The 72089-nt window shown below is 42.2% G+C and overlaps 1 protein-coding gene across 1 annotated transcript; it reads right to left on the reverse strand.

Moving 5' to 3' along the window:
* Positions 1-6127: 6127 nt before the first annotated feature.
* On the reverse strand, positions 6128-45263 carry RAD23B (RAD23 homolog B, nucleotide excision repair protein). Its single transcript, XM_084305400.1, has 10 exons — positions 45035-45263; positions 29637-29718; positions 26799-26878; positions 24534-24781; positions 21051-21106; positions 17271-17398; positions 12505-12628; positions 11355-11482; positions 10213-10389; positions 6128-8365 (listed from the first exon to the last, which is right to left on the reverse strand). Exons 1-10 carry the CDS (start codon positions 45098-45100, stop codon positions 8252-8254), a joined length of 1203 nt encoding a protein of 400 aa, XP_084161526.1. The 5' UTR covers positions 45101-45263; the 3' UTR covers positions 6128-8251.
* Positions 45264-72089: the final 26826 nt, after the last annotated feature.

A 72089-nucleotide genomic window follows, 5' to 3' on the forward strand; every position in this document is an offset into this window, starting at 1 on the left:
AACGGGGTTAAGCTGAGGCAGGGGAAATTTAGGCTTGACATCAGGAGGGGGTTCTTCACAGAGAGGGAGGTTGCACACTGGAACAGGCTCCCCAGGGAAGTGGTCACTGCACCGAGCCTGTCTGAATTTAAGAAGAGATTGGACTGTGCACTTAGGCACATGGTCTGAACTTTTGGGTAGACCTGTGCGGTGTCAAGAGTTGGACTTGATGATCCTTAAGGGTCCCTTCCAACTCAGGATATTCTATGATTCTATGATAATTCCTTATCTCCATAAAAACTCTCTCATAAACAATTGAGATAGAGGTTTCCTCAGGTATTTAGCCACCTTGCTTGCATGCTGTTAGAATCCCTCACCTAGGTCTTAAACTCCACAGTCCCAAGAGAGCTTTGAAGACCACTATAGCAACCTGCAAGCATTTTACTTTCTCTTGCCCCAAATACAGAATCACCCTGTCCCTTTCTCCTTACAGCAGCACTGTGAGCCAGCCATACAGGAATCGTGGACAGCTTTGTGCAGCCTCTGTCTACACATCTGGAGCTGCTAATTTAATGTCAGATGAACGGTACAAATTTCATTTTCTTAGTGTAGTTTACTACACAATTACAAAATATAATTGTTAATATGAAAACAAGCAACAGTGCTGCTGGGGTCAGAGATGAAGGGAGAGCAATAAGCTAAGCAACCAGTATTTAAATCTGATTACAGCTACTTTATAACAATGACCCTGCGATTCTTTCTACAAAAGAAAAACATTTCAGTCCTTTTCAGGGCACTGAATTGTCCACATATACACAGAACTGGAGATTAGCAGAATATAATAAACAGAAAGAATACAGAAAGACTGTTTTCATTTGTCTCAGCACTTTAAAATAATTGTTTTTCTCTCTCTACAAATAAAAACTCCCAAAGAGAAGCTACACAGAAAGAACAGCAACATTCTCCCAGACACTTGTAAAATATACTAATTGTCCCATACAGGCTATGAAGATGATGGGACAGCCAAGCAGAGATCTTTCTCAGTTGGAAGGAGTAAGATGACAAGCTTGCAGCTTCTTAGCCTACAAACTACAATCGTGCAAATGACATCTTACTACCAAGGTGCTTATTGATGTAAACACAGACTTAAATCACTTGGATATTAATAAGACATTCTGAAGGCATTACTAGGGCATAGGAAGGCTTATTAAGGCATATAAGGCATTTGAAGAAACCACAAACTATAGCAGTGTAGCAACACAAACTACAGCACTGATGTCTTCAAACCAAAATCTAAATAGTGAGAACACGGCACAATTCTGCCTATGCACTCAAACTTTTTTTTTTTTCTTGCTAAAGTAGCTTCCAACAATGTATTTCTTGGTTGCTCTTTTTTGTTTCTTTCTAGGTCACATCAAAAAGGACATCTAGCCAGTGTTCCACCAACAGACAGCATTAGAAATAACTAGATCATGTAACCTCCACTAATATGTGCTCGTAACACTTTCATGATGAAAACTCAACAAAAGGACACTTTTTTTTAAACAGAAACTTAGAAGTAGAAGGATTTTTCTCCTAGCTGACCTGCTGTGATTCAACAGGATCCATGACTAGTGGTTTGGACACAATTTGCCTTCTCTCCCCTCAAACTATACTCTTCAAACTCATTAAAAACACCACCTTATCTCTCTCCCACTTGATGGCATGAACACAGGATACACTGCCTCAAATGCATAAATTCAATTTAAGCGTAGAAATGTAGAGTGAGGCTGGAGTAATGTGACTCTTTCAAAAAAAAACAAAAAAAAAAAAAGGCTAAGCTCTTAACACTTCATGAAGAAGCCAGTGACCTTCTCAATTCTCCTCACTTGCATTCTGAGCTTTCGATTAGAATCCCCTTTAAGCAGTGTAGGATATATGACTCAACTGATGAAGCTGACTCTTTGGTAAGCTTGCAAAGCAACAGATCCTTTCAAGCAAACTGTTAGACAAACTCTGGAGTACAGGAACTTCTAAACAGAATTCAGGAATACGGGGTGAGCCTCATTGCTAGCAGCAGCATAAAAAGACACTATTAAATGTTATTTATGTTCCCCTCTCACAGATTGTCATACCAAACAGTTGTATCCAGCAATTTCATCTCCCCATTGAGCTATCCTGCAAGTGAGTGAAGTCATCACTCTTTTTCAAGGCCAACTAAGGTTACATGCTTACAGATGTCAATTAGTTACTGATTCCGAACAGGAACCTAGACACTGCACACACTCTTTAAACAGTAAAAAAAAAAAAAAAAAAAAAAAAAAAAAGATCTCATTTATTTTACCTTGTTAGTATTTGTGAACCAGCGAGCTTCCAATTCTGAGAAATGAGAAAGAAAAACCAATACAGCTATGTCCTCATTTAACAACAATTCGTTTTCTTACAGCAGTTGTAAAAAACGATATGGCCTTCTTGATTTATAACCCTATTCCATATACACTGATAGCTTCTCATCTTGACCTTGCTGTTCTGCTGAGATTCAGTATTCTGAGTTTCTGCTGCGGCTTCCTACAATTTAACACATGTACTGGTGAGTCGTGAATTACATTCACACTTTCATGTTGTAATCCCATCAGAATTAGTTGTCCAAATGAACTTTGCAGCACTGGTCCATTCGTATGCTGCATAATCCTACCCTTTACCAACAGGAAATTTGATATTTTATGAGGAGGTTGTGGTGGTTTTTCTTCGGTGGGCAGCTGAGCTCCTCTCACTCCCCCTCCTCAAAGGGAATGGGGGAGAAAATGATGAAAAGGGCTCAAGGTTCAATGTAAGGACAGGGAGGTCATTCAACAATTATCATGACAGGCAAAACAGACTCAGCATAGGGAGATCAATATAACTTATTGCCTATCACTAGCAGACTAGACCAGTTAGAACTAAAAATAAACTAAAAACACCCTCCCTCCCATCTACCCTCTTCTACCTCCTCCCATCAAGCAGTGCAGGGGAACAGGGAATGGGGGCTGCAGTCAGTCTCCGCCGCTCCCTCAGGGTCCCTCCCTGCCCCTGCTCCCCATGGGGTCCCTCCCATGGATGCCGTCCTTCCCCAACTGAGTCTGCGGGGGCTGCCCACAGGCAGCAGCTCCTCAAGCACTGCTCCCACATGGCTCCGTCCCACAGGGTCCATCCATCCATCCCCCAGGAGCAAACTGCTCCAGCACGGGTCCCCCACGGGTGGGGGCAGCTCCCCCCAGACCCCCTGCTCCACGTGGGCTCCTCTCCACGGGCTGCAGCTCCGGCCCGGGGCCTGCTCCTGCAGGGGCTCTCCATGGGCCGCAGCCTCCTCCAGGCCACATCCACCTGCTCCACCGGGGGCTCCTCCACCCATGGGGGGGCTGCAGCGTGGAGATCTGCTCCATGTGGGACCCATGGGCTGCAGGGGGACAGCCTGCTCCACCAGGGGCCTCTCCCTGCACAGCCCGCAGGGGAACTGCTGCTGCCTGCCTGCAGCACCTCCTGCCCTCCTGCGGCACTCAGCTGGGGGCTGCAGGGCTGCTTCTCTCACATTTTCTCACTCCTCTCTCCCAGCTGCTGTTGCACAGCAGTTTCTCCCTTTCTTAAATCTGCTCTCACAGAGCTGCAAATACCACCACTTACTGGCTCTGCTCTGGCCAGCAGCAGACCCCTTATCTGACACAGGGCAGCTGCTGGGCTGTGCTCACAGAGGCCACCCCTTCTGCCCCTCACCACCAAAACCTTGCCATGTACACCCACTACAGAGGTAAAAATAAACCAAACAGTAATCTTACTGTGAAATGTAGTTTATGTGGATCACCCATTTCTCTCATCTTGCACAACAAATGCTTCTGGAGAGACCCAAAAAGCACATCAGGTAATAATAATGTAATATGTAGCTAGAAATAAAAATCAAATTACTACTTTTTTCTGCAGCTTTAACCTAGAGCACCTCAATGGGGTTGGACTGTCCAAGACTGTTTGTTGGCAGAGTTCTCACAAACATGTAAACTGATTTGCTTCCTTTTATCGCACTCTTTCCTTTGTAACCTATCACCTCTCAGAACCAGCTTAAGAAGCAAACTGTTGGATAAAGAGCCAGCAGCCGAAAAGGCGCCCTTCATTTCTTTGCCTCTGATGTCTTCTCGAATATGTTAATTCCCTTCCTGCTTTCTCTATCAATCTGAATATTCCTTATTCATATCTACATGCAGAGACCCATCAAAAGATCACTCATGAGCTGACTCTCCACTCAGTACTGTTGCACCACACCACTTCTCTCAACCTTCAATACTTTTTAACTCTTCCAGGAGTGCCCTTTCATAACTACTGCTCTTCATCCAGATGAAGTCTCTACTCTTCAGCCTAGCCTCTCTACAGAGAAAACCTCTACTGTCCAAGCGATTCAGCACCCACTGTTTTGTTTAATATGCAACTCAGAACGCAGACTGACCATTGCCTTATCCAACTCCTTCACTTCTGCTTCTGAATTCTTCTTCCATTCTCTACCACGAGCTGACAGCATGTCCTTTGCAGCTCACGTTTTCTCCAATAGAGAAGAGAGAATTTTAAAAGAGAGAGAGAGATTTGGGGTAAAGACATGGGTGCATGTATGGAAGGGGGATACAAGCTTAATTCAAAGATATCACTAAAAATATATAACTGATTTTAAAATATTGTTGCCAATTCTACAGAAACAGGCACGCAAAGACTTTGGAGATGCTGCCCTATTTTTTCAACTTCGCTTGAAAAAATGCTGCGCATTTTAAGAGTTAAATGCTTCACATTACAAGGGTAACTGTGAAACCTTCCCCTGGGATATCAAACAGCTGCCTGCTGTAATACATGTTTATTCTTGGTCTATCACATCTCAAATCCCTATCTCAAGCAACAAGAATCTCAAAGATGTTGCTCCTTGCCCTTTGTGTCATACAAAGTATTTGCATTAATGCTCCAATCCTTATCAAAATAGAAAGGTACCTATTTTGCAAGCAAAAGAAACTTTTCATTCTAGGTCCGTAGACACAGCTGCAGAAGTATATACAACAGTATAACTATCCCCAAAGGCCTAAGAGATCTTCAGCAAACAATCTGAAAAGCATTCTGTGCAGACAGTTCCTGGCAGTACTTGGTAAGAAGCAGGAAGAAGTGTGCCCACGCAACTTGTTCAGGTCACACTTACCTTCAGTGCTGTAAGTTTCACATATTCTTCCTTTTCAGCTGCAGCTACAGATACTGGTTCTCCTTGGCAAGTATTCCAGTACTCGTAGCACCGTATCAGCTTGGGTTGGAAGGGACCTCGAAGCTCACCTAGTTCCACCCCCCAACCCCATCCCATGGGCAGGGACGCCTCCCACCAGACCAGGTTGCCCAAAATCCCACTCAACCTGGCCTTGAACACTTCCAGGGATGGGGCATCCACAGCTTCTCTAAGCAATCTGTACCAGTGCCTCACCACCCTCAGTGAAGAATTTCCTCCTAACCTCTAATCTAAATCTCCCCTCTTTTAGCTTAAAACCATTCCCCCTTGTCATGTCACTGTCTGCCCAGGCAAAAAGTCACTCTGTCTTTTTGTAACCCCCCTTTAAGTATTGAAAAGCTGCAATAAGGTCACCCTTGAGCCACTTCTGGGTGAACATCCCCAGCTCCCTCAGGTCACCCTTGAGCCACTTTTGGCTGAACATCCCCAGCTCCCTCAGCCCTTCTTCATAGGAGAGGTGCTCCAACCCTCTTACCAACTCTGTAACCCTCCCCCGGATCCTTTCCAACAGAAAAACATCCTTCTTGTGCTTGGGGCCCCAGAGTACAGGTACAGTTTTTGCTAGCATATAAAAATCAGACAACGGGTCATGAGAAGTTGTATGAACACCATTCCACTTCTGAAAAATGGGAACATAACTACTAGTAAGGCTTCAGTCGTAGCAACTACAAACCCATTGGTCAGTCTGCATACAGAGCTACAGATGACCAGCCCTTTTACAAAGACAAAGCTGAACAGTCTTTAATTCAAATGCATTTATGAGTAAGCATTTCAGAATCGTAACTGAAGGGAGCAGACTGAAACACCCACAGACATTCTTCATTTCCTCTCCATCTTCCAGAGAAGGAATGGTTATTTCTGATAGCAAACAATTTCATCAGTACAGAAGACTCCCACAAACTAAAAGCTTTTGTTTTATTTATGTATCAGCTATGTAGTAAAGTACATTCAGGAAATACTTGAATCTATCTGGCATTTTTCAAGCATCTGGCAGCTGCTCCTTTTACAGATAACAATTATCCCCTTTTTAACGGCAGAGTGTTACATCATTAAAATCAATCTCTTGAAATCCATAAATATACTGATATTTCTGCCTAGTTAAAACCTACTGGATGATTCAGGTCTTAATGTTAACTTCTGCAAAATGAAGCATTATGAAAGATTTATTTTCTGTTTAGCAGTATCACTTCTACCGATACAATTTTGGTTGCATCACTGATAAACAATATGCACCTATGAAGTCTTAAAAGAATAAAATCTGAATAACTACCATACACACTATCTGGAAAAATATCACAGATGTTTAAGGATAAAAAGAAAAAGGTTTTAATACATTTAATTATTTGATTCAGATAATTATTTACAGACTATGGCCAAGCAACGAGGAAACAAAATACAAATGCTTCAGTGTTTCTTGCACCTTTTTCCTCAGACACTTGACTTGTATTTTTAGCTTAAGTAGTTGTTAAACCCACTGCTACACAATCTAAGCAGAAAATCCTTCTTTGGTTATACCACTAAATCATTAATACCATTAGTGGTACAACAGTTCACTGCTGTACCACTAGTGATACTAGTATCTTCTTGGTTACTATAGAGATAAATTTGTAATCCAGCTAATTGGAGTACAACAGTAAAAAGTCAAAGATCCCCAAGTTGTGTTCACACAAAGAATGAACAAAATAACTTTAGTAAAAAATGGTATTTGTTTTCACCACTAGTACTGCACTGATGGGCAAAATTGTCTCTGAAAGTCAATGTATGTTAAAAGAAGACATCACATTTTGTGATGACTAAATGAAGTAAATGATAAGTAGGTACAAGAAGTAAAATTCAAACTATATAATCAGAGCTTATTTTCATTATAAAGGAAGCTATGTCTGCAGACTCTTTCTGGACTGCAATAACTTGATTGTTTGCTTGACAATGCAAGTTCTAAACTCTTTTCTTCATCCAAAAAAAGTCCTTACTGGTCAGAAATAGCTTGATCATTACAATCTACTCAAGATCAGAATGCCAGTATCTTCAGATGCTTACAACTGTATTTTTCTTTTCTTTTGTAAAAGTTGGTCCAACAAAAGTATGAAAGTGAAATTTGATTTGATGGTAAATGAAGTCCCACTGCTACGGACAAAACTGAAGCTTGCATTTTGTTTGTTGGCAGAAAAAGAATATTCAATTCACAGGAGCGCATATAACAAAACCAAACATGCAATCTATTGCTTTTAAAACCTTTACAGCAACATAACATTAAAGTGAACAGTAATTAGTTATCTATCAATTTTCCCCAAAAGAAACAATGTAAACAGAAGAATCATTTTACCTGTCTGTATATAGCTTCTCAGATTACGGGGGGGGTGGAGGGATTTTTCAATTAATGATCAAGATGATTAGCTGAAATAGGTTTTCATTTGAAGAAAACCCTTTTTAATCCAGCATTAAACAAAATTAACTTTTTTTTTTTTTTAACTTTTTTTTTTTTTGCACTAATTGAGCTAATCTGAAACAGGAAAATAACTACCCATATTTTGGCATTCATGTTTACATTTGCCCAGATTGTTTAGATTTCGCAAAGCTGCTATCCAGTGTTGCCATGAAATACAGATTGTAGAATCTAGGTAGTATAGTCTATTTCCAATACCAATATTAAGTAGAAAGGAGCACGAAGTAGGGCATTATACTACATTTCTGGAACTAGTACAGTAAGAATGAAACCCTAGGAAAAAAAATTAAACTACAGTTTATAGAAGGAACTAAATACCTGCAGAAGCTGATTTTTGGTTGTATATTATTTTACATGGTGTAATTTGCTGCTAATTTAAAGCAGACTTACATACTTTTCTCTTTACTTTGTTTCCAACATTTTCTTCTCCTCCACCCTTATACCATACACCAAGCATTATGAATATAAGCCCAAATATCCCAGACAATCCAGTGAACAAAGTTAGTGTAATGCACTGGTGTGAGGTGTGAGATAAAAAAAAAAACAAAAAAACAAAAAACAAAACATGTCTCTCAATCTTCATCAAAGTTCTGTTGTAGAAGAAAATTGGCAGCCAAGTTTTCATTCTTCTCACAAGCAAAATATGCTTGTATCACAAGTCCTTCAGGAAATCCTAATGCCTTTAACTGAAGAAAAGAAACATGTTTAGAAAGCAAAGTTTGTATAATAAACTTCTTTGTATGTCTAGTATCTTCAGATGCCACTTAAGCAATGTAATGCTTTTTTTTGAAACAACACTGCTGTCTAGCTCAATATAACCTCTAGTGAGCAGAGTTAGAAGGTGTTGCCTCTGTCCTTACTAACCAAAACTAAGTTCTTATTTGAAAAATGTAATTTACATGAGTCCAAGGAAGCACCATAAATTATATCGCTTTTCTTTCACTAACACAGTAAGTCACTAAAATAGACTTGGGTCACAGTAATGTCAGGAAGGAACTGCACTTTGCATTGCTATTGAAAAAACATTGAAACAATGCTTATTTTAAGCTATTAATTATACAAAGCTCAGTAATTTTAACAAAACTTGCCTGGAGCAGTATCTCCCAGCCTCTGATTTATGCATCACTGGCAGAGAACACAACATACCATGTTATGCCATACTTTCAGTTGTTTTAACTGGCTTTCATTGTTTTTAAAAATGACTAAACATTTCAGCTGTACAAGCCAGCTGAGCGTAATTTGTTCTTCAGAAGTCAGTGGACTAATGTCTGGGACACAGTGACAAACAGGCATCAGAATACTAGAGGAGAGATTGTTATAGTGGAAACAGATTTAGCTTGCACTTAAAGAAACTCAGCAAAACAGTATTTGTTTTAGCCATAGGCAAGTAAATACTGTCATTTAGGGATTTTCTTAAAATCCTCACAGCACCTGCAAGACATTTTTACATATGGGAAAGATCAAATCTCTGCAAGAAACTACTTTCTTTTATCACTTATAAACCATTCTTAGATTTTTGTGCATACAAACAGCATCAAGATTTCAGCTGTAGCACTATGATACTTAAGTTTTGAGGTGTGTTTTTCATATAAAAAGGAAGAAGCACACATCCCACTTCGTGGGATTTTGCAACAGGTTGTAGAGGTAATAATCTACTGCATAAAATGGCTTTAAAAGGAAATGCAGCAGACTAGAGATGATCTGTCAAGAAGTGGGCAGTTTTATTAGGCTAATTTTGTCTAATGACCATTTTCTTGATATTTAGAAGGTTGACACCTATATTAAAGGGTTTTTCTGATAATCCTTACAAAACCTTTCACTTGGTCTGTTAAAAAAATCTCTTTGATAAACAACAGAAATGTTACTACACTATGACACAATTCTTCACAGTTTGTTCTTTAAAAAAAAATCAAAACATCTCAGAGGCATTGCTATCTATGTAAATCCATATTTAGTGAGTGTTACACATGGTATTTATGAATGTGGTACACCCTCAAAAGCGTATTTTTATAGACATATTTACCTGTGTAAAAAGCTGTAATTAACTAATTCTAATGGACAGACAAATAAGTGGGTTAAGAAGTGACTTTAACTAATCTACTTAACTATGAGAGCTTTAACTATCCCAGTAGTTTGCCGAGAATGACCATGCAGGCACTCCTTTGTACCTGGAAATCCATCATAGTTAGCACTACCTTAAACAGTATTGTCTGAGACTTTTGCAAGAGGATCCCTTTCCTCTGGGAAATTCATTCAGTCATCAATTATTAGATAGCCTCTGATCACTTACAACGTTCTGCATCTTTCAAGTAAGGACTCAAGAGATCTTATACTCACTGGCTATAGAGCAAGATGTGATTTGACAAACTAGGCTACACCAACTATGAGATATCAAAAATCATTCAAAACTACTGAACATAGAATAATAAACATAGCATTAGTTAAAGTATATTCTAAGCATGCAAAAAAAAAAAAAACATAGTGAACACCCTAAAAAAATAGCCAAATAACACTTAAAAGCAGAAAGGCTTACCCTTTCTATAGCTTCTTTTTCCTGAGGCGTTACTTGAATGTAGTTCATATGACCATTTCCAGCTTCTGCTACTCCTCCAGTGCTGGCACCATCATCACTGCCACTTAAGCCCTGGCGGGATTCTGTAACTGGCTCATTCAGCATATGAATAAAATGCTCCTGGTGTTGGCTTATTTGCTGTGATGCAAAGGAGAATAAAAGGAAGAAATATATTGAAATAAAGCATGTTTAGTTCTGCCAACAAGCAAGTAAAAATATTTACTATTTTCAGTAAATTATGCAGTCAAAAGCAAGGGTAAAAATGTGTAGTAAAATATGATTAAATCAAACTAAAGGAAATTCAATTTCATGTTTAAATTCTGTTGCAGTGACCCTCCCCTCTTGGGTTGGCAGCCCAGAAAGCCAGCCATATCCTGGCTGCACTAAAAGCAGCGTGGCCAGCAAGGCTGGGGAGGTGATTGCCCCCCTCTGCTCTGCTCTCATGAGACCCCACCTGGAGCGCTGTCAGCTCTGGGGCCCCCAGCACAAGAAGGACATGGACCTGTTAGAATGAGTCCAGAGGAGGGCAATGAGAATGATCAAGGTACTGGAGCAGGTTTCCTATGAAGACAGGCTGAGGGAGTTGGGGTTATTCAGCCTGGAGAAGAGAAGGCTCTGGGCAGACCTTACAGTGGCCTTCAAGTGCCTAAAGGGGGCCTACGGGAAAGCTGGGGAGGGACTCTGTCAGGGGGCGTACTGATAGGATGAGGGGCAATGGTTTGAGACTAAAAGAGATTTAGATTAGATATAAGAAGTAAATTCTTCAGAGAGTGGCAAGGCACTAGCACAGGTTGCCCAGAGAAGCTGTTGATACTCCGTCCCTGGAGGTGTTCAAGGCCAGGTTGGATGGGGCTTTGAGCAACCTGGTCTGGTGGGAGGTGTCCTTGCCCACAACAGGGGGATTAGAGGTAGGTGATCTTTAAGGTCCCTTCCAACCCCAACCTTTCTGTGATTCTATTTTCCTTACTGCAACAATTGATGAAAAACCAACAACAGCATGATGGAACTGCTACTAACATGTTATCTTAGGTAATGTCAACATCTCCCTTTTTTCTAAGTCTAAATCAAAATTAGTAGTAACATTTTGTTATTTAAAGATTCACCTGTAGTAGCTGAGGGTTTTCCCGTCCAATCTGTTGTAGCAATGCTGGTAACAAAGAAGGATTTTGCTGAATGATTTGTCTCATCTGCTGGAATTGAGGCTGATTTCGCAAGAACTCAAGTGGATGTCCTGACAAACAGCAAATTAAAATGCTTTTAAAAAGTTAGCAAGACTGTTATAAAATGCATACTGACATTTTATTTGTAGAGAGAAACAGAGCACAGAAGTGGACAACATACCCCTCATTAAAAAATACAAGAATTTATTTCCTCACACTAACTCTATAGCTTTAACCAGGAATTCTTTCTACTAAGGTTAAACCAAGTCTTTTCTTCTCACCCCGCTCTCTCTGAAGATCCAACAGGCTTCTGTCCCTGATCTCCATCAGATTTCTCTTTAGTTCTTACCTCTGAGTAACCTCATTCTGAGACATGTAGCCAGCTAATGTCTGGTCTCTACATCTAAAACTGAGTTCCACCTCTTGCAATCAGTCACTTCTTTCCTTCTCAAGTGAGTCTTAGCATCCCACATACCTAGTGCTATTAGGTATTGTCTTCAATTTATAACAGTCAGAAGTGTTCTGAAACATCCCATTCCCCCACTCTCTCTTTACAGATGATGCCATGACTACCTGTCAGTCCTACCTGCGTGTTTAATACTCTGTCCTCTAACAAGGCTTACACTTTGGACACTGTCTCTGCCATAGACCAAGACAGACCTTTCCTAGTCACTGACTATACTCCTTTCATGTATTTATTTCCCCTTCAGACAGAGTTCTTTGCAGCAGGCCCTAAACCCTCTGTCCACGTGGCACACTGCAGCGCAAGGAGTCCCAGCTAATGGTAGGTCTCACAGGTGCTGCATTTGACTGCCTCCTGGTATGTTTCCTCCTTGATATTCCAACTTCCAAGCGGTAAATGTATTTGAACAGTCACACTCAACAGTGCACAGGGAAACACAAAAGTAGGAAGCTATAGCTTAAGCACATATAAAAAGCCATCTGTTCTGAGGAAGTACCACACTTATGAAACTTTCATGTTACAGTTTTTACCCAATTCACTTTGATCAGTCCATGGAACTTAAATTCACTGAAGCACAAAGTGCTTAAAAGCATATGTTTATCACATCCTCCCACATATAATCTTTCTTACCTCCTAATGAACTAGCAGTTGTAGGTATAGTTGCTACGGCCGCTGCCACAGCTGGAGACTGAGAGGAACCAGTGCTCGCTGCTTGAGGGGGTTCAGCCACAGCCTGATTATCTCCAGGTATACCCTAAAGCCACAGTTGACATTATTACCTACAGAACGCTAAAAAATATTTGGTTTACTGCATGTATTATTTACTCTTTAGAACAAAGCGAAAATGTTAATGTTTTTACTGCAAATACAACGCAAGATGCTGTGACAGGTGCATTTACAGGTGGAAGAGGATACTGTGACAAGAATGATTTATTTTTGACAATGAAAATATGTGGCTTGTATAGCTAGCTAGTAAACCATGTAATGCATTGGTTTAAAAGCACATTTAAGTCTGTAAACAATACTTGCTTTGAATTGTGTTCCGAAATATTTGACATGAGTAGAAAAGTTTATTTTCATAACACCATAGCATATTATAACACTGCATTTAGTTAAAGTTACATTACAGCAACAGAATCATAGTACACAATGCTAGCTGAGATTATAGCTATATAGTTGATCCATTTTTCTGGCAAGATATTAAGGAGAGATCAGATCATAGCTCTTTGGACCTCTTTTTTCAACTGAACAGCTTGACGGTTGTCATTTACTCTATCTTTTGTGTGGAAAGGTTATCAAACTTTCAGCAGTAAAGAGAAATAGTTAATTTGTACTTTGTTTAGTTTGCTGCATGCAAATAGCGTTACCTATTTATGAATTGCTCAAGGTAATTAACCTAACAAATCTAGAAATTACAAATTATACTACATTAAAAGGCAGGTTATGCAGCCCAGACAGACCTTACCCTACTACCTTTGTCCTACAAGAAAACGCTTACCACCTTTTTAAGACGCAACCTTTTGCATCTTAGCATGGGATAGACACCAAGAAAGATTCCTATATGACTACAGCCTTGTGGTACAGGTAAGGAGAATTGCCAGAGAGGAACCCAAAAGAGGCACACTCCAAAGAGCAGTAAAGCTCCTTACACAGAGACAGAATCAACTGGTGAAGCTATGCTGAACCCAACCCCAAAGGGACAAGACTATACAAGATCCTCTACCTCAAAGCACTGAATTTCCAGGGCGCAATAAATTGAGAACAGTCTGGGAAGGCAACAACACTGGTGTAACAGAATAAATTTCACCTAACTCAGAGGAAAAAAAGCACCCTTCCCTTTGGGAACAACTACATATAAGGAACAGGGAGAGTGGAAAAAAAAACACAGAATATCAGTTGTACTGTTTTTGACTAGGATGGAGTTATTCACTGTAGGTGTATGAGTCTGTTTTGGATCTGTAAATACTGTTGATAACACACTGATGTTTTTAGTTGATGCAGAGCAGTGTTTGCACAGAGCCAAGGACTTTTCAGCTTCTCACACCACCCTGCTGGCGAGGAGGCTAGGGGTGCAGCAGGATCTGCGAGGGGACACAGCCAGGACATCTGACCCTGCCTGCCCAAAAGGATATTCCATACCACATGGTGCCATACTCAAAAGATTTGGGACAAGAGTAAGAAAGAGAGGATGTTCAGAGTTACAGCATATGTCTTCCCAAATAACCTTTATAAGTAATGATGCTTTCCTGGCAACAGATAAACATCTGCCTGTCAATGGGAAGTGGTGAATGTAGCTGAACAGAAGGGACAAATATGCAGATAATATAACGGCCACGCTTAAAAGGGTGGAACTGCACAGTGTTCCATGAAAAACCTTGCCTTACCTAAAGAAGTACATCAAGATATAAGCCAACTAACACACTGAGTCCATATTTAAGCCACTCAGTGTAATAAATGCATTTTTTCCAGTCACACATTTTATTACCTTTATCTGTCTTGATCAGCTTGCTACACTTTCATCCTTCCACAGAGGAGGGAGAAAATGACATTCATGACATGATTTGTAACTCTCTCTTTCAGCACTGCTTTACAAAGCAGTACTTAAATACCTTTTCACATCAAATCAGTTATTTCTGGGAATCCAAACATAATATATGAACTATTGTATGATGGAGTATGTAGTGATAGGACAAGGGGTAATGTTTTTAAACTAAAAGAGAGTAGATTTAGATTAGACATTAGGAAGAAATTCTTTGCTATGAGGGTGGTAAGGCAGTGGAACAGATTGCCCTGGGAAGTGGTGGATGCTCCATCTCTGGAAGTACAAGTGTTGAAATCCAAGTTGGATGGGGCTTTGGGCAACCTGGTCTAGTGGGCGATGTCCCAGCCCATGGCAGAGGGTGTGGAACCAGTCAATCTTTGAGGTGTCTTCCAACCCAAACCATTCTATGGCTCCATGATTCTATGAATTTGGGATCAATCTCCTGAAATCGCAGGTTGACTTCATGTATTCACAGGCTTATGTAGTCATTGCGATCTGTATCCATACCAAATAGCAGATGTTTGTTTAAACTTTAAGGCTGCTCCCAAATAGAAGCACTATGGAAACTAGTCTAACCAAATTTACTTAGGAGATAATTTATCATTTTGAACATTGTCTCAATCCTTTAATACAATCTTGAAGTCTCACTATCCGAAAAAAAAAAAACCAAAAAACAAGACTCTATATGATGGTACTCAGATGAGACTAGTGAGATGTATGCACCTGGTTTATTCAGCTATATGAAACATAATAAATCATGATATCAATTCACATAAAATTAATTGGTAATGTAAACAGTGCTTGGACTGTGAGAAGGGCATCTCTGCCTTATGGTGGATTAAATCTGTTTACAGTTTAACTAAGCACTGAAGCAGTTTTTAGCTGACATTTTTCACCACAGGGACACATAATAACCACATCAGGCCCAGCCCAAGGAATACACACATTTCCAAACAAAGAGTTTGCAACCAATGGTCTGATGGTTGGATGAAAGACAGAACTCCTTCCTAATTAATGATTAAGAAATCCTTGGGTCAAAACCAGATTTGAATCTAAACGCCTCCCAAAGACGCGTCTGAAGCATAAGAAACAGTGTGTTTTGGAACAGGAACCTCCTATAAACACAGCTGAGGCATATAGGATTACAGAGAATCTAGATCCCCAGCCATGACAACTGAACAGCTTGTCATCTGAATTACTGACAGCAAGTGGAATCTTCAGTGCTAATCTAGGGAACAGCTACAGTTTAAGCACTGATACTCTCTTGACCTTTTCTTTCCAACAGTTTACAGGCACATTTCTCGTACCGACTCTTTAAAGCAGGATAGTGGACTACACTTAAGAGCTCAAATTCGTAACACTACTCTGCAAAGTATCTAAAAGATAACGCTGATGATTGTTTGGAGTCTGATAAAATAGGAGATCAAAGAACTGTGTAATCAATGGATCAGTACCAACTAAAGAAAAGCTTTCTTGATGCAGGAGGATGGTAAGGAATATATTTAGATCAGACTTAGAACAATCCAAAAGACTTTTTGCAGCAACTGCATTTTTCTAGGAGGAAAATAGAAGTATGTCCACTAATATGTTCTCCAAGAGCAAAACTCCTTCTCCCCACTCCTTTTTCCAACTGCTAGAAGAAGAATGAGGAGAACATATTTTCAGTAAGGGATAATGTGAAACAGGAAGGGATCACCTTGTGTTAACTGGAAGACTCATTTAAACGTGAGGACCGACTGAGAAAGAGATGAACTGCTGAGTACAAACAGACCTAATCAGTTTGGTAGACATGCCATGCATTGAACTTCATTGGAAGGATGCTCTGTTTCTGTTTCCTGCTTTCTGAGCAGGAATAAGCTAGAGCAGGGAAATACCATTCTGACTGCAAAGGCACTACAGCATGCACAACTGATGCATGCACAGCAAATGGCAACACTTCTAAGAGGCACTGTATTTACGCACAGACCAAATACACAATAAACCTACAGTAAAACCAACACTTGTAAAGCATGAAGAACAAATATTTGAGACATTCAGACAAACAGCAGCTGGACTGGTATTTGCCCTTAGGGCAACACAATATTCATCACCTTTGTTTGGCCCAATACCACACAAGAACTTGACTGTCTACAACCATATACTCAAAACATTTGTTGCCCATTTAAAAACTGTGGGTTACAAAGTCTTGGCATTGTTACTGTGAGTAGCAGCCATGCTGGTGTTGTCTGGTTATAACTACTGAAGAAAAAAATTCATTTACAAAATAGAAGCTTCACAAGAGGTCAGGATACCAGCTTTCCTATCAGTCTATCTCACATTCTGTTCAAGGTATTTGAAGGGTTCATTTCACCCTTGAAACTATGTCTATAAAACAAGAAATTGTTTCTTGTCCAGAACCCTGCTTAAATTAAAATACCAGTTACAAATTGAGCACACTTTAAAAAAAATCATGAATCTTTCTATTTGCAGAATATATTAATATAAACATGGTGCATGATTCCAAAGAATAATAAACAGGAATTTTTAAGATGCCCATGTGCAGTTACATATACTAATACAAAAATACAGCTAGTGTTGTCACTAATATAACAATCACTTCTTGAGCCAGTCATTAGCAGCTACAACTATCACTGAAATTGGGCATCCTTTATGGATATAACCACAAGAATCAACACAGAATAAAAACAAGAAGGGATAAATGTAGCTAAAGACAACTTCATTATTTCCTATAATAGCACATTATGATCCTGAAAAACAATATTCAAAATAACAAGTACATCAAATTAAAATTCTCATTTAATGAGGACAAACTAAACAATGAAAGAGCAAAGTACACATGAAATAAACTACTCACCATTAAAAGGTACTCCACCGCTCTGTCAGGATTGTTGAAGCTGGCTCTCAATGCTGCAATTACTTGCTCTCGTTCATAGCCCATTGACATGATTTCAGTCACCATATTCTCATAGGACTGACCTGTCACTAGAAGTAACATGATTACCATTTTAAGGGAATAAGGCAAAAGAAAAGCACAAAAAAGTTTCAATGGAGAAATGTCACTTCTATCCAAATCTGAGTCATTCAATGAAGAGTACAGAAGAGCTCGTATTAACCTTGCCATGGCTTTGCTGCTTTAACTCGAAATATATTCTGGTGGTTTCATTATGCATTTGATTGGAATAGTAGAGTTCCAAGGTAATGACCACACTGTGAAATTCTATTAAAAAAAAGCAGAACTTGTTACACTTCTGTCTTCATAGCTGAGGTAATATTCCCTCTCTATGCTGTTCAACCCTTACAGCTACCACTCCATTCCCGCTGTAATTAAGAAATGTCTCCTGCAGCGTAAGTTTGGCAATGAAGCTTTCTACGCAGAAACCTGCTTGTCAAACTCTAGCCATTGAGAGGTTCCCAGATAAAGTCTTTGCACTAAGCTATGCTTAGATAGATGACAAAGACTTATAACAAAGTTATAACAGCCTATTGTCTATGTGCTGGTGACAACAAGCAAAGTAATTTAATCAACTTAACATGAACCAAATCAAGTCAGGCAGAAGACTGGAAGTTATGTCCAGAAGAATCTCTCAACCTCAGTGAGGTTTAAGGAGAACAAACTATCTAAGCTAATACATATTTGACTAGATATCCATTACACCAAATTCTCCACCTTTTAGGGTATAAACAGACTAAAACTGGACCATACCTGCAGACATCAAGAAAAAAAGTATTACAGTATAACATGTATTATATATAACTAGAGGAGAGCTGATTACTGTACTAATGGTATCATAGGTAAGATGATTTTTAAATAAAATACATTATTTTCTTTTGTTAAAAGCAGACAGCAGGCTTTAAAAAAAAATCAAAAACACCAATGAAAAAATTACCATATTCTGAAATGCAGCTGAGCAACCTTTTAAAGGCTACTTCCCACACAAAACCAAAAAAAAAATGAAAAGAAGAAAAAAAGAAATCCAGGAACTAAAATACCAGTTCCTTCCCCAGCTAAAAATATTACTGATTTTAGTCGAACACTACTATTGACTTTTTAAACTTACTGAGTTACTTGGAGAAAAAGGGTACAATCAACAGTAACCATAAAAAACAACAGATTATAAAAATGTAGAGGAAACAAATGGTACTCTACTAAGACCACTAAGTCGCAATTAGAAGAACCAAAGAATATCTCATGTTTTATACCACTAGGGAGAAGTTGTTCAACTCAACCCAAGAGTAGCACAGGCACATTGCTCATTTTCATTTGTTTAAGAATACTTCTGAATAATCATCAGATGCATGACTGAGGGCAATATACTCAAGAACAAATAATAAAACAGCTCTAGCTTAAAGATACTTGTGCATTACCCATTAAGATAAATTGACATCCCTTGGGTAATCTGAGCTCTTACTGTTCAGACTTCAAAACAATAGTATCAATCTGAGTTGCTTTCTGCTCATGTTTTCTAGCATACTACCAGTTTATCCTTACTGTTGATAATGAACTAACAAAGGTCAACAGCACACAGAAAACCTTTTGATCTAATCAGTTACTTCTTAAACATTTCTGTTTGCATAGTGTTTTTTCAATACAGGCTATGTAGAGACCAGAACAGTATGATACATTTTGTACAGGAAAAAAAAAAAAAAGAAGCAAAAAGGAAACAGAAGTACTGTGTATCTATACACATGTACTCCATACACAGTCTACTTACACAAGTGCTGAAGTAACATCAAGAATAATTCAGGAACTGCACATCAGCCGTATCATGATACAGTCACATCTCTTTCTACATAGAGTTAACTAAGAATGTCTGTGAGGTCAGTGCTGAACTGATTCTGCTCTTTGCTTCTGTTTTTCAAATAACATGTTAAAGCTGGATGAGCTTTGAAATCCAATTCATTACGCTCCCCAAAATAATTCTTGTTCAATGCCCTAAAGAAAACTCAAGCTGCTCCTGAAAAAGAGGTGTCTGCACAGAACTGCAAGACACGCAGATCTTTCTGTAATACACAAAGCCACACTGATTTCCAGTCAGACTTAATGTCTGAAAACAAAAGCAATTCAGTAGAAAACAATCCCTGTTTCTGAAGTGAAGTCAATTATGTTCAGACAACGTAACTTAGAAGTAACACTAAGAACACGTGTAGGATCCCACATAGGATGAAAAAACATACTACAGGAATTTGTGCAAGCAAGTTCCTTTTAAAACAGTTCCTAAAGAAAAGGAAGCACAGAGCTCATGCCTATTACCTTTGAAAATGTTTTGGCATATAACCCTTCCAGTACACTCAGCCAGAAAACTACACGCAATGCCCGGTATTTCCAAAATGTTAAGGACATGGGTTTATTACACTAGAAACTAAGCAAAGAACTTGCATATAAATTAGGTAAGTGAGGTGTTCTCCTTCTGCTACACTAAAAAAAAAAAAAAAAAAAAAAAAATCGGTCAACTCTGAAGATAAATGAATCAAGACCATCAGTTTAATTTAACTTGTTGGTCATTATTGTTTATATGAACGATTATGATAACCACATCTCTGCCATTAAGGTATAATGAATGTTTAAGGAAGCCTGCATGACCTTTGGTACCAGTAGTAACTCTTAGTTACTGTAGGAAACAACCAGTTGAGTTTTGTTACATTCTATCACCTATTTCAGCTTATACAGCTCTTCAGTCTGAAACAGCCATAACACAAGACTCTAAGCTGCAGTTAGACAGACTAAATCTGGTGGCTACCACCAGTACAGGTTAAACAATACTTGCTCCTAAATCAACTCTTTCTTACAACATCTGCCTACACTGCACCCACACTGCTACACAAAAATGTTAAACTAATCAAAGAAAGTTTCACTTACTTTTTGCACCAGGATGCCGCTTAATGTTCACAATGAAAGACAAAATGAAAAAAAAAGCCTACCTTCCTCTTTATTTCTGTGTCTTAACTTAATACATTCTAAAAGAAAAACCTCTAAAAATTTGCCTAAGTAATAAGGAGTGCGTGGGTTTGTCTAGAAATTTCCTATCTACCAAAGTAAGCATAACTGAGCTGCAGAAGTTTCTTTTGTTTTTATGCTGCTTATTCCACTAAGAAATGAAGACATTTAAACTGTCAAAGAAAAGTAAACTAAGTTTAAGTACACAGAAACATCCACTCCTCAACCCAGACAGAGGCAGGTAAATTTGTCTAATATAAATTTATCAAAGTATAGACTTTGAAAATGCTGTCAAAGCTAAAACAATGAAATTATAAAGGCAGCCATTTTATCAGCTGTTTTAATCAGACCTGCTCAATGGGAAGCAAAGGTAAAAAGAAAAGCATATACATATTTATGTCCACTGTTTTACCCATGCCACTTCAAACTGAATAGTTAGAAGAGAAATTAAGGAAAATGAAAAAAAAAGGAATGGTAAGGATCTTCCTCTTATACAATAAAAATATATGAAGTGAAATATTCTTCAGTAAGGAATTCTTGATGCTGGTTCTAAGATATCAACTTTAATTCTTAAAGAAGCGTACTTCAATTATAACTTTAACAATGACAGATACAGAAGAGAATGTCAATATCTGCTAATCCGTCATTTGTTTCTGCTGCACCAAAATAATGTCTACATTAAAAAAACACTCCACTTACCAAGTGCACTTATAGCATCCTCAAAAAGATTTGATCGAGATGTATCACCTGTTGTACTGTAAGACGAAGACAAGTGCAATGGTAATTACAAAACTTTGGAAAACTTCCTATTTTTCAAAAATAGCAGCAGCAGCTGTAACTCTAAGTGGCCCCTTTTGTTTTTTCTTTAAAAAAAAAAAAAAAACAACCAAAAAAAATAGGCTTTCCAAAGATCTCTCTCTTGGACTTATAGTGAGACAAGATTTTGCAAACTTACAATGCTACCATTTTTAATACTTAAAGACCAACCTCCCCCCTCTATTCCCCAATATTTTGGCTCTTACCCATCTGTTCAGGGATTAGCCATCTGTTTGCTTGAATACTTCAAAGGGTGGAAGAACACTGTGGATTTTTCACAAGTACACAGCAGTTTCGTTAACTGCTTCTCCTTAGTCACCGGTGTAATTCAGTCTGACCTTAATGAGTATCCAAGGAGGTCAGTGGGAAGCATTTATTAAAAATCTCAGTACCCCACTCGTCCAGTAAAATAAACTGCCAATATTTGCAATCATTCTTTTTCAGGTTATCAAAGTTGTTATGTTACAGGATAAATGACTCACCAAGGAGCACAGAGGCACAACAGAAGGCTGAGGAACCCCAATAGCCCAGTCAGAGCCAAGGGAGCCCGTCTTGGCTCCTGACAGGGCTACAAGCTGACGCTGATCAGCCCCATGGACTGAGGGTGACACCCTCAGTGGGTCAAAAGGAGCGGAGAGGCTCTCCAGGTCTCCTTACAGACCCAGGGCATTGCTACTTACAAGGTGATAGGACACATGGATTGCCAGGAAAAGGGTTTGGAAATTGTGCAAGACTTATTATGGATTATCTAGGAGAATAGGAGAAGAGCAAAAGGCAGGGGAAGGGACGTATCAAGGCACTCTGTGGATGAGAAGTATGAGGGGGGAAAAAAGAGGGAAGAAAGGATTAAAAATGGTCAGTCACATGTAAACAGCACTTGACTGGCCATGCCCTGCACCTGATCACCAGTCCGTTCTACCTTCTAATTAAATTCGATTTTTAACATTTTTTCATGATTAGGAGTGTCTGTCCTTTGTGCATGTGTGTGTATGGAGGTCCAAATGCCAGCCACTGAAGAAGGAGCCACAGGGGCCCACATGCCTGGGATGTTGGCAACTGAAGAGACTGAAGTGCGTGCGTACTGCGTGGATGCCTACACATATCTGTGTGCATTCACCAGTGAACGTCTAGCCCGATCAGCTGGTGAGCAGGCTAAGAGGCTTGAGAGCTAGGTATGGAAGGGCTGCGAGTCAGAGTCAGCTGCTAAAGGGCCTGTAATGTCTGGGAGTCAGCTACAGGTACAGTCACAGACCTCAACCAGGCAGTGAAGAGATCTATTTGTTCACATCTTTATGCATGAGGCAACTGGGCAACCAGGGGACCTAGGGACCAGCTACATGGTATAACGCATGTCTACAGACAGTTTCTGCATGGACTCACCATGCACATGTGTGCATGTGTACAAAGACAGTATGAATATCAGCACCTGGAGTTGGGTTGCAGAGCTCAGGTGGTTGCATGCACAAATGTTAATTGGAGAGATTGGGAGATCTAGGGTCCAGCTACTGGAATAGACTAAGGCCAGCTACTGGATGGATTCATATTATACAAATGTATGCATGCGTGTATTTTCCACTAGCGAGCTTCACCCTTGAGCAGCCAGGTGGGAACAGGACAAGACTGCTGGTGCTGTACACTTGCTCGAGTACTGTTTTGGTCTGTGATGACCTGTGCAGCCAGCCATATACGTAGGTATATACGTACTGTGTGTATGTATACCTCTATTGGGACTACATGCTTGATCTCAATACTTCAGGGACCTGGGAACATGAAGCTGCAGCAGCTTCACGTCTATCAGGCTACCAGAGCTGGCAACTCATAACAACAGCTAGTGAAAGATCATCAGATTAACCTGAGTAAGTGTGCAGAAGATGCCATTAAAAATCTGGCAAGGCACATAGATGCATTTTTCTGGTGAGAAAAAAAAAACGTTCTAGCAAGAATACTTCACTAGTATCTATCACCAGTAAGACTTAACAACAACTGAAAAAAAAATCAAACACAAAACAGGGCACCAGCTTGACCAGCCAAGGGTCAAAAAAAACTTCACCAGTGCAGGTGATTTAACTTCTAAAGCAAATCAAAACCAAGAAGTAGTCAAAAAAAATCAAGGGAGGTGATAACTACAGTGTATTTTTCAGATTACTCTGTTGCGTTATGTCTTTAAACTAAGACTCCCTTACCGTATGCAGGTTTTAAAACACTGCAGTTTCTACATGAAAAATCTGGTAAGGTGTTCCAGTTCTAAAGATTTAATTTAATATTTGAACCCACTGAACAAAGTGAGCAGCAAAAATCCTGCTTGTTAACATTAAAACTTAACTTATTCTATTGACAACTGAAGTTTCATTTGTACCCCACATTAAAAATATGTCCATTTCTCAGAATTACAAAATTAAACCAACAGTTAATATATTTAGTGCAAGATATCTGTGCTGAGATTTTCAGGATACTTGCCAATTGCAAATTTTGTTTCCTCATCACCAAATCAAATAAATATTTGATGGTATTTAAATACCACAATTTTAAAAATTAATGTCTTGTGCAATAGCACTCACATAAATAATACACAAATAATTGCAAGCCAGAGTATGAAAAATGAAGACCTGATGTTATGCAGTACTTTGAGGGCCATTAGGTTATAGTTAACATTTTTATCCCATGCAGTGCTTAAGCAATTTTAGGTGAGCAAAGCAAGAAGTATAGGACAGGAACGTATGTAATCTCTAACTCACACTAGATTTTCCTGAATGTTGAGAATTGAGGTTGAATACTATTCCAACTCCCACAGCTATCTGCAGATGGGCCAAGTATTGTTCAGAATGAATGAGTTTGTAGATTTAATATATTACATGATTAAGAGTAATACCATAGCCTACATTTTAGAAGAAAAAGCTCTTTCCAAAAATTAAGAGTCCTACAGAAACACAGAACTTAGTAGCATGGTTCAAAGCTAACCAGTATGATTGAAAACACAGCCAGAGGTCTATGAACAAGACAGGACACACCTCTTTCAAGAGGTTTGCTAACAGTAGCTCCCCACACTGGAGAGTATCAGTCTGAAAGAAAATCTGGGCCACAGTAACTCTGAAATGCCTAAAGGGAGTATAAGCCCTGTGTCATTAAACTTCCCACTCCATAGATTTAGTCAAAAGTCCACATTACCACACAAAAAGGTAAAAGGGGAAAGGGGTACACACTACAGTCAGTAATGTTGTACTTTAGTCAGAGACTGGAGTTAAAGAGAAAAAATATGCAGAACAGAAAAAATGACTGGACTAACACTGCAATGGAAAATTCAACTCAAAGCCAAAACTAGAAGCAACAGAAATGGACAGAGAAGCCAAACTGAAAGCTCATTCATACCTGTCATTTGATGATGGTCTGACAGCAGCTGGTGCCTCAGGTGGTTTTTCTGCTGGCTTCTCATCTTTAGGAGTACTCACAGGTGCAGATTCACAAGCAACTGCAGCTGGTGCTGGAGTGGTAGGGACAGGAGCTGGCACAGGAGCAGCTGCAGGGGTTGGTGCAGAGGCTGGTGTGGGAGCTGCACTTGTCAAGCTGACAGTAGCAGTAGAATTTGACTGCTGAGTTGCTGCAGCTGCTGCTTTGGGCTATTGGAGGACAGCAGAATTCAGACACAGCACAAAACTCCTAAACCAATGCTTTCTAAAGTCAATATGTTGATTAAGTTCTGTTAAGACCACTTGTGCTTGACATTGCTGCCTCAACAAGTATAATGTTAAAATATTCCAAAATATCAACTATAGTGCCCCTTATTGTGTTTAAACAGGCAACTGGTAGTGTCACCCATGCTTATTCAGACATGTAAGCATCCACACTGTTTGCATATGATGTGAAATGCAGAGATAAGATCTAAATATTTATAGACTGCAATACTCCAAATATGAAAACAATATTGTGTTTTATAAAAGTGCATTTTCAGATTGTCAAGAAACTCTGACAAGTGTAACAAGCGTAAGGTTTTCTCACCACTCACATTTGGAAAGAAGTGATAAAGGCAGAAATCACATTTCATTATAAATGCTATTTTCTGTAACATGAGACGGTAAGAATTAAGGCTAACAGATTTAAACTTAACCTGAAACAAGTTTTAATTATGTTGTCTTTACATTTAAAGCATTACATAAAAAACATTTCACGTGCTTGAGTTCAGTAGTGACCTCCAAAAATCCAGCAGAATCAATGGTTACCAGATCTACAGCAATAAAATTTAGATTTGCAAAAACTCACATGACTGTGATCTTCATGCCTCACTACTGGAAACATGTATTAATCATATTAGATATAAATGATTGCAGCCCCTGGCTAAGTTATGGAATCAAGTTTTTGAAAACTGTATCACTATAGTCCCTTACCTACAGATGGACTGACACAGCAGAGCCATGTGCCTGCCTGACCAAGAGGAACCATTGAATTTAGCATAACACAACTACTTATTCAAGACAAATCACTTGCAGATAATGTTTTCTTAAACTAGGAAAAATGTATTTCCTCCTTATGTCTGAGAGTTTGAGAATGAATAGATTCCAACACGGCAGACATGGTAAACATGATTTTAACAAGTATTCATAGGAAAAAAAAGCTCAAACGTAAATAGTACTGAGCATCTGAACAGGTTTGCAGTTGTGCTTATGCAACAGATATCTTTTGCACAGAATTGACTCAAAAGTAGGAAAAATTAACTTAAGGACTTAAAAAAAAGGACCATAATACTGAAGAACTGCCCAACTCCAAAATACAGGTCCTTTGACATGACAAGGTATTGGATTTAGCAATTTTTCCTGGGATCTTTGTTTCTTATGCTATAAATAAATGACAGATGAACTCTGAAATCCTATCAATACCAGTTTGCTTCCACTGATTCTCCAGGCAAACCACAGACTAGAACATTTGTTCATTCAGGAACAGTGCAACAATAGCTGCATTCAAATTGAGAATATAATGAACCAACACTGGACAAGAGCAAAGTGTTTTCACTTCAGAGGAACACAGTTGTTTTTTTTGTCAGGAAGAAGACCTCTAACTCCAAAATTAACCTTGTATCTCAAGACTTAGATGAAGACAGCTTTATTCAAATTCCAAGTATCTGGAATGCGTAGAAAATCAGTGGCTTGAGTAGAAATACTTCAAATATGTCTCACAATCATTCGCTTCAATTTGCCATTGCAGTCTTTCAAAACTCTAAGATTTTTTGACATATGTTTTCTGTTAAGCCACTAGGTTTAAGCTGCTGAAAAGCAACAGGGCAAGACTGAAAGAAGTTCTGTACATTCAATTTAGTAATAATCTAGCATCCAGTCTTCCTTTTAAGCAAATCCCAGGAAGGATATCCCAGAGACAATAAAGAAGGAATAGCAAAATCAAAGTCTGTCAGTGGCAAATATTTTCTCCAGTATAAACATTCAGAACAGAGCAGCAACAACAATCAACTTGGTTGCACAAGGTCTGAGAAGTAGTATTTCAAATCTATTCACATAATCATTTTAATGTTGACCAAAATTCTCAGATAACCACTATCCATTGGTTTCAAGGCATGTATAATCAATCACTCATCATAATAATAAAAAAGTGAATGCAATTTTGTTTTCAAAAATAAATATTACTCACTTTTGTCACCATAACCACCACAAAGTTCTTCTCATCTATTTTGTATTCTTTAAGAGCAGTATCATCATTAAGAATTTTACCTGGCAAATAAATCAGATGCAAGTTTGTAAGAGGTCATTCAACAGATTGTTACACGAGCTTGCTTTTCCCTTATAAAAACAGACCTCCAAAAACACTGAAAAACAAGTCTTATGCAGGCTTACGAACACTAATAACTGTACAAAGATTCTAGCCATTAAGTTTTGGCAGTATAGTTCCTATTAATGTTCCTCCTATGATGTCCCCAGTACTAGTTAGCTAGAAGACAGTCTTTCTACTTTGGTAGAAAGCCCGACACTTGCTCAAAGTGTTGAATATGCTTCAAGTCATTTAAAACAGAAGTGTAAAATCTAGATTTAACTTTTAACACAGAGATACAAGTAATGCAAAGGAAAGACTTTAGCATACAATAAGCTGAACTGAGTATCTTATGCCTGCTTATATACTCTAGACATAATGAGAAAATTCCTGTCTGTTCTCTTCTGTTAACACTTAAATTTAGAGAACTATTTATGGTTCCCTGCCACAGTTTAAGTTTATCTACTTGAGATAAATTCGTGACTTTACAACTTTAAAAATCTATTCTTAAAAGAAGGCTAAAACATTTGAAAAAGCTATGACTGTTCCACATCCTGCTACCTTGATAGAAGTATGAAAGACAATGATCAGATAACAGTAGAAATCTTTTCGTCTTATACTACCACTTCTTACACTTTATAAACAGAGATGGCACTGTGGCTATTTATCTCACTTCTACAAGAACTTAAGAATATATTAAACCACACAGGCATTTTGTAGAATTAGTTACTTCAAAGGAAATCCCACAAATCATAAAACGAAGTCTGTACTGCAGTGAGTTTTAGAGCAGCTTATTCTACTACAGAGTTTTCAGAAAATATTTTATTGCTTTAATTGATTCATTTTCTGAGGAAGATTCCAAATTTTCCAAATTGATTCATTTTCCAAAGAAGTGCCAAAGATCACTTCCCATTTCAAGATTAAAATACACACTTTCAAAACCATCCTCAGTCATGGTGGAATATACCATTTAACTGTAACTAGTAGGAGACATCCTTATACTGATGATTGCAAGGAAAACAAGAGAAGTGTACACAAATACTATGGCACTTACAACACAAATTAGGTGGTACTGTCCTAGTCCCCACTGGTTTTATCTTGCCCCTTCAGGCCAAATAATCAAGAACGTATTATGTATACTGTAGTAGTAATAATACATGTAGCAGGTGGTATGGCATCTGACTCACAACCTACACAGGCTTATTTCCATTTTTCTGCTGTATAAGCACTTTTGGGAAGGAGCTTGCACAACGCACATATGCACGCAACCTATCTTCTCTGGACATACTGCTCTCAGGGTTCCTAGACTGATAGAGATGACAACACTAGAGATTACTAATCGCTGCTGACTAGCAGTGATTTATTTTTTTTAAATAAGAAACCATTTTAGTTACAAATGGGGTATTTCTTATCAGGTTCAGCTGGGATATCACTTTACCAATGTATGAAACTTCTAAAGTTCATTTTAATCCACGAAAAAATATCACCATTGCACCCTTGTCGTACCCCTTGTACAAGATAAAAAATAAAATTCATCTTTGAGGAGCAAAGACAGGGTTATGAAAATATGAGTGAACCATTACTAAGAGTACACTTCAATTGTAAATCTTATTTTTTATATTTTCTACTTCTTGTGGATTATACAATGCTGCAGAACAATTCTGGCTTTTTTTTTAATCACCAAATATTAACGATTTCATACAATTATATACATATCACATGAGGCCTTCCACCTTGTTCATACGTCTTTATTATATATGGGACTGTCATGCTCACATTCTTGATGTGCATTATCTTCACTCAAGGCCAGGGAACAAAATTTGCTAAGAAACATAGTTGTGGGAATTCCTACAAACAAGTGAAGACTGGACTCATCTTGGGATTATCATCTTTCTACTATGATGAGTGTCTTTATCTTACTAAAAGTGGAAAGCCAGTACTGCTTACAAAGCAGAAAGCTGGAAAAGTAGAAGACCACCAAAATTTCTTTTAGCCATGACTTGAGAGGAAAAAGTAGTACAAGTGTGGGTTGTGGGATGGAATGTTGATATGAAGTGAACACAAAATCTGTCTCTATGCATTAGTAGTAACAGAATAGAGCAGTCAGGTTGAAGATGATAGAAAAACATTACCATAAAATTTCACCAAACTATGTTAGTACAAACCTAGTAATTTCATGCCTTTATCTGACTTTAGCCTACTTTGTGCTATTACATAATACACGTTTTAAATGACAATTTAGAAGTATTACAAATTGCAGAAACAAAGGTACTTGTACTAAAAAGACAAGGGTTTGGCAGTGGGTGTCTGTTGTCAACCTAAAAGAAATTATCTATTAAATTGTCTGAGGTACAGGGAGGAATGCTTCAGGTATATACACAAAATAAACTGAATAGAAGACAAGAGTTAACCCATAACAGAAAATGCTATCTGCTTAAATACTTTTTTTTTTTTTTTTTTTTTTACAGCACCCAAGACTAAAGCTGTTAGCGTATTATGCCATGAGAGCACAAACAACAGAAACATAGAATTAAAACCCTCAAAAATCTGATATAAGTTTGAGAGGTCCCCTTGACAATGAGGTTTGTTGCTGGTTTTCTTTTTGATTAAACTTGTTTGCCTTTCAGAATTTAACATCTTTAGAAGACTTAACATTCAAATCAAAGAAGAATAGAAAAAATATGTTAGGTTCAGATACAACATCTTGAAAATATCTATTACCTGCATAAATTAGTTTTTGTCCAGCTACTGGAAAAGCATCTTTCCCCCTTTCTGATTCAATCTTCTCTTTCAGCGCCTTCACCTAAAGTACAGAAACAGTCTCGTTGAAAAAAATTGCTTTACAACAAAAACCTTAACTACATTTTGTTCTTAAGCTTTTATTTCTAAATAGTAGTTTTCAGTCATATATTGATTATGCACTTGAAGTACATCAGTCTTTCAAAGATGTCAGCACAAACCTTCCCAGTGCAATGTGTACCCTTCCACAAATACTCTAATTCAAATACGAAGATGAGAGACAACTCATTTATCCATAAAAATTCTTAAGCACAAGACTACAACAGTAAGAAGCTGAGAAATCTGGTCAAAAAATGCTTCTATCTTCTGACCCACTTCTCTTCCCTGTTCTTTCTCTGAATGCAGGGGTACACATACTATGCACAGCTAAAATTATTCTTTATCACGACTTCATGGAATGTCTTTTTTTTTTTTTTTTTTGTAAGGTCACAGTGACATTTGATTTAATTTGCTGGAATCACGTGAAACCTTGATAAGCAACAACTTGTGCAAATTGTCCAGTTGTTCATTTTACAGACATAATTCTCAATTATTTCCCCTTCCTGGTAATATGCGGAGCTTTGCCTAACAAATGTAAGCCTACCCCAAAATCATTTTGCCCTATTTACTTGTTTACGCAGGCTACTGACTTACAGCCTACGCCTTCAGAGCACTGCAAACAGCTCAAATGACACAGTTTTAGCTGCCATGAACCAGGGGGCATGTGTTCTCCACAAAGACTGCGTAACAACATCATGAAGAGACAAAGGTTGTTCTTGTAGAACAGTGTCTGTAGCAACACATTTGAAATCGTATACCTATATCAAAACATTAATTCTTGCTTCCTGACAGACAGATGCTGCCAATCTGTTATGAACTTACTGATCCAAACTAACTCCACCTTCTAGAGCTTTCTTTTTCCTGCATATTCATAAACTTTATTCATTCAATGCTTTGCTGTTAATAAGCATGTATCTAGCAATTCAACCAGCTAAGCATGAGAAAATGCATTTGTCCTGAGAGCTGAGCTGGACTGGAAATTATTTGTACCACAGGTAGCTGCAGTAGTATCATTGCTCTTAATTTCATTTTTTTTAAAGCAGTAGCTCACTACTAGGGTTGCTTACATAGTAAATATACTGAAACAACATTTTCAGATGTTAAATGATAAGTATTTACTGAGACTCAAAAAAGCCAGCTTTTCAGCACAATTAAAACCTGTCATCCACTCGACATGCCAGCCATACTTCCTGGTTTCCTATTATTCCTTTGTAAATGCTGTAAATAACCTGTTTTATTTCTTCTTTTCCTTCATTGGCCTCCTCTCCTCCCTCTTCCTCTCATATTTTACTTCTGAGGTTTATTAATGGGTTAATTCTTTCACATTTTGGATGTTTGGTCCAGCAGGGATTGACAAAACTTGAACACTGACGAGAAGCTGCATCTTTTCAACAGAAACAAGTAAGAGCTTGCTTTACTATCCTTCTTAACCCATCAAAGGAGACCCGCAGAATATAACCCATTCTGTAAGCCTGCACCTAAGTGATACAGGTGACTGAACCACTAGCCACACAAGGATACAGAACGCAAGCTGGACATTTGCTTTTCCACAGCAAAACAGCAGCTCACTACTATCCATTAGTATTCGAGAAGGTCAAAGCATTAACTATGGTAATACTACTGTTTTGCTGATAGCATCGTCAGTCTGTGCACTTCCTCGTACAAAAGTCAGTTCTGTTCCTGGACTTACATTTATTTAATAGCTTAAGAAGATCGTTTCCTTGAAAACTAAAAATATAAGTTGTGAATTCATCCCCAATTATTATTTAAAGCTGACAGTCACTCACAACACAACAACCTACTTAGGCTATGGATAAGCTATCAAGCATCTTTTCTAAAGATTTTTAAGTATTAGGTTCTTCAGACAATGCCAGTTAAATTTCCTGCTCCCATCAGGGAACATTAACTCCAAAACCATGTTGAAAACATGGTGTTTTAAACGCCCACATTTTAACATACTGCTTAACTATTCATGTATTTAGGTACTTGTACTAATGACTCAAAGGTGATACCTCAAAGCACTTTACTCAGTCACTAGGTCTGCTACAGATATAGAATAAATATTGTAGTGTGATCAGCAAGTACTACCTATTTTGACAGAGAAAACTATGGCTTTTTTCAAGTCCTCTGCACTCTATCAAGCTACTGTTTTCAGATGTCTCCTGACTTTCTGAAAGTTTTTATTATTGTTGATGTCATGACTATGGCCAGGACAAGCTAAACACACTAACACACAATAATTGCACCGTCTTTAGGAGTTTGGGTATTTATTGCCTTTGTGAAATAGTGACCGTTAATGCAGCTAACGTTACAGAGTTACACGCAAGCAGTTACCACTGCTTTCCCTTTGCTGTGTGACAGGAGCAGGGCTGTCAGTGGTCAGCAGGAGCAGAGCACTGAGTACGGTGATGCCACCTGTATGAGCTTGGAGTGTGGTAACTCCAGCTGTGCAAGCTTAGCCCTCCCCCCATGCATCCCTAGAGGTCCTCCACAGCCAGCTCTCACAGAATCACAGCAGCACACTGGGTAGGACAAAACAACATGTTTGCTCCCCACATACAGAGGCGCTCTGGCTGGAACCTGCCAATACAGTGGCTATGAGTGGCTTCTTACAGGAATTAAAAAAAAAAAAAAAAAAAGAAAAAGAAATCAGGAGAGAAGGCTGTTACTATTTCCAATACAGGTCTCCTGTATTTTCTGTACTTGCTAGATATGTCAGTCATTCTGGGAACACATAATATATTAAATTCAAACACAAATTACTTCAGACCTCTGACATTTCTCCAGCTGACAAACAGTTTACACAGACCTAAAACAAATTTAAGCTTAACATAGCTCAACTAATTTACAGTAATTTGCTAACTATATGCATAGACACTGCCGTTTGCAAAGGCAAAGAACATTAACTTAAGCGTCTCATTTAACAGGACACGCACTCTAGTCTAAAGCAAAACTTTTGCCATGCAAAGGTACATCATGTGGTATCTTGATTCACAGTTAACTTGACACATCATGAGCTCCACACTATAAATTAAGAAATTCTGGAATGTGGTTCAGGTTGTTCCTATTAAATTGGAAATGTAACATAAATACAAGTAATTTCCAGATGATACATTTCCAAACATGTCCTTACATTTCCAAACATGGGAACTGTTTACAGAGAAGAGTAATTTATATATGTGAAACCCTATTGTATCTCAGATGAATTGACTTAAGCGATCATACCTTTTTAATGGAAAAAATAAATGAACTTAAGCCAGCTCCTAACTACCAGCTTGAATCGTAGAGTGATTTGTGTTGGATGGGACCTTTAAGGATCACTTAGTCAGAACTCCTGCCACAGGCAGGAATATCTTCCATTAGATCAGGAGGCCCAAAGGCCCATCCCACCTGACTCTGAACACTTCCAGTGACGAGGTGTCCACAACTTCTCCAGGCTACTGCCCACTGTCCTGTTCCAGAGTCTCACCACCCTCACAATGAAATGTTTCTTCCTTATGTCCAGTCTAAATCTACCCCCCCCTTTCAGTTTAAAACTCTTATCCTTTGTCCTGTTGCTACATGCCTGGGTAACAAGTCTTGCTCGGTTTTTGTTAGAAGCCTCCTTTAAGTATTGAAAGGCTGCAATAAGGTCTCCCTGGAGCTCTCTCTTCTCCATGATGAAGAAACCCAACCCTTTATTCACAGAAGAGGTGCTCCAGTACTGTGAATGTTTTCATGGCCCTCCTCTGGGAACAAACATGAATTGTTTTCAGTGATGCTCAGTGCCAAGACAAGACACAGTGGGCACAAATCAAAACACAGGAGGTTCCCTCCAAACATCAGGAAGGAATTCTTTACTGTGTGGGTAGTGGAGTCTCCCTCCTTGGAGATCTTCAAAAGCTGCCTAGACGTGGTTCAGGGCAACCTGCTCTGTGTGTCCCTGCTTGAGCAGGGTGGTTGGACCACATGACCTCCAGAGACATGTTCCAACCTTACACATTCTTTGAATTGACGCTTATTCTTAAAGATGGTTTCACAGAATAAGAATTTTATTTATTCTGCAGCACTGTGACTGCTGTATAGTCCCAGGAGAGGTGCTCTGGGGATCCCAGCACAAGAAGGACCACAAAGATGATCAAGGGGCTGGAGCACTTCTTCTACAAAGACAGGCTGAGGGAGCCAGGGTTGTTCAGCCAGGAGAAGAGAAGGTTCCAGGGAAACTGGAACTGGCTGGGTGGAGAATGGATTGCAAGCAGCTCTGAGGAGAAGAATCTGGGGGTGTTAGCTCAACATGAAGCATTTAAGGCCATGTTGCACGGGGCTTTGAGAAACATGGCCTAGTGGAAGGTGTCCCTGCTCATGGCAGAGGGTTGGAATTAGATAATCTCTAGGGTCCCTTCCAGTCCCAACCATTCTGTGAGTCCACGATCCTATATTCCAGTCCCTTGATGATATTAGTAGCCCTGCACTGGACTCTCTATTGTGTCCAGGTCTCTCTTGTACTGGGGGGCCCACAACTGGACACAGTACTACAGGCGTGGCCTCACCACTGCTGAGGGAAAGATCTCCTCTCTTGTCCTAATGTCTGTACTTTGCCTAATGCAGCCAAGAATAATGATAGCTTTCTTAGTGGCAAGGGTACATTGCTGACTCATGCTCAACTTGGTGCCCAGCAGTTCCCCCGGGTCCATTTATGCAGAGCTGCTTTCCAGCTGGGTGACCCCCAGCATGTCCTGGTGCCTGGGGCTGTTCTACCCAGGGGCAGGACTGCAATTCTCCATGTTGAACTGCATGAGATCAGCCAGCCAGGCCATTTCTCCAGCCTGTTAAGGTCCCTCTGGATGGTTGTGAGGCCCTCTAGTGAGTCAGCCACTTCCCCAAGTTTCATGTCCTTGTGTCATCCATGAATTTACGGACAGTGCACTCCACCCCATCATCTAGGTTGTTAATGAAGATGCCAAACAAGACTGACCCAGTACTGACCCTTAGGGTACTCTACCTGTTACTGGCCTATGTCTATGCTTTGCACCACTGACTACAACCTGCTGGTACTGGCCCTTCAGCCAGTTTTTGATCCACCTCAATCTGCCCACCCAGACCATACCTCCAATAGTTTCTCTACAAGGGACGGGGTAAAAGGCCTTACTGAAGCCCAAGTAGGCAACATCCATTGCTTCCCCCCATGTACCAAACTGGTGATTTCATTACAGAAGCTGGTCAGGTTAGTCCATGTTCTGGTTTAATCTCAGCAGGCAGCTCAGCAACACACAGCTGCTCAGTTGGATGAGGGAGAGAATCAGAAAGGTGAAAACACAATAACTCATGGCTTGAGAAAAAGACAATTAACCAGGTAAAGCAAAAGCCATGTGTGCAAGCAAAGCAAAACAAGTAATTCACTTGCTGCATCCCATCGGCAGGCAGGTGTTTGGCCACTTCAAGCAAAGCAGGGCTCACCAAGCGTAGCAGTTTCTTGGGAAGACAAACACCATCACTGTAAACAACCCTCCTTCCTCCTTTACCCCAGCTTTTACTGCTGAGCACGGCACCACATGCATGGGACATCCCTTTGCCAATTTGGGTCAGCTGTACTGGCTGTGTCACCTACCAATTTCTTCTTGTGCACCCCCAGCCTCCTCACTGGCAGGAAACCATTAAAAGCAGAAAAGTCCTTGGCTCTGTGTAAGCATTGCTCTGCAACAACTAAAGCCAGCAGTGTGTTATCACTACTGTTTTCATTCACAAACCAAAACACAGCATCATTGGAGCCTCTATTAAGAAAATTAACTCTGTCCCAAACAAAACCACGACAGTTGGCCATGAATTCCCCTTTTTGAAACCATGCTGACTGATCTTGATTTTCTGCTCCTTCATATGTCTGAAATTGTTTCCAGAATAAGTTGTTCCATCACCTTGCCAGGGATCAAGGTACGGCTGAACTGGTAGTTCCCTGGGTCCTCTCTCTCACGCTTCCTGAAGACAGGGCAAGACATTTGCTTTCCTCCAGTCTTCAGACACTTCTCCCAGTTACTGTGACCAGGCATTTATAGAAAGCAGACTCACAATCACATCTGCCAGCTCCTTCAGCACTCACGGGTGCAACCCACTGGGGCCCATGGTCTCAGGAATGGTCAGTCTGCCCAAGTATTCCCTGGCCTTGAGTACTGTGATAACATTGCCCATCTGCACTGCAAGCAGCATGGAGTACCTTGGCCTTTGCACTGCCCCAGGTAACCAGGTCTCCTGTTTCCTTCAGGAGAGGGCCCATATGTTCCCTAGTGTTCCTTTTGTCATTGAGGCACTTGCAGAAGCCTTTCTTGTTGCTCTTGATGTCTGATGCACTGGAAACAGTACCCTAAAGATGTGGAAACAGAACACTTACACTACGATAGCGAATTTACAAATTAACTGATTTTTTATGCCCCCTATGAATTTCAGATGTGTGACTATCCCTACTAATCAGAGAATACTGAACAATATGCCCATAAGAATAGCTGCCATGAATCTCTTTAATTAAGAGTCACAGCTGATGAACTCCTAACTGCAAAACAGGTATTCCAAAGAAATACCAGTCCCAGAGTGCATCCCAGATAGGCATCCTAAAAAATAGGTTATGTGAAATTGATAGTGCTAAGATGCTGTCCTGGTTTTACTTAGGACAGAGTTAATTTTACTCCTAGTAGGGGATAGGGTGCCATGTTTTGGATTAGGATGAGAAGAGTGCTGATAACATGCTGATGTTTTAATTGTTGCGGAGCAGTGCTTACACCAAGCCAAGGACGTTTCAGCTTCTCATTCTGTCCTGCCAGCGGGCAGGCTGGGGGTGCAGCAGGAGCTGGGAGGGGACAGACCCAGGACAGCTGACCCAAACTGGCCAAAGGGGTATTCCGTACCGTATGGGGTCATGCTGAACAATATATAGGGGTGGCTAGTCAGGGTGGGGGCAGCAGGCTGCTCGGGGTTAGGCTGGGCATCGGTCAGCGAGTGGTGAGCAATTGCATTGTGCATCACTTGTTTCGTACATATTATTGTTAGTAGTACTATTATCATCATTATTGTTATTATTATTTTCCTGTCTTAATAAACTGTCTTTATCTCAACTCACTTTCCTGTTTCTCTCCCCCGTCCCAGAGGGTGAGCGAACGGCTGTGTGGTGTTTATCTGCCGGCTGGGTTAAACCACAACAGATGTCCAGCTGTTCCCTACATTTATTTTAGCCACCTAAGCGCTGGGTTCCTTCTAGGCAAGTATTTCACATAACTCAAGTATACTGAACAAACTCACTCCCTTCTCTCTCACACACCAATTTCAACTTCTTACCTTATACACTATGCCAAAATGGACAAGGAAAAATCAGGTGAGATAAAATCACATTTCTTAATTTCCAATAAAAAAGTCACCACTATACTTGTCATTTTTAACTACAAAGGCAAAATAAAACCTCTAAATTTCTTGAGATCAATAGAGAAATTGTATATTAGAACCAAAATGGACACCTTCCCACATCAAGACACACCACAATCTTCATCAGGAATCCAATTCACAGATTAGTGGATCTAAAAACAAGGTTTTTTTGCTACCTCTTCCACTACAGGGTTGCTACGAAGTTTCTTCAAAGCCTTTTTGCTCATTTCCAGCCCAAATTAATCCACTGACTATTAATACTCTTCAGTTTCTATGCCAGTGTTACAATTTAAGCATGAATAACCCTTCCACCTCGCTTGGTGTGTACCACTGTGCTTAGCACTACCAAGCCCTCCTCCCAGCTCATAACCTAAGCTAGCCCGGGCCCTTTAGCTTACTTTCACTTAATAGTCTCAGTCTTCCACACCATTACAGCACCTCTTTGCTGTACCAGTGGAAATTCATTCCTCCTGGAAATTGGTGGCCAGCAAGCAAGTGGAACAGTGGCACTACTACTCTTGATGGAAATTCCAGGATTTATAAGCTTGAGGGCTTCATCTTTTGGACAGACATTTCCAAACAACAGGCCCTCCAATCAGATAGCCAAGCACAAGTTTTGAGTCCTTTAATTCCACCATGTTCCTATTGCTTTTGTACTCAAGTGTGTTATTCTTATCAAATTAATAAAAATACTATAAATAGATGGATCCCGAGACTAACTCCTAGAGACTTGCACTACCCACCTGCCTACAATTCAACTGTTTCGAGAAGGAACTCAGAGAGGGGTCTTGAATCTCTTTGCAATTCCTCTACCAATCTTCACCTGTTCTGCAACAGACTAACAAATTTATCCCAGACTGGAGAAACAGTCATCTTTTAGACATGGTCAAAAGCTTTCAGTCCAAAGGCCTTTGTTCTTCTCCCCATCTCCTGAGCTAAGACATGTGGAGGCTACTCTGAACACTTCTGTTTAGAGCTAGGGCTAACATTCCCAAGTTTTCCCTCCCACTGCTGCGGAAAACACATATACCACATGCTGTATGGTACAGATAGTATATACGGACACTGCTCAGTCAGTTGAGGATAACGTTGTATCCAACAGTAATCCAGAAGCAACAAACTGATCTGTGTCACAAATTTTAAAATCCTTAAACTCCATGATCACACATTAATGGCAAACATTTTGCCTGTTATTGAAATGTCCAGGGCATAAGATGCTTCATATCTAGTAACTAAAGGTTTTATAGTAGATTCATTGATAAGACCACATTTGGTCCTAACTTTTCCTATGAATAATAAAAGCAGATTTTGTTGTTGCAAACCTACACTTACAGAAATCTCTCATATGTGTTTCCTTAATGGGACATTCAATAGTCAGGAAACCACCCTGAGAGTTGCAAGAACAGGTTACTGCCCTGCATTGGGTTCCAGAGGTATAACAGATGCAGTAATTGAGAAGGACCATAAGAGAGGAAGAGTCCTGTGAATCTGTTCATCTTTTCTTAAGCAGCTGAAAAAAATAGTATGTACTCAAGAAAAAAGGCACTTAAAGAATTATGACAATATTTTAAAACAGCCTCACAGGCAATATAAAGCATTCAAAAACTACCGTATTTGCCATTCGCATGTGTGATGTTAAAGTCTGTATACAAAGAAAGCACAGCCTAGCAGATGAATAGCCTGGAAATGGCAAAGTAAAAATCCAAAATTTAGCTTTGTCATTTACTTCCTAAGCAATTATCTCTGCCTTTCTAATTTCCTCTCCAGAACTGAGTTCATTTACAGCTAAGTGAAGTTTATCAGTAGAGTAGTTGCTATTACGCACTGCCTGAAGACCAACAAAATGAATTTCTAATCTCACAGTTGGCCTCTAGGCACTTCCATCCTTCATTTCCAAATTGACTTGAACACTGTTTAAAAAAAGAAGACATTAGGGTCAACATTCTGATGCTAAATGATGACTGAAATGGCTGTACACATGAAGTTTTGTAGTGATACATGAATAGATTTCAACATAAAGCTGAGCTTTAAGCAACAGAAAAAATGCTCAGCTGTCAATATATTGCAAAAACAGTAGAAAGATGTGGCTTTTGACAGCTCTCAGTGCTCCCTATGAACTCACAGGGGCTTGCCTTAAGGAGAAAACTTACATTCCGTAAGCGGTGACACTTCCATGGTTATGCTGATTAGCATGAACAAGTCTATTCCCCTCAGACTGGTTCTATTGCTTTTACTCTATGTGAACAGTTTCTAATATGAGGAAAACTGGTAACACATTTTAAGTAACAAGAATTTTTTAAAAAACAAAACTCTTAATTCTGCATACTGACAGACCAATTAGAAGAGTAAAACAAGCTTTATTTAGGTACACTCTAATGGCCTTCATTTTGGACACCAAAAAAATGGTTATAAATATGAAGCCCAGGCATTCAAGCTGGGGGGATGGAAGAGAAGTATTTCGGCCTCACTTCAGTTCCATTCCTGAGTCTACTCTACCCCTGGTACAGGGAATGACAAGAGACAGGGAGAGATGTTAGCATTTATACTACACTTTTACTCAGTACACCTATAGCAGCCACCAGCCCTTTCCTCTGCTTTCTGCGTTCACTTGATGCTTCCTGCAGAGCAGCATGCAAAAAGGAGAGCCTGCGAGGCCTCTGTCTGGTTCTGACAGTGCCCGGATGAGACATGCTGCACCTCACCATGTCCTGTAAGATAAAAACAGATTTGTTCAATAAGTCTGCTTAATCCAAGTATCCTGTCACCCTTGGCAGGAGAAGACATTGGCAGCCACATCCTTTAGTCCTGTGTTTAAATAGATATATACATTTCCCTTCAGGAAAGCATTTTGCTGTGCTTCAGAAACACAATGAAAATACTTCCAAAAGACCTGCTAGTATGTATGCACGAGGGCAGGAGTAAGATTGTAGAATGTAGCATGATTGTTTGCTCATACTATTCTTTAATGAGCCTATACATGTCCACCCCTCCACCGACCATAGATTACAAACAAAACACTTCGTAGCCTGTTGTTATCCATATCAAGTACAGACACCTTGGCTTACCAATCATATTTAAAGCCTGTTTTGCACTTAGATACAGAAATATCTATACAACCTATATATTTAACTTGTCAGTTCGCTCACTGGCCATCTTGGAAATAGCACTTGAAGAAAGTTGGGACTGTTAAGAGACATAGCACATACTATTAACAAAATTGTTATTACAGTACCAAAGTCTTTTTTTCTTGCTGGCAGTTAAACTGGAGAAGAATATTCCAAAAATAAAACTAAACATGGAATGAAAGAGATTAGCCACAGAGGACAAGCAATTGAAGGAAAAAAAAAAAAAAAACACAAACATGTATTATGAGAACATAACTTTGAAATGCTATAGTCTGTAAAGAAAGTATCGAAATAATGAAAAAAATTGCAGATTATCCCTAACACTTATTCTGGTGATTTCTGAAGCTACAATTTTTGCAGAGTCATCTATCAAACCTCAAGCAGCAAGTACAAGCCCTTCAAATTCACACCTTCTGCAACTGCATATAAAATACAAGTAGACAAAGAGAAACACAACAAGAAGAGAAGGATACCTGCTGTAAAATCAAAGAGGAATTAAAGAAAAAATATCAGGACTTGGGGAGGTATAAAGACATCTCTATTCTGGATGGATATTTCTGGATTTTGAAAAAGATCATGAAAGCATTTTTCCTCTAACCAACCACTAAGATTATAAATTGTCAGGGAAATACAACAATCCTCTCATCAGAGATGTCTACAGGATTAACTAACACTGAAACACATGTAGAAAGGGGTTGTCAGAATAAATTCACATTTCTTCAAGGTTTGCAGGCCTCATACAGTCTGATTTTACCATTTCTTCCTGAAATACTCTTGCTATTGCAGAGCTCTTTCTAAAGCTAATAAATACAGGAAACTGCATATTCAACAAAACTAAATCTATTATTTCTGTATGACAGAAAAATAATTTTATGAGAAAAAGTAATACTACTTAAAATTAACTGACTCATACTCTCATCACTGTTAACCTTTATTCTTCATTCAAGGCTGCTACATCAACAGGCGTATTTCTAACAGAAGCCCGCAGGTTACCAGGAGAGCTCCAAGAAACATAATCAATACCCAGAACTGGAGAATATCCTGAATTGGAAGAGACCTACTAGGATCATCAACTCCTGGTGCCACACAGGACCACCCAAAACTCAGCCCGTATGTCTGAGAGCACTGTCCAAACGCTGCTTGACCTCCAGCAGGCTCAGTGCTGTGCCCACTGCCCTGGGCAGCCTGTCCCAGTGCTCGACCACCCTCTGGGTGCAGAACCTTTCCCTAACCCCCAGCCTGACCCTCCCCTGTCCCAGCTCCATGCTGTCCCCTCGGGTCCTGTCGCTGTTCCCAGAGAGCAGAGCTCAGCGCCTGCCCCTCCGCTCCCCTCGTAAGGGAGCTGCAGGCCACCATGAGGCCTCCCCTCAGCCCGCTCTGCCTGGGGCTGGACAAACTGAGGGACTTCAGTCACTCTTTGTATGTCTTGCCCACACATTTTACAACAACACTGTCTTTGTTTCCAAGTATCTTTCCTTGTCCCAGAGAGAATAAAAATGAATGCAAAGTATGTTTCAAAATCACACAGGGTTTTGAGATATATATATATATATATATATACATATATATATATATATTTTTTTTTTTTTTAAAGATGCTTTAGTATAGCTCTCAATATACTGAATAGATACAATCAGATGAAACTAATCAAACTTTTTTTTTGTGCAGGTTCAGGAAGAGTATTCACTTTTGTATGAGTTCAGGAATAATGCTTTAACTATTCAGATTACAGTTTCTGCAGCAGTTCAGAAATTTATTGTGTACTCTCTGAAGAGAATTAAAGTGGCTTGTCCTTTACCATACATGTCCTCCACAAATGTACTTAAAAGCACCTCCTTTTTATGTACTGCCCTGTTGTTGTTACATAACCAGAATGTTTTCTGAGCCCCCCACAAGCGAGAAAATCTTTGCTAAAAGATTTTGTTTTGAAAAATCTCCGTAAAAGCTGTATCTGTTTTTCCCCCGAAGAGTGCCTATTTAATCCATAGAATGGAAACGTATGTTACGCCTCACATTTTCTCTACATGTTACTTGGATCCTGATTCATTTGTAATTCATTTTTGCTGCAGCACGCTCCCCAGACAGTTAACATGGCTTACAGTAGTACCTACCCTACATTTCTAAATTTAAATAACAGGACCTTCCAGCACGGGGGGGGAGGTATTATGTGTGCATCCCGAAGTCCACACGCATGTTTGACAATAAAGTATAAGTATATTAAGGATATATCAGAACACACAGAAGGTCAAACTTCCATAACTGAGCATACTGTTGACACCGTGTTAAACAGGCAGGCATTTCACTGTGACAGAACAGTGCAATGTGAAAGACCGTATTACATGAAGTGGAGGATGTTAAAGGACTCCTGACATCCTGAATGTTCCTTCAACTCCTCTGCATTTGACAATGAGGATGTTAGTGTTAACAGCACAGGGAAACTGAAAAAGAAATAGGACAGTTTTACTTAAAATTGTTGTTTCACTTTATAGCGTAAATTAAAAATGTAGAGTTTTCTTTCGGCCTATTTCACACCTATGTAGCGATCCCTACAAACCAAGCACTAGATTTAGAAGTCTACGGCGTCAGTGGCATGACCTCAGACAAGAGACGCAGCTATACAGGTCTTCATCACTATTTGCTTCTAACACGTAGCTTAATATGCTTACTCTCTCACAAACAATTAACAGACGTGAGAATGAGCTTGTGTAGATAAATGCACCCTTTCATTTACCCTGGGTAAGTCTGAATGCTCGAGTACTGAACTGTTTGGTGCAGAACACTAGAACGACTACAGCTGGTAAATCCATCTTCTGTACAGAGCATGATGAGTACAACATTTATTTTTACACACAACAGAGTCTTTTGCCTAGCACTAGCACTTCCACCAGCAAGAATAATTCACTCTTTGAGTCTGTTTTTTTGTTCATTAAAAATAGTTGGTGGGCTAACACTTTCAAACACAAACAGAAAACAAAGTCACAATATTAAGAATATGCTTTGAACTCTAAAAAACAGTCTGATAAAGCAGAGAATAATCATCTGCTTCTGTAGAAGCTGTAACAATTCCAATTAGTAATTACAAAGTGTGTTTATTCATATTCCCTCCAGAAGGTATATTTAAATATTTTCTTTACTATTAATGAGAGCTTTCAGTTACAAGCATAAATTCTTGTTATAATACTACCTTGTACTGTAACATCATGTCTCTTTAGATTCATTTTTGACTGAGACTAAAGGGAGAAAGTGCGAGAAACAGAAGCCAATTTTAGAGCAACAAGTTTCCTGGGCCTATTACAACTAGATCATTTTTGGCCTTGTCACAGTATAGGGCAAAGCTCCAAGTAAACAAGGCTACCTCTAGCAGTGAAACATGTACGTGTAGTTTGAACACTAAAAGCAACGTCTCCCGAACTTCCCACAACACACACATTTGCTTCACGATGATAGAAAACTAATCTAAGAAACCGGTGCAATTATCAAAAATTAGCTTTTTTTAAAAACCTGATCGAGAACTTCCAAACATTTGGTTAACGAAGTATAAGTGAGGAAAACTTTCAAATAACTGAGGGTTCAAGATTGTTCTTCCCTTTAAGATCTAATATTTACAACACTTTCTATAGTAATTTAATTTTCAAAATATTTGTCCAAAAAAGTTTAAATACATTTTCAGCCCCACACCTCTAGAGTTAATAGAGTCAAGGCTTCACACTATACACTTTTAACACAAAGTTCTCCTCAAATCTTAACCACATTTCTTCTACTCCTAGCCAAGACCTAAACTATTACGCTCACGAGAGGCATTCTTGTGTCAGATACTGAACTACTGTAGCAACTACAGCTACAACCAGAGTGCACGACAGTTTCCCACAATCCAACTTTCAGCTAATGCATTTTGCTGTCTCACAGGCTGGCAAGCGTGTTTGACTGGCAACATTCTTGTGGTCCTCCCCCTGCTTTATTTTCCAGGACCTTACTCAAAACAGAGGACAGAGGTTTAAAAGAGAACTTTTCTTGGTTTTAAGCAAAAAATGATGTTTTAAATCCTTGGAGGTTTCTAAACACATGATCCAGTGAGACACTTTGCCATCTCCCTCTGTCATGCTGTTCGACCAAAAGAGCTCTTCCTCCAGTTTTAGCTGCCCTCCTTGATTGCTTTAAACAGAGGTGGAAGAGGCTAAGCTTCACACAGCCAGGCGCACTGTACCAGAGCTTTCCACAGCTTCGCTGCCACGTGCAAGGCTGCTGCAGACACCTCCAGAAGCTGAACTCACCACGCCACTGGAGAGAAGGCCACGAGGATGTCCGTACTTGGCTATGTGAGGCAGCTAGCCACCCAGACAAGTGACAAGGAGCTCCCAGGGCCCTCCTCACCCTCTCAGGGCCCTGCATTTCCCTGCAGACTCCCCAGCAAAGCCTCAGCTGCGGCCACACCGCCTGCTCGCCCCCTCCCCCAGCCTGGCAGGCAGGGAGGAGCCGTGCAGCCCGTGCCACCTGCCAACTCGAGAGGCCAGCTTATAACAAACCCCCCCCCAAATACACACACACACACACACACCGCACACACCCCCCCCCCCAGTCCCCAACCCCCATCATACCCCCCCTGGCGGCTTCACCCCCACCACCACAACCCCCCGGCCGCCGGCGGGCGCTCGGGCCCGCTCCCCGCCGCTCCTCGCCGTGCCCGGTGCGGCCCCTCACCGCCACAAAGCCTCGCCGTGAGGGGAGCGAGCCGCGACCCCCCCCACCCTCACACGCCGCCCCCCGCCGCCTCACCGTCTCCTCGGGGTCGATGTCGATGCGGAAGGTCTGCTGCTGCAGCGTCTTCAGCGTGATCTGCATGGCGGCGGCGGGCCGCCCGGCAGCCGAGCCGAGCCGAGCCGAGCCGAGCCTTTCCCCGGGGCCCCCTCCTCCCCTGGCGGAGGAGCGGCGTGAGGCGGCGCTAACGGCTCCGAGCGGCGGTTGAACGCCGTTGGGGGCGGGGGGGGGGGTAACGGTAACCGGGGGGCGGGGGGCGCCGCGGCCGAGGCGGGAGGGAGGGAGGGAGGGAGCGGGGCGGAGTGCGCCTGCGCAGTGTGTTGCTGGGAAGATCAGGGGGGAGTGAGCGGGGAGGGCGGCGCGCATGCGCAGTTGGCCCGGCTGGGTGGCGCCGGAGTTTGCCCGCCGCGCGTGGCGCATGCGCGGCGGGTGGCGGCGGCAGTTGGCGTGAGGAGCCGGGCGGCGTCGTGTGCGTGACGGGGCGTTGGAGGCTGGCGCCTTCTCCGACTGCTTGAACTGCGGCGCCTACGTTCGTTGACGAGCCCTGGGGTGCGCCCTCCTCAGAAGAGCAGGCTGGGTCTTCTCACCGCAGGTGTTACTGCCGCTGTTTGTGAGGTGTTAGTGAGGCTTTCCAGAAGTTTCCGTCGTCTCGTCAGCGTTAGCCCCCCACGTTAACGTCATCCCCGCGCGCGCAGACCCCCAGCCCAGGTGAGCGGATCCCTCGCAGTGGTGGCAAGAAAGGGACGGTGCAGCGCCTGAACTCTGCCAGCGCCCCTTTTAATGGTTACTGCTCCCGTGCCACGGGTTGTTAACCTCTGTTTCCCTAATATTCCTCAGGCAGTGAAGACAACCCAGCCACAAGGAACGCTTAAAGTTGAGGCAGCTACACAGGGGAACAGAGGTAATGGCCCTGATCTCTCCGAGGCAATTGGCTCCGAGGCAATTGGCTCCGAGGCAGGCGCATTCTGGGCAGGACGAGCAGGGAGGGCCCCTCACCGCTCTTCTGTAGCGGTTTTTCCCAATGGGGCTTGTAACCTGCTCACAAAGAGCCCAGCCATGGTATCCACCCCGCAGAAAGCCATGGCCTCCGCAGCTCTCGCGGCCTCTCCAGCCACAGCTAGCGATGTGGCGACGCAGACGGAGGTGTCGGGGAAACACGCGGCCGTCCCGCTCTTGGGCTGCAGGCTGTGCCCGAGTCTTCTGTCAGTGTCTGACAGCAGCAGCGCTGGGTATGCCTGTGGGAGGTGTGCCCAGGCTGAAGAATTGCTCAGCCTGGTGGCAGAGCTTTGCGAGGAGGTGATGCTGAGGAGCATCAGGGAGTCAGAGAGGGCAACTGGCTGGTAGAAGCATACTTTACCTTCTCTAAGACAAACCCTCAAACCTGCCACAGCAGAAATGTCTCCTGCTACACGGAGAAAAGTTTCCTCATCCCACGAGGCAGTAGAAGGGGACCTAGGCCAAGAGGGGGAATGGAAGGAGGTTTCTGTTCAGCATGGTAGGTGAGCCCTCTCCCTGCCCACCTCACCTGCCCCTCTACCCTTATATAACAGGTATGAGGCTCTAGAACTTGACAGTCAAAACAACATTGTAGATGAAAGCCTGTCCCAGTTGAAGAGGGTGCCTAAGACATGGCAACCTACCTCCTGCATTTCTACATCTGTCAATAAAGAAAGAAGGGTTATCATCATGAGAGACTCCCTTCTGAAAGGGTCAGAGGGCCCAATATGCCCACCAGACCCAACCCATGCGGAAGTGTGTTGCCTCCCTCGGGCTCGGGTGAGAGACATTGCTAAGAAAGTCACTCGCCTGGTACAGCCCACTGACTACTAGCCATTACTGGTTTTTCAGGCTGGTAATGATGAGATAGCAAGGAGAAGTCCAAGAGTGATCAAAACAGACTTCAGGGCTTTAGGGCAACTACTTAAAGGTTCAGGGGTACAGGTTGTGTTTGCCTCTGTCCTTCCAATAGGGGGGACCAGTGTTGACAGGCACACTTGGCGCATCAAAATGTGACTTGGAGACTGGTGCCGTCAGCAAAACTTTGGGTTTGTTGATCATGGGAGGGTCTATGCGATACCGGGCCTGCTGGCACCAGATGGGATGCACCTCTCTCAGAGGGGGAAAATGATTTTTGCCCAGCAGTTAGCAGGGCTGATAGATAGGGCTTTAAACTAGAGTCAAAGGGGGAAAGGCATGAAACCAGGCCTGCTGGTGTTGAGCTAAGGGATACATGCTAGAATCAGCGGGACTATGGGCTAGGGAGGTCCTTCGGTCTGCTCCGTGAGGTGCTGGGTCCAATGAAGCACATTTGAAGTGCTCCTGTGCAAACGCATGCAGGATGGGGAATAAAGTGGTTGAGCAAGAAGTCTTGGCCCAGTCCCACAGCTACGACATCACTGGCATACGCGGAACGTGATGGGATGAGTCCTGTGACTGGTGTGTTGCAAGGGACGGTTACAGGCTCCGCAGGGCAGGTGAGGCAGTGGGGCGGCGTTGTACGTAAAGGAGGGGCTGGACTGTGTGCAGCTTGCTGTTGGTGATGGCAAAGTTGAGAGCCTCCGGGTAAGGATTAAGGGACGAACAAATAAAGGGGATGTCGTCGTGGCAGTCTGTTACAGACCACCTGGCCAGCATGACAACACTGATGAATTAGTCTTCGAGGAACTACGAAATACCTCGAGATCAACTGCCCTTGTCCTTACGGGGGACTTCAAGTTGCCAGACGTCAACTGGGATTACCACATGGTCAGCCCAAGTGTGTCCAGGAGGTTCCTAAAGCACCTCTCTGATATCTTCTTGGTGCAGGTGCTAAGGGAGGCAAGTAGGAAAGGTGCCATCCTAGAGCTGTTGCTGGAGAACAGAGAGGGTCTTGTGGGAGACATGGCAATGGGTGGCCGTCTTGATCATAGTGACCATGGAGTGGTTGAGTTTAAAATTTTTGGTGACAGGAGGAAAACTGCCACCCAAACTTCAGCCCTGCATATGGGGAGAGCAGACTGCAGGCTGCTCAGGGAACTAGTTAGCAAGGTGCATCAGGGCTGGTCAGTCTTTAAGCCCTGCCTCCTAAAAGTACAGGATCAGGCAATTCCGAAATATCACAAGTCAAGCAAGCGGCTTGGCTGACCAGGGATCTTCTACCGGAGCTTAGGCATAAAAACAAAGTGTATGGCTGCTGGAAGCAGGGTCAGGCAACGTGGAAGGAATACAGGGACACTGTTCACACTTGCAAGGAGAAAATTTGTGAGGCCAAAGCCCAAGTAGAGTTGAAGCTGGCCATGTCTGTGGGAGGCAATAAAAAGGGTTTTTTCAGATATGTGAACCGAAAAAGGAGGACAAAAAAAACATAGGTCCACTGCTTGTTGGGGATGGTTACCTCACAGACAAGGACACGGGCAAAGCAGAGACGTTTAATGCCTTCTTTGCCTCTGTCTTTAACACCGATGATGGGCTTCGGGACCCCCAGTGCCCTGAGATGGAGGACTGTGATGGTGGGAATGACAAACTCCCAACCCACCCTGAACTTGTGCAGGATTTGCTGCTCCACCTGGATCCATACAAATCCACAGGTGCAGATGGAATTCATCCCAGAGTGCTTAGAGAGCTGGCTGACATCATCACTCAATTATTTTTCAATGGTCTTGGGAATCTGGAGAGGTCCCAGTTGAGTGGAAGTTGGCAAATGTTGTACCTATTTTCAAGAAGGCCAGGAAAGAGGACCCTGGCAACTAATGGCCTGTCAGTCTCACGTCAGTGCCTAGTAAAATTATGGAGAAGATCATCCTGGGAGTTACTGAAGTGCACCTGGGGGACAATGCAGTCATCAGTCCCAGGCAACATGGCTTCATGAGGGGTAGGTCCTGTTTGACAGATTTGATTTCCTTTTATGATAAGATCATCCATCTAGTCGATCAAGGGATGTGATTTTTTTAGACTTCAGCAAGGCTTTTGACATGGTTTCCCATAGGATCCTACTGGACAAAATGTCCAGCGTATATCTGGACAAAAACATCATATGATGGGTGAGCAATTGGCTGACAGGCAGGGCTCAAAAGGTAAACGGGCCCACATCTGGCTGGTGGATTGTCACTAGTGGGGTCCCTCAAGGCTCCATTTTAGGGTCAGTCCTCTTCAATATTTTATAAGAGGAAGGTGTTTTGAGCAAATGCCAACGACACCAAACTTGGAGGAGTTGTGGACTTGGATGAGGGTGGAAAGCCCTTGCAGAGAGACCTGGACAGATTGGAGAGCTGGGCGATCACCAACCACATGAAGTTTAACAAGAGCAAGTGCCAGGTCTTGCACCTGGGACGGGGCAACCCTGGCTATACGTACAGACTGGGCGATGAGACGCTGGAGAGCAGCCTAGAAGAGAGGGATCTGGGGGTCGTGGTAGACAGCAAGTTGAATATGAGCCAGCAGTGTGCCCTGGCAGCCAGGAGGGCCAACCGTGTCCTGGGGTGCATCAAGCATGGCATCGCTAGTAGGTCAAGGGAGGTGATTGTCCCGCTCTACTCTGCGCTGGTGCGGCCTCACCTCGAGTACTGTGTGCAGTTCTGGGCACCACAGTATAAAAAGGACATGAAACTGTTGGAGAGTGTCCAGAGGAGGGCAACGAAGATGATGAAGGGCCTAGAGGGGGAGACATATGAGGAGCAGCTGAGGTCACTGGGCCTGTTCAGCCTGGAGAAGAGGAGGCTGAGGGGAGACCTCGTCACGGTCTACAGCTTCCTCATGAGGGGGAGTGGAGGGGCAGGTGCCGACCAATTCTCCTTAATCACCAGTGATAGGACCAACAGGAATGGTGTGACAGGAGGTTTAGGCTAGTCATCAGGAAGAGGTTCTTCACCAAGAGGGTGGTCACACAGTGACACAGGCTCCCCAGGGAAGTAGTCACTGTGCCAAGCCTGTTGGTGTTTAAGAAGCATTTGGACTTAGTCACATGGTCTAAAATTTTGGGTAGACCTGTGTGGTGCCAAGAGTTGGATTCAATGATCCTTATGGGTCCCTTCCAACTCAGGGTATTCTATGATTCTATGATTTCTTAGAGCTGTTTCCATCAGTATGTATGGGGCATTACAAAGCATTTCCTTGGTAACTATGGCTGTCTTTTCTGGCCAAAGAGGATGCAAATACTTGGTGAACATGGTAGTGTAATGTAATTGAACCCCAAATTTCTGGTTGCCATATAATGCTTTGAGAAGTTCTGCTTGGCTGCTTTGTTAGTGTAATTTTTGTCAACAAAAATCATGCTTTAATTCTTTACCACAGTAAACTTGGCTCCACAGTAATTTCTTATTGGAAGCACAGCAGAGCCGAGGCCAGGCAGGCTGCATTGCAGTGCAAAGGAAAAGGGGGAGACACCTCTCCCTCCTGTGGAGTATGAATGTGTACATGTGTTACACGCACAGGTGGTGGTGCTGCTGCTGTCGTCATCCACCTCAGGCTCTGACACGCAGCTGCTAGCCAGCCAAAGCCTCTTAGGGCTTTCGCAATCAAAAAGAAACTGCTGACTGTTGCTAGTAGGAATCCAGTATTCTTGGCAGCACTGAGTAACTTGCTTGCATTGCAAGGAGAGCCATTCAAAAGTAGAGGCATGAGATGAAATACCACTTGCTATTTTTTGCATGGCTGTTTACAACCAAAAATACACTGAGTGCACACTTTCACTATTGCCTTGACACCAGATCTAGTTACATAATAATCTAATAATTATCTAATAACATAAAAGGGATTTTTAGTTTCAACTTCACATTCAGCAGCCCAATCTATGTTGTGCAGAGCTTTGTGAGAAAATTTACTTTGTGCTGCAGAGTTGTATTGGTTTCACTACTCTTTCCTACTCAGAATATATCAAAAGTAAACTACTCGTATTTTCATTTTTGTGGTTACTGATTGTAGTGTGAAACAGTTCTGCTCAGTCTGTGGTGGGGCAAGGGTTCGTTTACATGTAGGCTGTTCAGTTCTGCTCTGACAGCTTGCTTGTGAGAGCCTTAACATTACTGGGAAGCAGCTCCAAGGGCTGTGAACTGCTAAGGATGAAGTTTTTTGTGACTGTTTATTTGAGCTTTGTGCAAAGAGAATGAAGGAAAAAAGCTGTGATTTTTGTCCCCCGGCTGAATCATACAGGAACTTAGGACGACTCATTCTGTGGTGGGTAATTGTCCGGTGTTCAAACTGGCATATCACCCTTATCAAACTTTTTGTGCTGACTTGGTTGGCATGCAAGCCTCTTCTTTGCAAATAACAAAGCTCATATTGATTAGAAAGAGATGTAAAATGGAGCCTAAAAGTTAGAAGGAGATTTTGGTGGCAAATGGAAACAGTGATTATTTTTTTGTTTTTCAAAACTGGATTTTCTTTTCCAAGTAACTTGATCTCCACCATATGGTTTCGTCCTTCTCAGTTCTCTTCTGTTGCCGGTGATTCCCTAGTAACTACTGTGATGTTATTCTTTCATGTCTCCCAGATGGAGGTATATCGTTTTCATATCTAACAAGTTACTACGTGAAACCAAAATATGTTAGGGGAGATAATTGGAAAGTATTTGTGTCTCCAGTATACCTTTACCTACAGTCAAATTTGTTTACATAAGCCCATCGCATCTGGAAGCTGAAAAGATATGTACATGTAAGCCCCTGCAGAGACAGGGATGTTAGTCACTGCTGTCCCTTTCTGACTGGAACAGCTATACAAAGCTTAGGGTGTTGCTGGTATTTGTCTGACTGCATATACACGATGCAGAGCCTGAACTAGCTAGCAGCTGGCATCTGTGATTTCCCAGGTCTTTCTCCATCATGTTACATTTAGTGGAAAAAGAATTTGGCAGCTGAGACAGTAAACAGGACTGATACAAACCTACATACTTACAGAGCGTGCGCAAGGTCCTGATTCTCCGAGCTACTGGCGGCCCGATAAAAAAGTATCACCATTGCTGTTGACAGACCACAGCTAGCTCCTGCTAGCTTTGTCAGGCCTAAGGAGCAGGGCCTGTTAAGCAACTTGTTGTCAGAACCTGCTTTGGGAAAAGAAACTTTGTAGTGAGTGTATCATGTTACAGTGTGGAGTTTAAGGCAGTAGCAGAGGCCTTGAAAACATGGATGTAGTCTGAAAGAGTACGTCCAAGGATCTAAAAAAAATCACTTAAATGCAGTTACCAGTCAGGATGTACAGCCCTGAGCTAAGCAAAACTGCTGTAAGTATCATAAAGAGGAAAAAAAATAAAAAAGAAGGAAGAAGCTTAGCAGGAGAAAGGCTGAGCAACAGGATAACATACCTGACAACCTGGGGAAGTAGCACCTTCAAACAGTGCACAGCATGAGGTCCAGCAGGCAGAGGCCTAAGGCTAAGAACTTGCTTAGAGAGTCAAAAGTCTTAGGGTAAGATCTCACCACAGGGTGTGCTACACACACCAGTCCTAAGCTGTCAGCATACTTCTGGCTTCAAGGACCCTGACTGTTACAGATCTTTAGGCACAACAGCATTATCCAGCACTGTGCAAATTGAGATCAGTGTGAGCACCTCCATGTGTTTTCACCTCAAATTCTGTGTATTTCACCTTTTTAACTGCTAAAAAGTCCCTATTGCACATTACTGCAGTCTAGCTGGTTACTCTTGGTAAAAGGCACTGTGTTTCCTCTTGGACACATATGAACAGATACTTTTATCAGTCTCCACTGCCTGGTAAATCAGTGCATTCAGTCTCTGCAATGATTTGCATTAAGTACCTAGACCCTGTTGCCTGGGTCATCACATTGTCATAGATAACTGCATTTTATTGAGGCTGTCGATCATTTTTTACATTACCATAATTTTTACAAGTCCTGGAGTAGGTGAACCATTACTTAGATTCCAGTTTGCAGGAATTGGTACAGCATAAATTAATTTACTCTTAATCTAATTTTACGTGTGCTCTGGAGGTTTATTTATGTCCTGATGGCAGCGTACTTCTTTTGCAGCAGCAATGATTTTGATGTTTCCTTGAGAGGCCTCTACTTTAGTACCCATGAAGCTGCTTCTAACCTTCCACAGTCACTCATTTCCACTCCTTTATTCTAAAGACAGCACTGAACCTGCTTCAGTGTTTGTCACAGTAGTGAAGCGCAGCTGTTCAGGTTAACCCAAGTTGTTAGACCATGAGGTAACAGGCAGTGGCCATGGGAGCACTGGTAATTCTCAGCAAGGTGGCAGCAACCTCTTCAGTTGCTACCAGCCACAGCCAGAAGAGGATCTGAATGTGACTTGGTTGGCCTTATCAGTGCCCTCTCACACATGGGTGCCTCAAGGTCTGAAAAAGCTATCAAAAGGGACCGTAGCCTTCAGACTGAGAAATCCCACTCCAAAGCAGTGGTACTGCTTGAACGAAAGATATGATTCGTTTGTGTTTTCAGCACCACACCCACAACCATGGAAATTCCCATTAGAGTTTCCATCAGGACTGGGATACCACAGATGTTAGCACTGGAGCGTGCACAGAAGCAGCTGTAGTTCATACATGCTAACATGTGGGTAGTATGAGATCAAAAGAAAGCCTAGCCTTTAGTATTACATGGGGATTTAAATTTCATGTAAGCAGTGATTCATACTTGGGGATCTTTTAATTTGAAAGCAATTTGTTTTTTGTTGTTAACCTTTTAGATTGATGGGTGCTCAAATAGCTGACAAGAATATTGGGAATTCACTGTAACATAACAGCATGGCAAGTGCATTAGTCTATCTCCGTGACAGGCTTATATATTTATTACACTAATTATGTGGGTGTAATAATTGCATTAGAAATATCTCAATGATATTTTCCATCTATAAAATCACTACCTAGCACATGGAAGCTGACAAAAGACTTCTCAGCTGATTGAAATCCACAAGTTTGCCGTAAACATAACATAATTTTTCTCACTCGGTACGAAAACCTGTGATTTTTTTTTTTCTTTATTGAGTTTCAGCTGCAGTAAATACAGCAAGTGTATTAAGTTCCAAATTTGAAATCACTGTTAATTCATCTTACCCCATTTATTCAGGATGCAAGGGGTGAGGGGAGAAGTCACTTCAGGGAGTGGCTGCAAGGCATGCTGCCTCTGAAAGCTATTCCTAGGGCATTGCTTCCAACAGTCCAGCTTCACGCCAGCACTGTGCCTGCAGTTAGAATGTAATCTCTTCATATATAGTATTTGTTTTTGTTTATAGGCTCTCCTGTGGTCATATCAGTGTCACTTTGCTACTCCTGGATATGAGGTTTGCCAAGAAAGGCTGTGTGGGAGCTTGCAGTTGAATTCCAGGCTGCATACCACTTGATGCCCAAAGCATTTTAAAGCAAGTATCGTCTTTCTGGCTTGTAACAACCACAGCTAGTGGCTGTGGAAGTTTATACCACCAGTATCAGTGCGCAGAAGAGACTATTGACTGGACATCAAAATTAAACTCTGTGCATCTTTGTATGCAGAAAGACTACGTGTCGATAAAGAGAGGGAGGCTTTGAATTCTACATTCTTCAAGAAAGTTTATGTGGAAGTAAATGAAACCTTTTAACCATTAATAGTTTATTTAATCAGTATTTTCTTTTGGAGCACTAGGCAATTGAAAGGGAAGGAAATAAGAATGATTTGGACATGACAAATGCCAGTGTGTGTCTCTGAGGACAGTTAGCTGATGGCTGAGGCTGTTAGGAGGAAGGGGTATTCTCGCTGTAGGGAGATTTTACAACGATTCAGAGTACAGACTCTTTGCCAGCTATTTTAGTATTTAGGCTTACTTTCAACTTCTGTCCTGTCTTTATCCCTGTCTGTGCTGTAATAACAAGCACAAATGGAAGCCAGAGGCTGCGTGTTGGCCTTCCATAGTTCAGCAGAGCTGCTGTGAAAAGGCTAGACATCTGAATGCTTCCAAAACAAGACCAATTATTGCATGAGACATTAGAATGCCAAATAATGTGTATACACAAATAATGTGTACACAAATCATGCAGCCCATTGCTATTCCTGTAGTCGGACAATATCACAGTAAGGGTCTTCCCCGCTTCAGGGCTGGACTAAGCAGTTGTGGAATGGCTTGCACTACAAAAAGCTCCTAGGGAAATGACATCAGAAATTGGCACCAATTAATCTAGAGTGTTGATTCCAAGAATAATATTTATCTGAAAACTAGTGAATCAAATCATGCAGGTCTAAATGGGTCTACTATGAATAAATTAGACAGTTTATTTTTGTATGAGTCATTAATCATATTACAGTCATCACTGTGGTTATCTGAAAGTATTTTAATTTAATCAAAATACAGTTAAAACTCTTTTAAACAAATTTGGCTTTAATTGTCCTGCCTCACACACAGATTAATCTTTTCTAGCATGGTGTGAAGAATTAGACACCAACATAGATCTTTTTTTGTACATATCTGACTATGGATTTATGCATTTGTTGGTTTTGAGCATGCACTTTACAGCAGTTTGCTTCTATCCTTACTTTAGAATAAAAGAGAACAGTATGCCATGCTCTGTGGCTTCCGTGACAGTGTGCATAGCTCGTACAGGCCACCTGCTGTGGTGTAACGTAACTGCTGCAGCGCGTTGCTTTCCTGGCATATGCATAACCTAACAGCTGGAAGGTGCGAGCCCTCTGGATTCATCAGGAAATGGCTTTTATGTGCACCTACTCAGTACATTTCAAGCCATTTGTAAAATAATGCTAACTCCTAGGTCACAGGGACCACACCGTCACTGCTGTTTGCAGGGGCATGTGTGGTTTCTCTTCTGAACTTCTGATCAGAGTGCGGTCAAGAACAAATTCAGACCCTAATGCACTGAGCTTTGTTCAGCCAGGATTTGAAAACCTCCAAGGACAGAGACCCCACAGCCTCTCTGACTCCTGCTACTGTGCTTAATTATTCCCACAGTCATTTTTTCTTCTTTCTGTCTATGCTGAACCTCTCTAGTTGCAGGCAATGTCACTGTCTCTTGCCCTCCTAACAGGCACTGCAGGGAAAAGCCCATCCACATCTCCTTGATCCTCAATCATTCGTAGGCAAGGGGATGTTGTTTGGTGCCCCGAAGCCTTCTCTGCTGCAGAAGGGCTGGATCTCATAGGGTTTGCAGAGCCAGGTTAAGGCCTCATGGGTGCTGAGCAAAAGACAGACCATTCCTGCCGCCCCCAGGGAGAAATACAGGGAAAAATCCTTGAGAGCAAGCCTAGGGCTGCTTTTGAACTGGCATGGGAAAAAACATGGGAGCCCAGAGGGCTGGCCAGCAGTGCTAGAGTGTGTGGAGAGCTTGTGGGACTGTCACGCTGCCTCACAGGCAGGCGTGAGGTTTTATTGAACTCTTGCTGAATGGATTTAGAGATGTGTCATGGTTGGGGTGATCTGATGGTGCTCTGGGAAAATACAGCCAAGATTGCAGTGACTGCTGGGAAACCAATGCTGAGCACAAGATTAATGATGCCGGGGACGGAGTGGTCAGGGGCCCAACACTGGGGCCAGAGCCCTGCCAGAGCGAGCGCTGCGGGGCAGGACGGCCCATTGTGATGGCTCCGAGCGATGCCCTGTGAGAGCCGTGAGCGACGCATTGTGACTGCGTGGCCCTCGCTGCTCATATGCGGGCGCAGAGTCCCACCGCGCCGGCTAGTGCCCGCACTCCGGCTGAGCGGTTCCGTGAGGTCTGGAGTGAGGAGCGAGGTTGGCCTTGGTGCTGGTGTCGTGCCCTGGGAGTTGCTGCAGTAGCTCTCAGTGCCCTTCCCAGAGCCATCGGAGCTTCTTCCGCGGCCCTGCGTCGTTCGGGCCGTCGGGAGACCCAGGACGAGCGCTCAGAGCAGCAGAGGTGAGCGCGGTGGGGACACCTTCCCCGCCCTGGGCCCTGGGCATCTGGAAGGGTTTCCTCCTGGAGGGAGCTGCACAACTCTTGCAGCCGCCCCCGGCTCAGCCCATGACCATGGCCTCTTGTCTGCCTTTTGCAGCGTGACTCCTGCTGCTGCAGCGCCGGTGAGAGGGAGCGGCTCGTCATCGCCACTTCTCCCCAGCTCACCTCAGCAGGTGGAGAGCATGGCCACGGAGCTGGACACCCGCTGTCCCATCTGTCTGGACAGCTGGGTGAACCCCAGCTACGTGCTGCCATGCCTCCACCGCTTCTGCTTCGCCTGCATCCAGCGGTGGGCTGAGAGCAAGCCCGAGTGCCCCCTCTGCAAGCGCAGGGTGAGCTCCATCGTGCACTCGGTGCGGGCGGACAACAGCTTCAAGGAGCTCGTCATCCCACCACCTGCGGAGGCACCGGTCAGCGCCCACCTTAGACAGAGTGTTTTCATCCACTATCAAGCTACAGCACTACAAGCAGAGGCTGCAAGCCTGCTGCCCAGTGCTCTTGTGGGTGGCCTCCAGTCCCACATCTTTGCATCCCTCTTCAGGGAGCATCGATCTGTATTTCAGCCCCTGCTACCCTGGCCTCACCAGGAGCTGGGGCAGATGTTTGGGGATAATCACCAGGAAGCAACTGGGGTAGAGAGCCCTGTGTTTAACTTGAGCCTCTTTGGTCTGGCTGAGGAACACCAGATGCAGCTGCTGCAGCCTTGCCTGCAAAGGCACACAGCAGGTTTTGTTCGCCGGCTTATTACCATTGCTGTGGAGCAGCGCAATGAGAAGGCACACCATGTGCTGCACAGCCATGCTGCTAGGAGACAGGAGGGCAGCTCTGCTGCTTCCCTGGAAGGGAATCCTGCCCCTGGAGTGGAGCCATCCAGCAGCTTTGCTGTGTCCAGCACACGGGAGCTCCTCACCAGCTTCTCAAATGCCTTCCTGAGGATCCCAGCCATGTCCCCTCCACTTCCAGCCAGTGAAGTGAACCTGCCCCTGTGAGGCCCTGTCACAGGCAGAAGAGGAGGACCAGCAGCAGAGCCTCATTACCACCCAGCAAGAGGCCACGTCATCTACACTAGAAAGGTCCTCCAGAAGCTAGTGAAACCAGCTGGTCCAAGGGGACCAGGAGGCTTTCCTTAGTAATCTAGAAGTGATGGACACGTAATAAAACAAAGACATTAAAATTACCATATCAGTATATGGCTGCCAAGGACAAAAGTGAAGATGAGTGTCCTATAGTTCCACAGATCATCCACTAGCCTTTAAAGATGGGTGCAACACTTGGCCATCTCTAGTCTTTGGTGCCTGCCCCACGCTTCGCAACCTTCCAAAGATGAATGGCCTCACAGTGATACCAGGCAGCCCACTCGGCACCGTCAGACACATTCCATCAGTGCCAAGGGATTTGTATGGCTTAAGTTTTGCTGTTGGAGCAAAAAACGCTCTACCTTGAGTTCCCAGTTTAGCCGTGCCAGTCCTCTGATACATCTGTTTGTTCATTTGTTTTCCTGAGCATCAGGATGCGCTGTTCTTGTTGTTGGAGAAGATCATACATCATGATGGTGCTTTTGATCTTCTTTACCCTTCAGAGTTGGTTCCCCTAGAGCTGTTCCAGAGCTACCTCTTACCTGAAAAAGCCAAAGCTGTCCTTCCTGAGGCCCAGGGAGTGTTTTGCTACTCTTGCAACTCACCTTCCTCACTCTCTACGGGATCTTGAATTCCTCTGTATCAGGGTTACTACAGTCAAAGCTGCTATTGACAATCACAAGTCTGACCAGTTCCTCCATGCTCATGAGTTACAGATCCAAGACGGCATCACCCCAGGTTGGTGGATCCAGCATCTGTCACCCCTACTCTCTCCAGAAATCACCCTGATAAACTTTCTGTTGCAGCAGATGCCAGGCAGGTTGAAGATTGCCAGGAGAACTAATGTCAGTGACTGGAGAGCAAGTCATGCCAGCAATATTGTACTTCTGTGTCCAGCACAGGTGTTCTAGCTTAAATTTAGCAACGGGGAATATAATAAGGCAGTACCCGGAGAACCTTTCTCAGGGGTCAACAGGGGTCAAACATACTCCCTTAAAACATCAGAAAACAAAGTAAGGTGGGGTGTTCTGAAGTTTGGTTCATTGGTCGGTTTTTGGTTTGTACTGTTTGTCATTATTGTTCAAGCAATAAAATACGTTCAGTCAGAAACTCTCTTCCTGTCTTACACATGAAGGTATTCTGATCAGTTTAAACCCACTGGCTGTTGGGCTAGCATAGCCTTCCAGCATTTCGGCATTCATACATGAACAGTACTGTCATGTAAGTACATGTACTTACATGAACAGTAAGTACACTAAGTACTTAAAGAGAAGTAAGTGTACCATTTCTCTTGCCTTTCATTTTGTGATTCTAAATATGCTGAACTTTTGTAGTTTTGCCTTCACTCCTCTGATTAGTTGTCCTTTCCCACACCTGCTCAAAACTGATGTAATCTTCCTTGGATTTGAACTGTACCTCACATAAAACCTCATTCACAATTCGTGCCTTTTGTGGTGGTTTCCACTGGGCAGCTGAGCTCCACCACAACTGGTCTCTCACTCCCCCTCCTCAAAGGGAACAGGGGAGAAAATATAATGAAAAGGACTCAGGGGTTGAGATAACTCAGAGATCTAAGAGATCTCTGACACATAGAGATCACTCAACAGTTATTGTCATGGGCAAAACAGACTCAGCACAGGGAGATGGAAGAAATTCATTATGTATTACTAACAATCGAGAGAAGTTGGAAACAAACTAAAAACACCTGCCTACCACCCACCCTCTTCTTCCTCCTCCCCCCTAAGCAGTGCAGGTGAATGGGGGCTGTGGTCAGTCCCTGACTCTTTGCCTCCTCTGCCCCTTCAGGGTCCCTCCCTGCCCCTGCTCCCCATGGGGTCCCTCCCATGGATGCCGTCCTTCCCCAGCTGAGCCCGCGGGGGCTGCCCACAGGCAGCAGCTCTTCAAGCACTGCTCCCACATGGCTCCATCTCACGGGGTCCATCCATCCATCCCCCAGGAGCAAACTGCTCCAGCACGGGTCCCCCACGGGTGGGCGGCAGCTCCTCCCAGACCCCCTGCTCCTGCGTGGGCTCCTCTCCACGGGCTGCAGCTCTGGCCCGGGGCCTGCTCCTGCGGGGGCTCTCCATGGGCCGCAGCCTCCTCCAGGCCACATCCACCTGCTCCACCGGGGGCTCCTCCACCCATGGGGGGGCTGCAGCGTGGAGATCTGCTCCATGTGGGACCCATGGGCTGCAGGGGGACAGCCTGCTCCACCAGGGGCCTCTCCCTGCACAGCCCGCAGGGGAACTGCTGCTGCCTGCCTGCAGCACCTCCTGCCCTCCTGCGGCACTCACCTGGGGGCTGCAGGGATATAACTCTCTCATTTCTCACTCCTCTCTCCCAGCTGCTGTTGCACAGCAGTTTCTCCCTTTCTTAAATCTGCTCTCACAGAGGCTCAACTAACCTCACTTATTGACCCATCTCTGGCCAGCAGCAGGTCCCTTTTGGAGTAGCTGGAGCTGGCTCTGGTCTGACGTGGGGCAGCTGCTGGGCTCTGCTCACAGAGACCACCACTGCAGCCCCCTGCTACTAAGCTCTTCCCACAAAAATCCAGTACAATTTCTTATTTATTTACTTCATTCCAGTTCTTGAAGTCAGTTTTTTTTTTTTCCATGTGGACACTGCCTGTAAACTTTGAGCTAGCCACAAAGTTTCTGCATGGTGTTTCCAGTTTTTGCAACACAGTCCTTAAAGGAAATTTTCAGTAAAATATGTCTGAACAACAGACCCTGAAGTATTTCTCTCATAACTTACTTCTGAGCTAATTGATGCTCTGTCATTACAGAGCTCTCTGCAGCTCTTCTCCCCATTTTCTCCAGAGTCACTAGTTATTTCTAAGGTGACACCAAGTCACTTGAATACTGTTTCTGCAGTGCTAAGAGGGTCAACATAACATCCATTAGCTTGTGGTAGCTCCTGGTACAGGACTATTTTTATGCGAGTATAATGGAAGGTGGTATATCCTAGGCTGTGATTGGAAGCACAGATTTTAGATTCCTTCATATGACTTGGGCTGAATGATACTGTTGTGTCCAGGCACACCCCTCACCTATAGATGGGTACACACACACATGTCCCTCCTCTACTGTCCCTAGTAAATTGTCATTTTTAGTAAGGCAGTCACAGAGATCCACATGTAAACTGTCACAGCAAGTGTCTAAATGCTAATGGGGCAGCAGGCTCACTGGGAGTGTGCCTTGCTTCATTAGGTGACTGAGAAGCATGCTCAGCTCTGATTTTTTAGAAGAGATCTGTATGGCTTCTTAGCCGGCTGTAGTACACATTCCAGTTGAGCACTACTTACCAGCCAAATTTCAAGGTTCAGCAAGCAATTCTGCTGGGGCAGAAGGAGTAATTACAGAATTGTGAAAGGCTGAAATGTGAAACAGATGGACAGATTGTTCCTTCCCCCTGCCAACCTTGGAGAGGAAGAAAAAAAGAAGAAAAGAAAAAAGAAAAATCAGCCTCTAGTTAAAAGCAAGCTCTCTTAGCTCAAAAGGACCTTTCCTCCCTCCTGAAGCCATGAACAGCAGTCCTGCACAGAAGACAGCATTGAACACTTTAGTGTCAAACGTTTAGTTAGTGTACTGTGTTTCTGATATTCAGCTTATCATCAGGATTCCTGGCTTCACTGGGGCCAGTGCCAACATCAGGTATCGGTTCCTGCCCTAGGGTGCTGCTGCAAACCTGAGTTCAGCAATGCGCCCAGTGGATTGCCTGCTCAGCTGATGCTCAGGGTTGTGTCACTTCTGAACTCCTCATGTAAAGCCTTTTCTAGTGCTAACCAAAGTAGGGATATGTCACATTTAATTCATATGCCCCTTCCCATTACAGCTTTTTAGCTCTGTCTGTACTGCAGAAAGTGATTACAGAACATGCAAGGATGCCAGGTTTGGCTCTATTTCACGACTGCTGCTACAATGAAATATGGAAGGAAAAAAAAAGTTTTTTTTTTTTTTTAAAAAAGAGTTTATTGGGATTTCACAGCATGTTTTTCCTTGTTTACTCTCAGACAATCGGTTTCTCTTCCACCACTGTGTCCCCAAACTTTCCACTGCAAAAAGAGGTGGTTTAGACCAGTGGGTAGGGCATCTGAGTGGAAATCAGGGAGCTTGCCTGTTCATCCTGCCCAACATAACTGCTCATGTACCAATTTTGATTTGAGCTCTGTGTGGTTCTGTTCTCTATGTGGGGAGAACTCAATAGATTTTCAAAGTGCAGACTTCTAAATTAACTTTAAAAAAAATAATAATAATTAAATTGAAGAAGCAAATTAAATCACCAACATTGAGAACAAGAAATAACAATCATCCACTAATTGTTTGTCGGAAGTCAAGTTCAATGAAGGGGAAAATCAGATAGGTATTGCTGGGTTTGTCTCTCTACTTTCTTGGCTAAATGGTGTTTTCTAAGATCAAGGAGAAGACAGAACAACTGGGGCAATTCCATTCCAGGACTTAGGGCGGTATTCACTTCTTGCATGTCTGGTTACAAATATTGGTGGTTACAGTAATGCTTGCTTTCTGCTACAATAGTCACACACAAATAAGATAATTGGGGGAGCAAAATGACCGAAAGGGATAATTGGTTTGGTCTGAGTGAAAGAGAAGATGATGAGAAGGACTTCAGAGCTACAAAGCTGACCAGAAACTCTTAGAAGTTAGGCATAAGAGGCAAACTTGAAAACAGGCAGAGCAAGCAGAGCTGAACCCAGCTTCAGTGAGAAGCAGCAGAGAGGTCATGTTGTCCAAGTGAGCCTGCACGAGGGAGAGAAGTTGAAACTTTTGAAGGTAGCAGCAGTTACAAATTATTCTTTCGTCTGCTCACTGCTGCTGCATGGCTGCTGTGAGAGGAGAGAGGAAGAGGATTTGCAGATATTCACACATATACAAAGGAGCAATGGTGGGTGGATAAGGGTAAATGGAGTGAAGCTGGTAGTGTAGCAATACCAGTGCATGATCATTAGCACTTTACATGGAGAAGCAAAAGAACAAAACTGGCAATAACCCTCGTCAGTGTGCTTCTTACAAGAGACAGGGCTTACGTGTTTCCACCTGAGGCATCACGGACGGTACACGTGAATTGCACTCTTCTGCATGTGCACAGGCTATCTGATGCACTCCATGTGCAGCAAACTACCTAGACCTGCTGAGGAGACAGGACAGACTATGTGCCCTCTGCGTGGACACAACAATTTTTAGGGGTATCTGTTCAGCACAGCAGCCACAGAGAATACCTGCAGTTGGTTGCCATGGCTCAAGCAATGCTGTGGTCTCATCAGAGACTTCCAGCAGGGCAGATGCCACTCTTCATTTCCAGCTAGGAAAAAAAAAAAAAAAAAAAAAGAACAAAGGACAATCCAAAAGAGCCACTGATCTCCACAACCAGGACTGCAATAAAGATGAATTTGATCAGCTGGAAGAATGATGTCTGCATTCCCTGCAGAAAACAAGGGTAAAAGTCAATGATGGTCACCTCTACAGTAAGAATGTAATTTTAATATGGTAAGTGATGATTTTGTCCATTTTAATATGCAAATATTTATTGGGTTTGAAAAAATATCTAGGTCATGCCGTAACATACATTCCTCAAGTATCTGATTGTTGCTTTAGGAGGAAAATTCCCAAATTTTACTGCTCATTTATTGCACTGTTTCATTTTTCTTCCCCAAATGATGCTGCATTTACTTTTTTAAGAGGGAGAATCATGAAAGGGTTATTGCTTTTGCATAGATTGAAGTATTTAAAGCTCATCAGTGCAAAAGTCCAAATTTGCAGAGAGTGGAAATCTGTAGTCCAGTTAAATAAACTAAAAAATATGCACTTTTTTTGTCTTCAAAGGACATAAACTCCTTCAAAAATCTTTTATCTCTGAAGATTGATTTGTCAATCATCCCATACTTTAAAACACAAATCTTAGATCATCTGTCCTTGTAGTTTTCCTCTAGGTTCTTCTTTATGTCTCTCACCTTCAAGGAGTAATCTGTCTTGCACAAAGCAAAGCTTAAGTGCTAGGTTTAGGGCCCAAAATTCACTGTCTTGAAAGGAGTCTTGCTGAATAAATTCTTTTTCAAAAGAATTGAATTTGGTGCCCATTTTCTTCTTTCCTGAAATGGATGCTCCCTCTCTGAATGGAAACAAGATGTCGCTTGGCAGTTTTACATCTTCTTATATTCATTTTTCTTCCATTCCCTAGTAAGCTGCCCAGTCCCAAGAAGGATTTTTTTTTCCTAATTCTGATGTTATCTTGTTAGGAACCAGCAGTTCTGGGGACAGTCCATCTTCAGATTCCCATGTGACAGAATTATCACTTAGAAGTGTCAGGCTCATTGCATTCTTTTTACCCATCCAGCAGATGGCATCTAAGCTTTAGAAAAGGTCATCTGTCTTCATACTCTCAGATCCTGCACAGATTCTTTTTTTGTTTGATATATTCAATAAAAAAGATGCTAAAGGAATTATTTTAGAAGACTTTAGTCTGCTGTTAATTTAGAAACGTATGATGGTAATGTATTTGTATGATTTTATAAGTTGGTGATCTTTTCCTGAAACCTATCAAAATGGGAATTTTAAATTTCTTCTTCAGTCTATTTATAATAAATTTAAGAAGAATTTGTCTTATATTGCTTTCTTATGCAGTTATGTTTTGTTCCTCAATTCGAGTCTCGTTTCTCAAGTTCATTGTCAAATGAATGTCCATACTCCAAATATATTCAGTATTCTAGCTATTATGAATACTGACAAGGTGACATAGCAGCTGTTCATCACATGTTTTGAAACTTCTAACTCATATTGCTTCCTGATACTAGATTTCCCAGTGGTGGCCCAGTTTATATATAGAATACAGTAACTTATAAATACCCAGATCAAAACTACTGCTTATACTCATCAATAATAATAAAAATGGTGATACTAAAGCCTATTTTGACCATGTAGGCTTTAAAAAAAAATGAATTTACACCATTACATGTTTATTTTAGCTGATTCTAATTCCTATACTTTGTTATGAGAAAGGAATTGTAATTTTCGCTTGAATTCTAATGCTCTTTCATTTCCAGGATGTTAAAAGACAGCTGACTGTCTGTGTCTAGTATTGCAGATACTAATCTTCACAGAAAGACTCTTATGGCAGTTTCTTGACAAGTAAACATTTCTAATAGGTGTCAAGATAACAAGGAGTACTAAATTAGTATTCCTCCTTCTCCTTCTCCTTCTCCTTCTCCTTCTCCTTCTCCTTCTCCTTCTCCTTCTCCTTCTCCTTCTCCTTCTCCTTCTCCTTCTCCTTCTCCGTCTTTCTTCTTCTTTCTCCTTTTTAATAGAGTTACTTTAATACATCTAACCAAAGGAATATTAAGTTACATGTGAGGGGGGGGTCAAATTTTATTCAGTTCCATGGAACTTATTTTCAATAGAGGATTTTACTTCTGAACACAGCAATATGCATGTGTAATAGTCCTATAGTAGAAAGATATTGAAGTATGTTTCCTTATGTACCAATTAAATCATCAATGGGCTCATTCTTTGGTTTCAAATCTGAACACTGAAAGGTGTTATCTTCAGTTTATTTATCTTCAGTTTTGGTTTGAGTCAAACTTAACTTTCAGTCTTCTGTGCTATTTAAACAAGTCTGTTTGTGGTACTCAGATATCTTTTTGTGTCATCTCGACATTAACAGGGGTCAATATTAAGAAGATAGCAGAGGTGAAAATCCACTGTCCCCATAAATCAGGCAGCAAGCTTTATTTTCTGGCAGTGGGAGTCTGCCTAACTTTCTTACCCAATTTCTTAAACTGGACCTAGACTGACTAGAAATTACTATCTAGTGGATAAGTCATTTTTACTTGTTCTCTGTTTATATGGATTGCAAATAGTTTCCAAGTGACTAAGATATTAGTCAGATTGCTATAGTAAATTTTCTTCAGCAATTGGGGAATTAGTGATTCGGGCACACAAACAGACTGGCAGAATATTTTAGACTTTGTTCCTAAAGCCAGCAGAACTTTCTTGTTAGAGTCCTGCTCACGAGGCAAGGGAGATGAAGTAGCAAACTCCACTAATGATTTCACCCACTTGGACAGTGAGAATCAAAATAAATCCCAAGGATGGTGGGGTAGCTGTTCCTAGAGATTCATCTGCTACAAGTTCAGGACAGGCTTTATCTTCTGCAAAGTGAAGGCAGGAAAGCAGCTGTCACCTGGGAAAGGAGAATGAAATTACACTTCAAAAATAATCATGCAAAATATAAAAAGGTTCTTTTGCTTCTGAGGAAACATCTCACCTTAAGGATTAACTTTGACTAAAAAAGTGTGGAGTCATTTCAGAAGTGATTTAAGTGACTCAATGGTTACCCAGCGAAACTATAGAGTAAGTGCTTAGCTAACTTAATACTACCTGGAAGAATGACTTATCCCTCTATGTGAATTCAATAATCTTTATGTTTAATTATGTAAGATGCATGTGTTATTATGAAATATGCAGAGAGATGTAATGATTCCCACAATTACAGAAGGCTGTACTGTACTTTCTTTCCACTTATAGTTCAGGACATTGCCCTTTTATTCTCTTACCGGATTGGATCAATTGCTAATTAATTCTCTTTTTTCAAACGTTGCTGTTAAGTAGGCAACTGGCTTTTCAGATGAGCAGAGACATGCTAGTTTCAACTTAATTTGTTGTTCCAGCGAGACCTTTTTATGTCTGCCAGTTATCAAGTGATCCGCCACAGACCTTTACTAGTGAAGAACTTCACTAAGAAAAATGGAACAGGACACATTAGGCAATGTGTCCTACAGGATGCTGATCAAGCAGTTCCATTTGCATCACAAATTCAAATGTTCTTCTTTCAAAGACTTTTTGTGATGCTTCTCTGAGGGATAAAAGTTCCCAAAGATGTTGATCAAACAACCTTGGACAGAATGATTCTGTAAGACTTCACCTCAAAGGATGACAGTCTGAGTGGTACCATGCTATAGTACTTTTTTTTTTTTTAAGGTTATATTTTATACTCTTCTCACACTCTAACTCTTTCAGAGCTTTTCTAATTAGGGAAGTTTCTAGGGAATTTGTCTGTAAATGACAACCCTGAAAACAATTTGTCCCTAGATGGAAACATGCTTTGGATGAATATACTGACTGTAACGTTCAGTATCTTTTTTTTTTTTTTTTGCTTGTGTCAACACAATTCTGTTTCAAAATATGGATTATTTTTTTTTACCTATGCCCATAAAATGGCATAGGTTTTTCAGAAATGCAGAATGCATAACTTATCACATACTTAGTAAACAAATAAAAATGTCAGTTGCTAATAATATTCCTTTAATGCATATCTTCATTGTTGCATACTTGTGTAACGCTCCAAGAAGACAAATGATACTCATTCTTGAAGGACACTTCTAAAAGATTTTAAATTTCTTAATTACTTATTTCACCAATATATTTATTTTATTGGTAGTCCACCACCGAGGTAAATAAAATTAACAATTGTGGAGAAAAAAAAAAAAAAAAAAAGTGGGAAATACCACCTGATAAGCATTCAATGTGTGCTGAAAATTGCCAATCTAAACAATTGTGTGACTGACTCAGTAGTTTGCTTCTGGAAGCTAGAAGCCCATCCAAAACCTTCTCAGGGCCCCCATGAAGTGCAGCTCCTTCCCAGCTCCACTCCTCCAGTCTGCTGGCTTGCTCTGGGTGGCCAGCTCTTTGGGACAGGGAGTTTAACCACCTCAGAACAGGCAGACATCTCCACCTGAGCTCTCTGTTGCTGCAGTGCACATAACAATGTGCTTCCTTTTGTTCTGGCAAAATTCCTGCTCAGATGAATCTCCTACAGCTCGCGTTTCTGCGAGCTGGAGGGTTGTAATACCCAGATTGCCAATTCTGCTGCAGAACAAGATGAGTTTGCTAGCACATTTCAGCTGCAGGCTCTTTCTTTGCCATCATCAAAGTCAGCAAAATGGTAGGGAGGGTCAAACAGAGGTGAGGCTTGCTTGCAGCCAAATTGTACTGATGTCCCCAGCTTCTTTCTTTGTCATGGAGGCAGTGCAGCCTGTCTATGACTAAGCTTAGAAGGCAAGGTTCAGTCAGCTTTTATTATCTCTTTCAGTGTCAGCTATACAAAGTAAATGGCAATTAAAAGACCTTCTCTGTTCCTTCAGCTGGTAGCTTTCATTCAGAGTCCTACTCTCCTAACTTAATTGTAAGTGAAAATAGTATTTTTTCCTGCATGTTTCCATGTCCTGAGAGCTTACCTGCAGCTACAGTTTTGGACTGGGTCCCTCTTTCTACAAATGATAGGCTTTCAAAAACACTTGGTGAATTCTTCGCCCTTTTATTTCATCTTACTCAAGAAATTGCATGCAGGCTTGCAGCAAATCCTGCACAGTCATCCAGGGCAGGCTCTGTTCCCGTGCTTCTTTGTGTGGAAAACATCCTTTTGTCAGAAGATCCTTCATCTCATTATCAGCAGTTCACACATGTGGTACATGCAAGCAGATACAAATCCTTCATCTGCCCTGACATTTGCTGGGAAAGCAACGTAGTGTTGCACAAATGAGTTACACCTCCGTGTACAGGACATAGTGCGTCTTAAGGCAATATACTGCATACACTATCTGGGAGTGTTGGTCTTCTGGACCTACTGTTCACAAATAGTGAATACTTTCTGGCAGCTTGGTCTACAGCAATGATATGATTGTGAAGTGTAATGTCCTAAGGGGCTTGAGGAAGACAAGTAGCAGAATAAAGACCCTGAGATCAAGAAAGGGAGATTTTAGCTTCCTCACAGAAGGGTTAAGGGAGATGCAATGGGAGACAGATTTTCTTGGAGGGCAAAAGAGTTCAGGAGTGCTGGAAGATTGTCAGAGATGGTCTCCTGAAAGCCTAAGAGGGGTCCACACCCTTCATCAGAAAAAAAAGAACAGCCATAACAAGAGAACAGACTCCTACACAGTGAGCTACTTGGAGAGCTTCAGTGTGGAAGAGAAGTATGAGAGAGATCGAAAAGGCAAGACTCCTGCAAAGAAATGCAGAGATACTGCTCTGGCACATGGAGATGTGGTCAGGAAAGTGAAAGCTCAGAAAGAGCTCAAACTAGCAAATGATGTCAAACATAGCAAGAAAGGCTCTTTCAGGTACATTAGCAAGTAGAAGTATCATAGAATCATACCATAGAATCACAGAATGACCTTAAGGATCATCTAATTTCAACTCCCCTGCTCCAGGCAGGGTTGCCAACCACTAGAGCAGGCTGCCCAGAGCTGCATCCAGCCTGGCCTTGAATGCCTCCAGGGATGGGACATCCACAACCTCTCTGGGCAACCTGTGCCAGTGCCTCACCACCCTCTGAGAGAAAAACTTTCTCCTAATTACCAACCTAAATCTCCCGTCTTAGTTTAAAACCATTCCCCAGATGCCTGCAGGAAAGACAGAAGTACTCAGTCCCTTCCTTGCCTCAGTTCTCCTGGGTGAGACCAGCCCCCAAGTCTCTTGTTGAGAAAAAATGAAAAAAAAATAAAATTAAATTAAAAAATGAACTACCAATAGAGGAGAAAGGTTGAATTAGGAACCAAAATGAAAATAATGGAGTCCCAGAGAAGTGGTGGACTTTCACTTGTTGAAAATATTCAAGACTCAGTGTGGCTGAGCTTGGATAACTTGATCTAAGGCACTGCTTTCCACAAAAGGTTGGACAGGGTGATCTCTAGAGCTGCCCTACAACTTGAACCTTTCTACCATTGTTATGATTCTCTCAGGGTCCAGGTGCAGGATTACAAAGAATAAGAAACAATCTGATTACAAAGCTGTCCTTTACCACTAGGGGCCACTTCAGCAAACATGCAGGCGTATCACAGAATCACAGAGTGACCAAGGTTGGAAGGGACCTCTGGAGACCATTTTGTCCACCCCCCTGCCAAGTAGGGTCCCCTTAAGCATGGTGCACAGGATCACATCCAGGCAGGTTTTAAATATCTCCAGGGAAGGAGACTCCACAGCCTCTCTGGGCAACCTGGTCCAGTAAAGAAGTGTTTTCTCAGATTCATCCAGAACTTTCTGTGTTCCAGTTTGTGCCCATTGCCTCTTACCCTGTTGCTGGGCACCACTGAAAAGAGTCTGGCCCCATCTTCTTGACAGCCTCCATTCAGGTGTTTATACATTTTGCAGATCCCCTCTCACTCTTCTTCTCCAGGCTATCAGGCTCAGCTCTCTCAGCCTCTTGTAGAACAGGTGCTCCAGCCCCCTCATCATCTCTGTAGCCCCCTGATGGACTCTCTCCAGTAGCTCCATGTCCCTCTTGTACTGGGGAGCCCAGAACTGGACACAATCCTCCAGGTGTGGCCTCACCAGGGCTGAGCAGAGGGGCAGGATCACCTCCCTGCTGGCTACACTTTCGCTAATGCACCCCAGGATCCCACTGGCCTTCTTGGCCATAAGGGCCCATTGCTGGCTCATGGTCAGCCTGGACTCCCAGGTCACGAGGACTCCAAGGTCCCTGCCTGCAGAGCTGCTCTCCAGCAGGACAGCCCCCAGCCTGTACCGGTGCTTGGGGTTATTCCTTCCTAGGTGCAGGACCCTGCACTTGCCCTTGTTGAACCTCATGAACCTCATGAACCTCTGGTGTATCAGCCACTCCTCCCAGCTTTGTGTCATCAGCAAACTTGCCGAGGGCGCACTCTATTCCATCAACCAGGTCACTGACAGCTGAACAACTCTGGACCCCAGTACCCCTCTGGGGGACACCGCTAGCTACAGGTCACCAACCAGACTCCACCACTGCTCACAACCCCCTGAGCTCTGCCACCCAGCCAGTTCCCAATCCACCTCACTGTCCACTCATCTAACGCACACTTCCTCAGCTTGCCTTTGAGCTTGCCTACTCATCCCTCTAGTTTCCTCTATATTTCACTTCTTCATGCTTCCCTCCCGATCCTGTGTTCCTCAGTTACAGTCCACATCAGATTCTGTAAAGAAATAGTTTTTGTTCCCCAAAACACTGAAATTCTTATTCTGAATGATTTGCTCACGATGTTCAACCTTTGGCTTCTGGCAAAGGCTATTGTCTTCTGTTCCAGGGACAGTGAAAAAATACCTCTTCTTAAAGGTAAGATTTTGTTCCTGTTTCTGGTGTTTGCAGCTACTCAGCTTATGCCTTCTAGAACAAGATGTGATAACTTCTTCACAGGTCCCACTTGAATCATTTCTACTTTATGGCTGTGTTGTTTTGGTACATCTGTCTCTGCATTTTGGAAAGCTTTTGTGCTACTACATGGAAAGAGCTAGGCAAGCATTTATACCTCAGTTCCAGGAAATTTAGTCCTCAAAACTCTCCCTCAAATGTTTTGGCATGTCTCCTGACATTTGAGGTCTTAGTGAGGAACATGTGAATTTCCATTCTGACCCAGAATTATTTCCAACTAATCTTTACTTTTTTTTTTTTTTTCCATTATTGAATATTTGCTTATCTAAGATGCACTGCAGCCAATTGAGGGGGTTCACCTGACAGCACTAGTGTACTTATCTAACAAAAAGGAAAAGGTTGTGCTGCCACAAACATTCTGATGCTCACCCAACAACCGTTTTTAGTCCCAGTAGACTGAGTCAATGTAAGGTGTAAGGTCCTGCATCTGGGCTGGTGCAATGCCAAGCACAAATAGACACTGGGCTGAGAACGGACTGAGAGCAGCCCTGGGAAGAAGGACCTGGGGGTGTTGGTTGACAAGAAGCTCTGCAAGAGCCAGCACTGTGTGCTTGCAGCCCAGAAAGCCAACCGTATCCTGACTGCACCAAAAGCAGCGTGGCCAGCAGGGTTGAGGAGGTGATTGTCCCCCTCTGCTCTGCTCTCGTGAGACCCCACCTGGAGTCCTGCGTTCAGCTCTGGGGCCCCCAGCACAAGAAGGACATGGACCTGTTAGAACAAGTCCAGAGTTGGGCCATGAGGATGATCAAGGTACTGGAGCAGCTCTCCTATGAAGACAGGCTGAGGGAGCTGGGGCCTGGAGAAGAGAAAGCTCTGGGCAGACCTTACAGCAACCTTCCAGTGCCTAAGGGGGGCCTACGGGAAAACTGGAGAGGGACTCTTTGTCAGGGGGTGTAGTGATAGGACAAGGAGTAAGGGCTTTAAACTAAAAGAGGGTAGGTTTAGATTAGATATAAGAAGAAAATCT

Source organism: Netta rufina, assembly GCF_964035555.1.
Source record: "Netta rufina genome assembly, chromosome: Z".
NCBI classification, from domain to species: domain Eukaryota; kingdom Metazoa; phylum Chordata; class Aves; order Anseriformes; family Anatidae; genus Netta; species Netta rufina.

Coding starts and splice junctions, on each gene's coding strand:
- RAD23B (XM_084305400.1), bottom strand. CDS start 45,100: ATGCAGATCACGCTGAAGACGCTGCAGCAGCAGACCTTCCGCATCGAC. Junction 29,719..45,034: donor ACATCGACCCCGAGGAGACG/GTGAGGCGGCGG, acceptor TCTGTACTTTAG/GTGAAGGCGCTGAAAGAGAA. Junction 10,390..11,354: donor AAAACCCTCAGCTACTACAG/GTGAATCTTTAA, acceptor TTTGCATCACAG/CAAATAAGCCAACACCAGGA.